General features: G+C 42.5%; 2 protein-coding genes across 2 annotated transcripts; one reads left to right on the top strand and one right to left on the bottom strand.

Annotated features, from left to right (window-relative positions):
- Window positions 1–11,462: 11,462 nt before the first annotated feature.
- Window positions 11,463–49,992, top strand: LOC147421284 (putative protein phosphatase 2C 4). Its single transcript, XM_086504352.1, has 4 exons — window positions 11,463–13,912; window positions 28,081–28,194; window positions 28,273–28,537; window positions 49,696–49,992. Exons 1-4 carry the CDS (start codon window positions 11,732–11,734, stop codon window positions 49,809–49,811), a joined length of 2,676 nt encoding a protein of 891 aa, XP_086360478.1. The 5' UTR covers window positions 11,463–11,731; the 3' UTR covers window positions 49,812–49,992.
- Window positions 49,993–63,382: 13,390 nt separating this feature from the next.
- Window positions 63,383–63,919, bottom strand: LOC147421285 (uncharacterized). The gene has a single exon (XM_086504135.1). The coding sequence runs from the start codon at window positions 63,917–63,919 to the stop codon at window positions 63,383–63,385; it is 537 nt and encodes a 178-aa protein (XP_086360261.1).
- Window positions 63,920–72,089: the final 8,170 nt, after the last annotated feature.

Genomic DNA, 72,089 nt, shown 5'->3' on the forward strand with positions numbered 1-72,089 from the left:
AAGCTTCTTTGATGTGTGTTTTGGAAACAACTGTCAATGCATCTTGCCTAGAATGCATCCCTCGCATAAATGTTGGCAATGATTTGGCTCCTTGACCTGTCCATTTCTTGTGTGCCATAGTTGGGCTAGCTAAAATTGGGATGGTGATAGATTGGCTACAATTGTTATTTCACCAAAGCTATAGTCACCTAGCATGTAGAGTCCTAGGTGAAGAGTACCTAACAAGATAATCATATTGCCCATTTTGGAAGCTCTTACAACAAAATTACAGTCTTTGAATCCAACTTCAAAGCATGCAAAGTGCTATGAACGATACAAAGAGTAGGTTTCTCTTGATGACCCATTACATAGGACACATTTTGGAGGGTAATTTGACCTCCATTTACAGTGGGGATTATAATATTTCCAACACCTTTCATAGGGTAGGAGTAATTGTTGGCACAATGCACCCTTTTTTTGGGGTGATGATACAACAACATTTAGGAAATTTTCATGGATTGGAACATAGTTACAAACAAGGATGGTAAATGAATCATGTACATTGTTTGTTTTCTTCACTTGATCCAAGTGAAGAGTTAGCTAGTTGACGTAGTCATACCCAATTCTTTGTGCCATCTCTGTTGGTACATGCTCGTAAGCGAAATTCATTGAAATGAGGACCATGTCTATTGTGATGTGTGCAAAATATGTCTCTGTTATCCCCGAGTAGTGGAGTGTCTTGGTGTTATTGATATAATTTGGTGGATATCAAACTTGGTTTGTGAGTGTAAGTCTGATGACTATGATGACTTTTGTTGTTAGCAAGACTTCCCTTTAGCCTTATAGAGACTATCAAAAGCGTGGGAGTCACATTGGCTGATATTTTTGTGGGTTTGATCTTCTTGGAGAAGCAAACCATTCTCTTGGAAGGTGAGGCTAGCACCAATTTTTAGAATAAGGTTAAGTGATGTATGAAAATTGTGATATAATCCATCGAATGAAGTGAGAATGTAACTTATGATATAATCTAGGGAGTGAATTAAGAATGTAACTTATCATGTCTTTCTTTATGATTTTTTCATCAATGTTAAGCAATTTCTTCATATGGTCTTACAATTTTGTAAGATAATTGGTCATTGGTTGACCTTCTTGCATGTTTTCTAACTTTAATTTGTGCCTTAATTATGGTATTTTAGATTGATTTTTAACTTGGCACATAGATTCTAAGGCGCAACCTAATGTAGGGAATGATAGCCTATTTTAAGGTGAGCGCGACCTTTGAGAGGGCGAGACATTGCGGGCTTCCCACCTAGCAAACTCGGTGCCACTCTTGGGTTGTGGGTTCATGGTCAATGGCTAGGAGGCTAGGTTCACTACCACCTGATGACTATACCCATATAAGTTTTGGAATATTAGGACATTTTTTAGCATCAAAATCAAATTGGAGTAATTCAAATCATTCAATTTATCTTCCTTGGTTAAAAACCAATACATGCCAACATTATTTTGATCCATGATGATAAACTGATCACAGAAAGAGAGTTAAATTAAGCTACTTGCATATGGCTTTAATCTTAGCCCGACACTCTTTCTCTACTCTTGCTACAAAGAGTTTGAATATGATTGTTACATCATGTTTGAACTTAGCACCAAATATCCATGAGAATTTACTGTAGTAATTCGTAGTAGGCAATACAAAGTCGAGATATCCACCAATAAAACTGGTCCTCATTGGGTCGCATAGATCATTGTGAATAAGAGCAAGCTTCTTTGATGTGTGTTTTGGAAACAACTGTCAATGCATCTTGCCTAGAATGCATCCCTCGCATAAATGTTGGCAATGATTTGGCTCCTTGACCTGTCCATTTCTTGTGTGCCATAGTTGGGCTAGCTAAAATTGGGATGGTGATAGATTGGCTACAATTGTTATTTCACCAAAGCTATAGTCACCTAGCATGTAGAGTCCTAGGTGAAGAGTACCTAACAAGATAATCATATTGCCCATTTTGGAAGCTCTTACAACAAAATTACAGTCTTTGAATCCAACTTCAAAGCATGCAAAGTGCTATGAACGATACAAAGAGTAGGTTTCTCTTGATGACCCATTACATAGGACACATTTTGGAGGGTAATTTGACCTCCATTTACAGTGGGGATTATAATATTTCCAACACCTTTCATAGGGTAGGAGTAATTGTTGGCACAATGCACCCTTTTTTTGGGGTGATGATACAACAACATTTAGGAAATTTTCATGGATTGGAACATAGTTACAAACAAGGATGGTAAATGAATCATGTACATTGTTTGTTTTCTTCACTTGATCCAAGTGAAGAGTTAGCTAGTTGACGTAGTCATACCCAATTCTTTGTGCCATCTCTGTTGGTACATGCTCGTAAGCGAAATTCATTGAAATGAGGACCATGTCTATTGTGATGTGTGCAAAATATGTCTCTGTTATCCCCGAGTAGTGGAGTGTCTTGGTGTTATTGATATAATTTGGTGGATATCAAACTTGGTTTGTGAGTGTAAGTCTGATGACTATGATGACTTTTGTTGTTAGCAAGACTTCCCTTTAGCCTTATAGAGACTATCAAAAGCGTGGGAGTCACATTGGCTGATATTTTTGTGGGTTTGATCTTCTTGGAGAAGCAAACCATTCTCTTGGAAGGTGAGGCTAGCACCAATTTTTAGAATAAGGTTAAGTGATGTATGAAAATTGTGATATAATCCATCGAATGAAGTGAGAATGTAACTTATGATATAATCTAGGGAGTGAATTAAGAATGTAACTTATCATGTCTTTCTTTATGATTTTTTCATCAATGTTAAGCAATTTCTTCATATGGTCTTACAATTTTGTAAGATAATTGGTCATTGGTTGACCTTCTTGCATGTTTTCTAACTTTAATTTGTGCCTTAATTATGGTATTTTAGATTGATTTTTAACTTGGCACATAGATTCTAAGGCGCAACCTAATGTAGGGAATGATAGCCTATTTTAAGGTGAGCGCGACCTTTGAGAGGGCGAGACATTGCGGGCTTCCCACCTAGCAAACTCGGTGCCACTCTTGGGTTGTGGGTTCATGGTCAATGGCTAGGAGGCTAGGTTCACTACCACCTGATGACTATACCCATATAAGTTTTGGAATATTAGGACATTTTTTAGCATCAAAATCAAATTGGAGTAATTCAAATCATTCAATTTATCTTCCTTGGTTAAAAACCAATACATGCCAACATTATTTTGATCCATGATGATAAACTGATCACAGAAAGAGAGTTAAATTAAGCTACTTGCATATGGCTTTAATCTTAGCCCGACACTCTTTCTCTACTCTTGCTACAAAGAGTTTGAATATGATTGTTACATCATGTTTGAACTTAGCACCAAATATCCATGAGAATTTACTGTAGTAATTCGTAGTAGGCAATACAAAGTCGAGATATCCACCAATAAAACTGGTCCTCATTGGGTCGCATAGATCATTGTGAATAAGAGCAAGCTTCTTTGATGTGTGTTTTGGAAACAACTGTCAATGCATCTTGCCTAGAATGCATCCCTCGCATAAATGTTGGCAATGATTTGGCTCCTTGACCTGTCCATTTCTTGTGTGCCATAGTTGGGCTAGCTAAAATTGGGATGGTGATAGATTGGCTACAATTGTTATTTCACCAAAGCTATAGTCACCTAGCATGTAGAGTCCTAGGTGAAGAGTACCTAACAAGATAATCATATTGCCCATTTTGGAAGCTCTTACAACAAAATTACAGTCTTTGAATCCAACTTCAAAGCATGCAAAGTGCTATGAACGATACAAAGAGTAGGTTTCTCTTGATGACCCATTACATAGGACACATTTTGGAGGGTAATTTGACCTCCATTTACAGTGGGGATTATAATATTTCCAACACCTTTCATAGGGTAGGAGTAATTGTTGGCACAATGCACCCTTTTTTTGGGGTGATGATACAACAACATTTAGGAAATTTTCATGGATTGGAACATAGTTACAAACAAGGATGGTAAATGAATCATGTACATTGTTTGTTTTCTTCACTTGATCCAAGTGAAGAGTTAGCTAGTTGACGTAGTCATACCCAATTCTTTGTGCCATCTCTGTTGGTACATGCTCGTAAGCGAAATTCATTGAAATGAGGACCATGTCTATTGTGATGTGTGCAAAATATGTCTCTGTTATCCCCGAGTAGTGGAGTGTCTTGGTGTTATTGATATAATTTGGTGGATATCAAACTTGGTTTGTGAGTGTAAGTCTGATGACTATGATGACTTTTGTTGTTAGCAAGACTTCCCTTTAGCCTTATAGAGACTATCAAAAGCGTGGGAGTCACATTGGCTGATATTTTTGTGGGTTTGATCTTCTTGGAGAAGCAAACCATTCTCTTGGAAGGTGAGGCTAGCACCAATTTTTAGAATAAGGTTAAGTGATGTATGAAAATTGTGATATAATCCATCGAATGAAGTGAGAATGTAACTTATGATATAATCTAGGGAGTGAATTAAGAATGTAACTTATCATGTCTTTCTTTATGATTTTTTCATCAATGTTAAGCAATTTCTTCATATGGTCTTACAATTTTGTAAGATAATTGGTCATTGGTTGACCTTCTTGCATGTTTTCTAACTTTAATTTGTGCCTTAATTATGGTATTTTAGATTGATTTTTAACTTGGCACATAGATTCTAAGGCGCAACCTAATGTAGGGAATGATAGCCTATTTTAAGGTGAGCGCGACCTTTGAGAGGGCGAGACATTGCGGGCTTCCCACCTAGCAAACTCGGTGCCACTCTTGGGTTGTGGGTTCATGGTCAATGGCTAGGAGGCTAGGTTCACTACCACCTGATGACTATACCCATATAAGTTTTGGAATATTAGGACATTTTTTAGCATCAAAATCAAATTGGAGTAATTCAAATCATTCAATTTATCTTCCTTGGTTAAAAACCAATACATGCCAACATTATTTTGATCCATGATGATAAACTGATCACAGAAAGAGAGTTAAATTAAGCTACTTGCATATGGCTTTAATCTTAGCCCGACACTCTTTCTCTACTCTTGCTACAAAGAGTTTGAATATGATTGTTACATCATGTTTGAACTTAGCACCAAATATCCATGAGAATTTACTGTAGTAATTCGTAGTAGGCAATACAAAGTCGAGATATCCACCAATAAAACTGGTCCTCATTGGGTCGCATAGATCATTGTGAATAAGAGCAAGCTTCTTTGATGTGTGTTTTGGAAACAACTGTCAATGCATCTTGCCTAGAATGCATCCCTCGCATAAATGTTGGCAATGATTTGGCTCCTTGACCTGTCCATTTCTTGTGTGCCATAGTTGGGCTAGCTAAAATTGGGATGGTGATAGATTGGCTACAATTGTTATTTCACCAAAGCTATAGTCACCTAGCATGTAGAGTCCTAGGTGAAGAGTACCTAACAAGATAATCATATTGCCCATTTTGGAAGCTCTTACAACAAAATTACAGTCTTTGAATCCAACTTCAAAGCATGCAAAGTGCTATGAACGATACAAAGAGTAGGTTTCTCTTGATGACCCATTACATAGGACACATTTTGGAGGGTAATTTGACCTCCATTTACAGTGGGGATTATAATATTTCCAACACCTTTCATAGGGTAGGAGTAATTGTTGGCACAATGCACCCTTTTTTTGGGGTGATGATACAACAACATTTAGGAAATTTTCATGGATTGGAACATAGTTACAAACAAGGATGGTAAATGAATCATGTACATTGTTTGTTTTCTTCACTTGATCCAAGTGAAGAGTTAGCTAGTTGACGTAGTCATACCCAATTCTTTGTGCCATCTCTGTTGGTACATGCTCGTAAGCGAAATTCATTGAAATGAGGACCATGTCTATTGTGATGTGTGCAAAATATGTCTCTGTTATCCCCGAGTAGTGGAGTGTCTTGGTGTTATTGATATAATTTGGTGGATATCAAACTTGGTTTGTGAGTGTAAGTCTGATGACTATGATGACTTTTGTTGTTAGCAAGACTTCCCTTTAGCCTTATAGAGACTATCAAAAGCGTGGGAGTCACATTGGCTGATATTTTTGTGGGTTTGATCTTCTTGGAGAAGCAAACCATTCTCTTGGAAGGTGAGGCTAGCACCAATTTTTAGAATAAGGTTAAGTGATGTATGAAAATTGTGATATAATCCATCGAATGAAGTGAGAATGTAACTTATGATATAATCTAGGGAGTGAATTAAGAATGTAACTTATCATGTCTTTCTTTATGATTTTTTCATCAATGTTAAGCAATTTCTTCATATGGTCTTACAATTTTGTAAGATAATTGGTCATTGGTTGACCTTCTTGCATGTTTTCTAACTTTAATTTGTGCCTTAATTATGGTATTTTAGATTGATTTTTAACTTGGCACATAGATTCTAAGGCGCAACCTAATGTAGGGAATGATAGCCTATTTTAAGGTGAGCGCGACCTTTGAGAGGGCGAGACATTGCGGGCTTCCCACCTAGCAAACTCGGTGCCACTCTTGGGTTGTGGGTTCATGGTCAATGGCTAGGAGGCTAGGTTCACTACCACCTGATGACTATACCCATATAAGTTTTGGAATATTAGGACATTTTTTAGCATCAAAATCAAATTGGAGTAATTCAAATCATTCAATTTATCTTCCTTGGTTAAAAACCAATACATGCCAACATTATTTTGATCCATGATGATAAACTGATCACAGAAAGAGAGTTAAATTAAGCTACTTGCATATGGCTTTAATCTTAGCCCGACACTCTTTCTCTACTCTTGCTACAAAGAGTTTGAATATGATTGTTACATCATGTTTGAACTTAGCACCAAATATCCATGAGAATTTACTGTAGTAATTCGTAGTAGGCAATACAAAGTCGAGATATCCACCAATAAAACTGGTCCTCATTGGGTCGCATAGATCATTGTGAATAAGAGCAAGCTTCTTTGATGTGTGTTTTGGAAACAACTGTCAATGCATCTTGCCTAGAATGCATCCCTCGCATAAATGTTGGCAATGATTTGGCTCCTTGACCTGTCCATTTCTTGTGTGCCATAGTTGGGCTAGCTAAAATTGGGATGGTGATAGATTGGCTACAATTGTTATTTCACCAAAGCTATAGTCACCTAGCATGTAGAGTCCTAGGTGAAGAGTACCTAACAAGATAATCATATTGCCCATTTTGGAAGCTCTTACAACAAAATTACAGTCTTTGAATCCAACTTCAAAGCATGCAAAGTGCTATGAACGATACAAAGAGTAGGTTTCTCTTGATGACCCATTACATAGGACACATTTTGGAGGGTAATTTGACCTCCATTTACAGTGGGGATTATAATATTTCCAACACCTTTCATAGGGTAGGAGTAATTGTTGGCACAATGCACCCTTTTTTTGGGGTGATGATACAACAACATTTAGGAAATTTTCATGGATTGGAACATAGTTACAAACAAGGATGGTAAATGAATCATGTACATTGTTTGTTTTCTTCACTTGATCCAAGTGAAGAGTTAGCTAGTTGACGTAGTCATACCCAATTCTTTGTGCCATCTCTGTTGGTACATGCTCGTAAGCGAAATTCATTGAAATGAGGACCATGTCTATTGTGATGTGTGCAAAATATGTCTCTGTTATCCCCGAGTAGTGGAGTGTCTTGGTGTTATTGATATAATTTGGTGGATATCAAACTTGGTTTGTGAGTGTAAGTCTGATGACTATGATGACTTTTGTTGTTAGCAAGACTTCCCTTTAGCCTTATAGAGACTATCAAAAGCGTGGGAGTCACATTGGCTGATATTTTTGTGGGTTTGATCTTCTTGGAGAAGCAAACCATTCTCTTGGAAGGTGAGGCTAGCACCAATTTTTAGAATAAGGTTAAGTGATGTATGAAAATTGTGATATAATCCATCGAATGAAGTGAGAATGTAACTTATGATATAATCTAGGGAGTGAATTAAGAATGTAACTTATCATGTCTTTCTTTATGATTTTTTCATCAATGTTAAGCAATTTCTTCATATGGTCTTACAATTTTGTAAGATAATTGGTCATTGGTTGACCTTCTTGCATGTTTTCTAACTTTAATTTGTGCCTTAATTATGGTATTTTAGATTGATTTTTAACTTGGCACATAGATTCTAAGGCGCAACCTAATGTAGGGAATGATAGCCTATTTTAAGGTGAGCGCGACCTTTGAGAGGGCGAGACATTGCGGGCTTCCCACCTAGCAAACTCGGTGCCACTCTTGGGTTGCGGTTCATGGTCAATGGGTAGGAGGCTAGGCTCACTACCACCTGATGACTATACCCCATAACTTTTGGAATATTAGGACATTTTTTAACATCAAAATCCAATTGGAGTAATTCAAATCATTCAATTTATCTTCCTTGGTTAAAAACCAATACATGTCAACATTATTTTGATCCATGATGATAAACTGATCACATAAAGAGCGTTAAATTACGATACTTGCTTTGAGGCTCACTTAAATGGATTGGTGGCATTGTTTAGAGTGATGTCGGTTTTGATGGGCTAGAACTGTGACAAGTTCTTATGATATTGACATTAATCAATGAAATACATTTTACAATTGTGGTATACTAAAGAGACAACTTTTAAGTAGCGTAATAAAAAAGTGATTATGAGTCTCAGTAGGGAATTAGACTCAATGAAAACATAAAGGGAAATAGAGTTAGAGTGATAACATGACAGTAAGATCTCAATAAAGGCACTAATTGACGTAGAGCTAAGGATAGGCTAGAACAAATGTAGCTCTTAATAACTTAAATGATGGCAAATAAGATAGAAAGATAGGCTCCATTAAAGATCCGATGGATTTTTAACTAGGCAAATGGGCAAATTTTAGCTCTTCTTATTAGGTTCAAGGATGGTGCTTAATGAGACCAAGCTAAATAAAAAATGGTTTAAAGATTGAGTAAAATAGGCTTGATGAAAGTTGCAATGAGGCTTGCTCAAACCAAAATGAGTAGAAATGGGCCCGATGCCAAAGGATGGGATTAAATATCACTTAAGGATGCTAATCGTATCATAAGTGATTAGGGTTTTTTAACACATACCATAATCCCTTGTGTATGACACACAAATGGGATAATTAGGGTGCAACGACGACAAGAGTGTGTGTGAGAGAGAATAACAATGAAATTTCAATAGCTAGGGAAAATAGCAATGCATGCCACCTTTTTGCTATGTGCAAATATCTATGGCTAGAGCTTGGTAGAGGGATCTAGAAGTTTCTTAAAAGACCATGACGATGCTGTATGCATTGGATATTCATGTGGCATCTAGACTATGATGTTGGGATGAAATATTCTATGGAATCTATCACATTCCACCAACTACATGTAAAATATGCACACTTCTTTCCAACGGTTACTTCTCATCCACAAAATTTTTAAGAAGTCGGTGTGGTGTTCAAAGCAGCTAGCTTGGTTGGTTGAGTCTTTGTTCTTCCGTGACCTGGGTCATGAGTTCAAAGGCGGTCCCTGTGCGTCCATAAGGATGTTCGTTTCGATTCGCACGAGATGTGCACGATTTGCTACAAAAAATAAGTCGGTGTGTGAGATTTGGTGCATCTTCATCATGTACTTAACAACTCTCTCCGTATCCGTAATGCCAATAGGGAGTGATCTCAACTCAAGGAGAAGGAGCATGTGAGGTTTTTGTACCTTATCTTGGAGAAAGTTTGTAAGAAAACCCTTTGGAAACTCTTTCCAAGTGGAGACACTAATGCCACTACCCCATAAACAAGTAGGTGTCAAAGAGATATTTGTTTAGAATCCAACATTCCAAATCCCCTCACCGACACATCTTTTCAAATGTATTAAACCTTTGAAGATCTTCCAAATAAGTTTAATGAGCACATTTCTATGCTTAAAAGGTAATAAGAAAGGGACATCTCGTTTACTTGAGATAACTTGATTTAGCATTTGATGATGACTTTTACTTGGGGGAAGAAATAAAATCCATAATAACCCACACAACTCTTGAAGTCACGATGACCTTATCTCTTGAGCTAAGAAAACAAAACGAATGCTAAGGCATTTGCCACTGGCAAGCCAAAAATTATTTGGCTGAGTGTGAGGATTTGAAACTCGCATTTTGCACCCATAACTTTGTGCAGATTAGTAGCGGTCTCCTTTTTCACAAATTTCTGAACTTAGAGTGATGTTTGGCTAGGTTTCATCTTCAACTTCGTTTAGCCTTGCCCAACAACCTAAGAGTGGGGGACCGACCCTCAGAGTGCTCTCACATCTCCACTCTGGAGGGCCCTTTGCCAAGGGGAGGGCCATTTGCAAATCTATGAGCTAGTTGAAATTTCGTAGGTCAAGAGGATCTCGTAAACCCTTGGTGAAGTTGCAAGTGAACACCATAGAGAAGGACAACAAGGGGATGGCACAAGTGAGCACCATAAAGATTTCGACAGAGATGCACGCTCATTGCATGGGCAGATGGTCATTTTGTTCAAGGGCTCTCCAAAGGTGCCTTTAGCAAAGGGGAGGGGGGGGGGGGGGGGGGGGGGGGGGCACCTTAGAAAGGTGGCTTGAGAGTTAAAAGCTATTGATTTTCTTGCTGTGTGTCCAAAAAAAAAAAGTTTGTGAGGGGATTAATGGCTGGGTCGAGACGAGGCGGAGACAAAGAATGGAATAGGTGCAAGGTGCGTCACTTATGTATGTCATTCAACCATTGGATGAAAAAAGTATTGCCTTTTTCAGACCCACCATGAAACCTAGCGAGCCCCACCTAAGTAAGTCAAGACTTTCACCTTCCCTATTAGCATGAAGCGTGGTGAGCCTGTTTTATGATTCTCATCACCAATATTAGCTTTGCAGTTGAAAGCATATGATTGGCTACTTCTTCACCCCGAGAAAGTCTCTACAACTGGCTCTTGTGAAATGGTAGAGCGGGAGAGGGGAAGGCTGCCTCCGGCATCGTTTGAACTAGGCCTATATTGGAACTTGGAAGCACCAAGAGGAGTATGGAGTGTGAAGTGAGGAAGGGGGCCCTTTTCAGAGCTTCGAGACTTTTTTTTGTCTTACCATTTTCCAGCTTTATAAGGGGTACCTTTAAGTGCGTTCTACGAATGGTGGGGTGAAACTTGAAAGAGAGCGAGTTTGAAAGGCAGGTCAAGCTTGTCGATATATTCGTGGGCCCAAAGAAAGGATGGGTGAAGCAATAGTCAACCTTTTTAATAGACGTGGAAAACATTTCATACATGCTCGTCCGACGTGGACTTTGACTGTCATCAAAGGCTTGCCACGTGGTATGCCACGTCGGCAGGGTGCCCTGCAATCTCGCTTCTGCGAAACAGGCAGACATCTCTCATCACACAGAAAGCGCCCGCTCCCCCCAAACACACGCACACGCGGACGCAAACTCACACACACACACACACACACTCTCTCTCTCCCGCCCACCCCACCCCACCCAACCCACCCCACCCCAAAACACACACACACACACACCCACACACCCAAACACGCACTCTTCCCCTCTGCTCAAAGGAAAAGGAGGCTGAAGCAGGGACAGCTCTGCTTCCCCCTCCCCTTCTGGGCGCCCCAGAAGGAGAGCTTTGAAGAAGTTCCAACCCTTGCTTCTTCCTTGCTGCCGCTGCACCCACTCGACAGAGCTGTTTCCACCCTTGATGAGCTACGAGTAGAGAACAGAAGGAGCTGAAAGGATGCAATGGGGGGCAACATGTCCCGCATGGTTGGCTGCTTTGCACCTCATGATCACCATGACAAGGTCGGCGTCTTCTTGTCAGAGCCCTTCGACGAGGGACTAGGCCACTCCTTCTGTTATGTTCGACCCATTTCTGCTCCATCACCTTCGCATTCTGACATCGATGGCAGCGTTGGCAACCTCAGTTATGAAGGGCCTCGGCCCAGCTCCATGTATGCAGACAATGGCACATGTTGTCATGACCACAACCGCATGCGGACTGCGCTCGAGACCTCTTTCAAAGCGATATCAGGTGCGTCTGTGAGTGCAAACACATCCACCCCACGTACCATCACATCTCTTGAGCAGTTCAGCTCCTTTGCAAATGTGTCGTATGATCGTGCGGCTGCATTTGAAGGTACTGCATCATTTAACTCCCTTCCTCTGCAGCCTGTTCCTAGAGGGCTTTCGCAGTCAGGACCGATCACAGGGTCCTTGTCAGGGCAGCCACTGGACAGGGGTTTTCTCTCTGGCCCAATTGAAAGAGGGTTTCTGTCGGGCCCGCTAGAACGAGCATTTTTATCTGGCCCTCTGGAACGAGGTTGTGTGTCAGCCCCCATCGAGGCCAGTGATCGTAGTCTTTTTTCGGCCCCACTGACAAGCTCCTCCTACTATGCTGCCTACTTTCGAAGGAGGAGAAGGTCCTTAGCACATCTGGTCAAGAACTTAGGCTACCCAGTCAAGAAGGCTCTCTCCAGAAGCCTCTCAAAGACAAGTTTGTCTTTGATCAAGACACAAAGGTCGCTCACGGCACCCATGAGGCTTCTCCGGGGCCTTGGGAAAGAGTCAGCCAGAGATGGGTGTAGTCATCATGACTTCCCTTTGGACTCTGGCTACACTTCATCGAGTTCAGAATCGCATGAAAACCACAATCTGCAATGGGCACAGGGCAAGGCAGGCGAGGACAGGATGCATGTTGTTCTGTCTGATGAGCATGGGTGGCTGTTTGTTGGGATTTATGATGGTTTCAGCGGACCCGATGCACCGGACTTTCTGCTAAGCAATTTGTATAAGGAAGTCTACAAGGAGTTGAGGGGCCTTCTATGGGACACAAACGAACCGCCATCTAATATCAAAGAGGAGGGAAATGTAAAAAAAGATGAGTGCAATGGGCAACATTTACAAAATTCAGGTTTTTGCAAGAAAACAAATGAGAGTTTTTCTTTCCCAGCTTCACAGGTTCAGGAAGATGCTCATTCTGGGTCTACATGCGATCTTCAAAGGACTCAGCCAAATTATAGCTCATATATGGCTGAAAATTACCTGACCAGGAACCCACATACTTGCTTGGAGGATGATTTTAGTGAAAACAATGGTAATGCAAGACTTAGTAGACAAGGAAGTTCTTGTGATGTGGATCAATGCCACCGAGATTCAACTGATGGCTCATCCAAGCAATTCGGACCTTTGGGTCGTATGTCACAACACCTGGAATGCTGTGAGTCAGAAATTAAAACTAGAGAAGACCCCAGCTTGCCCAATAAAGGAAATATAGCAGCTTCTGGAAAGAGGAGAAAAATTTGGTTTCGACGGTCTGTGCCAGACTTTAGGCGGAGAAAGTCTTCTTGTGATAAAAAGGGGCAGAGCAAGCAATGTGCGCCTATCCATGAGGTGGAACAGGATCTCAAAGCTAGAGGCAAGAAGTTTGAAGAGGCTCAATATCTAGACACTAGCAGGCAACATAGGAATAGAGGCATTGATCATTCAGGTGTCTTGAGAGCTCTCTCAAGTGCCCTAGCATCGACAGAGAGAATGTTTTTGCAGATGGCTGATCAATCAATGAAGGAAATGCCAGAGCTTTTATTGATGGGCTCTTGTGTCTTGGTCATGCTTATGAAAGGAGAAGATGTGTATGTGATGAACGTGGGGGACAGCAGGGCCATTTTAGCTCAAGCAAAGAACGATCCCAAATCGTGCACTTCTAGCACCAGATGTCTTACTCCATCATTAGCATCTGATGATGAAAGAATTGGACTTAGAGATACACAACTACGGCAGGAGCTTGAACGTATCATGGAAGAGACTCCTAGCGAGTTGGAAACCTTTGAGTCTTCACACACTTGCTCTAGTACTGGCCCTCCTGCTGTGAGCCTCTTCTTGAGGGCACTGCAGCTCACTGCTGATCACAGCACCAATGTTGACGAGGTACGAAAACTGATCACCTGCTGTTGTTTGTGTGTGTGTGTGTGTACAAGTCACAGAAGGCAGGTGGAACTACAAATTAAATCTTTTGGTAATCTATTGATTTTGAGAATGGTGATTGTGGTGAGAATTGTCAAAGATTGTTAAAATGTATGTGTATGTAAGTTTGCTTTTCTTTACTTTCTTTGCAAGTGTTTGCCTTGTAAGTATCAACATGGTCAACTTTAATTGGGTATTGGGATTCACGCTGTATTCAAGAAAGGAGCTGTATTAGTGTCTTGTTTTACGCTTGGTATGCTTTTAAGCTCTCCAACAGATCACGATGAAGCCGCTCAAATATGAAACAGGGTGTTGTGGTATTTTCTTTTTAATTGATGCCCTTCTGTAAAAGAAGACTTAGAGGATTATGCTCATTGTTCTCGCCTTGGTATTTCATGAGCATTATGCTAAACTAAATCTTTACTTGGAGTATAGAACGATGGGCTAAGCATTGAGTAAGCTATATGCTAAGAGACTAAAATTTAACTTTTATAAATGAGGGACCATTTGTAAGGACTTTAGAGTCTGGGTCTCCAAAAACAGAATTTTTTAAAAAATTTATGAAGTGAGATACTTTTGAATTTGTGATTGCCTTCCTAGCTACCACAAATTGCACATCAGGATCTGACAGCAAATTCTCCATCTCTTTCATACGTTGAAGAAGCTTCTTTGTCAATCCATCTTCTCTATGGCTGTGAGCATGAGATGATGATGGAGTCTTTTCTCTATGTCCACTCGTTGATTTCTCATGGTTGCTACTCTTGAAGGAGAATTCTCTTTTCGAGGAAGAGGAATCTTTGGAACGACTATAATGTGTTGTTGACCTTGATCTCTCTCTATGGCTTGACATCTTTCGGCAACAAAAGTCTTTAAATCCAAGACTGCCTTTAATTACGCGGATGGTAAGGAAGGTAACTCCGCTCTGATACCAATGAAACTCGCCCTTGATACATAACAAGCTTATTATTGCCAATTAGCACTTTGCACAAGAAATAAATACCAATCTCCAACTAGAGTTTGAGAGAGAGGGACATATATGTGTGAAGATATAGCATAATAGATGCGTAGACATGGATAATTTGAAAGACAAAGAGAGAGACTAGAGAGAGAAGATTGAGAGTGACACACTGTTCACCTGGAATGGTTGTGTCCCTTCACAGAAATTTGTGTATTCCTCTAAAAAATTACAAGTGTTTAGGTTGTAAATTCAGCATAGAATCACCCTTGGAATTTCCCAATGGCGTATGACTTCCTGTACGGTACAGGTATACGGTATACATTTATGCGGTTGTACTTATATAAACATGGTCTAGCCTTTAAAAAAAAAGTTTATAGCCTATACCTTGAGTATTTGATCTTTAAGCCCACTCCCTAGGTCATTTGTAACGGGAAGGCACCACGTTCAAGGGAAAAAAACAGACGGAAAAAACTTTTATGCACTTCAATAACAACTGAACTAAAAGAGATGCACGACACACGGAGTGGGAGAGTTTCACCCCAAGAGAGCACTAGCCCCAAACCCTGGCGCCCCTTTCGGTATTTCTTTATATTGCTTCAACTCGTCACAATTTTGGAGACACCCTTTGCACCTTCCACGTGGTAAGATGCCAGAGAGTGAGCCCTCATTTAAAGACATGTGACCTCCAAAAGCTAGCGCAAAAACAACGAGCAATTTTCACATAAATCCATACTGCCACGTCAGCAAGCTGTCAGTGCATTTTGTGGGATTGTATTACAGATGGCATGTCATCCTGCTAGCGTGATTTGTGGAATGTCTGTATAGTCATGCAACGTCACCAGCGGCTATGCAAAGATTGTGTGTGTCTTTGCTTTAATTTGGGCCCCATCAGACGGGGTCCCATAAGTCGGAAGGACTTAACTATTGGGAACTCTTTAAATGCTTGGCCCACTCGGTGAGGAACTGTAAGTTGGTGAGAACTTCTTTTTCTGCTGCTTCGAGGGTTTAGGTCCCTCTGTCGAGATCTGCAGGTTGGCTAGGGTCTTCAGTGACTTGACTCGTCAACAGTTTGTGACATCCCCTCTTCTTGAAAGAAGAGTAATGAGAAAAGAAAGAAAGAAACCTGCAAGCTAAGAGGCAAGAATGTGAAACCTCCTTCCTTCGATAGGAAGGGCATGGACATTGCAAAGGCGCTTTCGTTCATTAGAGAACTTGATTTAGTCTTCAAGAATCATAACTTCTCTGAAGGGTCTATACTTCATCATGTATCTTTATATCTTAAAGAAGTTGCTAGTAATTGGTATGTAACACATGTAACGAGGAACATAGATCGTAAAACTTGGGAGGTATTTAAGGAGATGTTTACATCTCAATTTTTGCCTCTGGATTTCAAGAAGGATGTGCACACAGATTCGGATAAGGTGGATCAGAAAGAGGACAATGTACAAGGGTATATTGACCGCTTTTGGGATACATCTCTCGAGGCTGCCCAATCTATCAGTGTAAGTGACAACGATGTTATTCGTAAGTTTGAAGGTAGCCTATATCCACTTTTGAAGCCTCTTATGCATGTCTCAAAAAAGGAAACTTTGAAGGTTTGCATGGAGTTAGAATTGCATTTTATGAAGTGGATGCTGAAGAGAAAAAAATCTTCAACAAATGAATGAGCGGAGACTGATGAGAATCAAGGAAAGAAGCCTTTAGCATCTTCTAAACCATCAAGTTCTAAAGATTAATCCAAACAAGAAATACTAGCAAGAAGTTGTGAAAGGAAGAAATGGAGAGATGACTCCAAAAAGCAGGTGTTTCAAATGCGGCGGCAAAGGACACTTGGCATGGGAGCGCAAAAAGAAGATGGTAACAATGGTAACAAGAAAAATGTAGAGGAGCCAACCAAACCTAAGGTTGCTACCATTATAGACATCCAAGTTCTTGAATGCAGTACTGATGCTAAAGAAAGGCAACCATGGAAAGCTTTTGGAAAGCTGAGAGATCTACCTGCTGTAGTTATGATTGACACTAGATCAACTCATAATTTCATCTCTGAGGAAGCCGCCAAATCTATTGGCCTCACTAATAAAGACAAAGGTATGCTAACAATTGTTGACACTCTCTTTGGACAGTAAAGCACAAGTTGCACTTGTGAAGGACCCAGTACGAATTCACATTGGGGGATATTTGGATCATGTGGACTTTCTTATAGGTCCTACTCAGGGTTCAAGGTAACCCCATTTCTCTTGTTGGTCATGTACAAATCAAGAAAGCAATGAAAAGCTCTATTTGCAGTTACTTGGTTTGTAAACGAAATTGAATTTGAAATTGATCAAAATGTTAAAGTTTAAACATATGAATTTTGTGATTGTTTTAGTGAATCTATTCTAGATAAGCTTCCACCTAGAAGGCGTTATTCCGAGTGTCAACTCTCAACCAAGCTGCTTATCGTGTGAATGCCTCACAATGCGAAGAAATCATGAAGCAAGTAAATGAATTGTTAGGCATGGTGCGACCTAGCCATTCTCCTTATTGGTCACCGGTTTTTTTTGTGCAAAGAAGGATGGATCTTTCCATATGTGCATGGATTATCGAGCCTTGAAGAAAGAAAATATTGTTCTTCATCTTCTCGATTTAAAGAACAATCTTGTAATATATTGTGATGCTTTAGATGTAGGTATTGGTGCTTTCTTGATGCAGGATAGAAGATTGATTGCTTATGAGAGTAGAAAGTTGTGGGATGGGGAGATAGAAGAATTACTCCACCTATCGAAAGGAATTGCTTGTTGTGTTCATGCATTGACCATATAGAAGCACTATCGTTTGGGCACTACTTTTGTGGTCAAAACCATTCACCAAAGCTTAAAGTACTTCCTCACATAGAAAAATCTGCCACCTATGCAAATGCGGTGGGCAAATTTCTTATCTATGTTTCATTTCTCTCTTGAAAACATGAAGGTAAAGACAACATAGTGGCCAATGCTTTGTCAAGAAGGTGTCAAGTTGGAGCCATCATTATTGGATATCACACTGATTTCACAGCCATGGGTGATTTATATAGCAAAGATAAGACTTTGCTCAAGCATGGTATTGCTTGCAACAAGGAGACATTAAGATGCCTTACTCAATATGAGAGAGAGAGAGAGAGAGAGAGAGAGAGAGAGAGAGAGAGAGAGAGAGTAGACACAAAACGCCAGAGATGGGAAGGTGAGTAAACCGCATGAAGCCGAAGATGAGGCAAATGATGAAGATGTCCGTTGCGAATCGCGATGGCCACTTAAGGACAATACTCTGGCGAACTCCGCGAGTGTAGTAGCAATTTGGGGTGTTCGAACTATCAAGAGATCTTCATGGTAAAGTGCCGTCACGAGCAGTGTAGCAAACTGTTGTACTCCACCGATACAAGGTGAAGATACTATGTGAAGGTCCCGAACTGAGTGTGAAAACAACTCCTTGTTGTAAAAGAAGTGTCAATAGGCATGAAAGTGTCCTTTCCAATAGGATCTGTGGTGTCTGTAGTCAAAATGTATGGAGAAAATGAGGAAGCCTAGGAACCGTATGAAAATGATCGGAAGCCTGACAATGCATGAACCTGCAACCCGGTGTGGCGAGGTGGCTAAGCTTCGTGTAAAACTCCAGGAAGGATAGATGTAGCACTCTGGGCCGTAAATGTCCTCTGAAACAAGGAAAGCTAGACTAAGCAATCTGCACTGTAGAAGCTACTGTAAGCCGCAATAGTCGCCAATTGACCGCATGGACCATCGGATGGTGTCCTGTCAGTAGGTAGGGTAATCCAAGACGAGGGGAAAGCCAAACTCAACAGTGTGCGTTGTGAAGGGTCTCTAAGAAGAGGTGTGGTCAGACCAAGTTGTCTGCACCGTGATCATCTTGTGTGAAGAAGGGAAGCCAGACTGAGAAGTATGCGTTGTGAAGGTCCTCTGAGAAGAGGAAAGGCCAGACCAATCTGTTTGAGTCGTCTTGCCTGTATCTCTTGCCTCCAATCCTCCGGTGTCAACCAAAATAGAATCCGCGCCAACAACGCCACCAAACCGCATCTCGGTGTGGCTCTCAATGTGAATGAGCTGGGAGTGGCCTATTGCCCAGGTCAGGGGATAAGCCTGTTGTAAGGTTATCGAGGGTGAGTGCAAGTAACTCTGAAGGTAGCAATCCAAATGATCAGGAGTGTAGAAGAGCAACTGCACTACCATCCAAGCCAGGCTCTGGGTGACTCCGGATGTAGTCGCGGGATGCCCGATCGCTCGCATCTCGCGGGTAAACTCTCCAAGAGAGTCTAAAGAATTGAAGTCCCACTCTAGTCTGTAGATCCAAGCAATGAACGTGTCCAAGAAGAGATCCAAGATCCTCTCCCTAAGTCCATCTAGATGCTCCTGTGTAAGCAAGTGATGTGACGTGTCGAGATGAAGTGGTAAGTGTCTGTCCACCCAAGATGGTGGTGTCTTCTCTGGGAATGTCGGAATCCCATTTGCCATGAGCATGGCCATATCTCGTGTGAACTCCTCTGATAAGTGTATAGGTGTGTCCATAGCAAACCACAAGTCACCACACCCTTTGGAGTGCGCAACCGCCAAATGATGGTTGGAATGAATGGATCTCCCAAGGATCATACGCCCATAGATGATCAAGCTGATGTCGAAGATACCGTGTACTGCAGCAGTCATTGAGAGACCGCATGGACCACCACCGGATGGTGTCCTTGCAGGAGGTAACTTCATCCTGTGTGAAAAACACAAGCCAATTGTCTGCTGTCCACCCAAAAACACAACTGTGAGGTGATAAAAACGCTGCTGTCCAGCGATTTTCAGCGTGCTCGTACGCTTCTGGCATGGTTAGGAGCGGTGCAGAGGGTCTGGGGAGGGTGGGGAGTCAAAGTCGCAACCTCTGATAGGCTGAAAACAGAGAAAACAGCAGGTGTTTATGGCTGAAAACTGTAGCAGATGAAGAGGAATCATGCCGGCAAGGCACCAGATGCCAAGCCGGGTAAGAGAGCAAGATCTATAGAGGAGTGCTGTCCACCTTTGCTGAAAACGCTGCTGTTTCCCAAAAACGCAGATCTGGCTGAAAACGCAGGTTGTAGGGAGGGGTTTTCCGGCGACGAAAATGCCCAAAAGGGCCAGTGGTGGCTGCCAAAAGGTGATCACCAGGTGTGGGAGCAACAACGCAGGTGGAGGTGGGATCCTCTACGATAGAAAAACGCCAGATTCCATTGCGTGCCTGGTTTTTGCAAAACACTGGCAGATCTGCAGAAAACGCTGGCTATGATACCATGTGAGAGTGCACGTGTGTGGAAGCGTGAGAGAGAGAGAGAGAGAGAGAGAGAGAGAGAGAGAGAGAGAGAGAGAGAGAGTAGACACAAAACGCTAGAGATGGGGAAAGGGGGCGATTAACCCCCCACTGACTACCATAGCAAGAGACCAATACAACCGGATGTCAGACTATATGAAATGGGTACCCCCCTGACTCCATATATAGGAGTGCCCAAGGTGAGCGCCTAGGCTCAAGTGGGCTGCTTGCCCCAAACTCGGGCGGTCGGACAAGGTACAACCTAGACTATGGGTGGCCAGCCCGGAGACACTAGCCGTACAAGGAAGTGCCCTAGACTTGTCTGAAGCAGCAGACTGGTGTAAATCTAACATATTCTTCCAACCAGTCAAATGATTGAAAGATATTTCTATTGGCCAACCTTATGGAAGGACATTGATGCATTTGTTTGACAAAAGTATCATATGTCAAAAGGTAAAGTTTGATCACAAGGCTTATTGCAGCCATTGCCTATACCACACATGTCATGGGAAAGCATTGCAATGGATTTTATTGTAGGTTTTCCAAAGAGCCAAAAGGAAAATGATGCTATATGGACCATTGTGGATAGATTTTGGAAGATTGCATACTTCGTTCTAGCAAAGAAGACAGTGGGAGCAGAGCAAATGGCAACCATTTCTCTCTCTCAAGTATTCAAGCACCATGGGCTTCCAAAGTCTATAGTGGGAGACAGGGATCCTAGAATGAGAAGCCTATTTTGGAGATCCCTCTTTGAAAATGTCGGCACTAGGCTAAATTTCTCTTCTTCTTATTATCCTCAAATTGATGGACAAAGTGAAAATGTCAATCTTCAAATCTTGGATCTTTGAAGTGCTTTTATGCTGAGCTGAAGATCACTTGGGAAAGGTACCTACCTCTTCTTGAGTTTGCATATAGCAATACTATACATTCTTCTACAATAAAAGCACCTTCTGAAGTGATCTATAGGCAACCACACCTATTGCCTATTATGCAAATCAAAGAACAAATTTTTGTAGCAGATAGATTTGTTGAAGATATGGATTAGATGCTCAATCAAGTCAAGCCATAGCGAAGTCTCAAGCTAAGCAAAAGAAAGTTTCCGACAAACAAAGACGGGAAGCAAACTACAAAGAAGGACAATGGGTACTTCTCAAACTTGAGAAGAAACGCCCAAAGAAGAAGGGTAGAGAGAGCCAATTCATCAAGCTCTCAAACAAGTATTATGGAACCTTCAAGATAAAAAATGATCAATGACGTAGTAGTTTGACTTGAATCGCCTCCTCATTGGGAAATTCATGATGCTTTTCATGTGAGTTTAACGAAGCCCTACCACGGAGAAGAACCATCCTCTCCTATCATGGAAGCTCCGTTGAAGTCCTGCTACCAAACAGATTGTCTTTCACAAAGAGAAGGACCAAAAGCAAGATTATCAAGAAATGCTTGGTGAGGTTTAAGAATTATTTGGCCCTTGAAGCCAAATGAATGGATGTAGATAATTTGAAAGATTATGCAAAAGTACTAAACCCTTATGTGAAAGCCTTTCTGGTGAGGACAATTAAAATTTAGTGGGGAAGGTATGTCATCAACTTGTGTATATGTGTCACAAACTGTTGACGTGTCAAGCCATTGAACACCAAGACGATTAGGGCTCTACGAGCCTAACCCTAGCCAACCTGTAGATTCCGGCCGAGGGGCCTAAACCCTAGAAGCAACAGAACATAGAAGTTCTCACCAACTTACAGTTCCTCGTCGACATGCCTAGTTATTAAAAGTCCTCCCGACTTATGGCACTGCATCCGATGGGGCCCAAGTAAATAAAGCAAGCACACACATACACACTCTATGCCTTGTGTAAAGGATGATGACGTGGTTGTTGTACGAAGATTTTGCAAATCACGTTGGCACTGTATGGATGGCCCGTGATTTCCACTGACATGTTGACATGGCACTATACGGACTTCTGCAAATCGTGTTGGCTGTTGTCTTGGCAATTGTACGGAATTTCTAAATTTGAGATGGTAGCTTTTGGAGACCAGATGCTTTTAGACTCGTTGCTTTTCATATACTACTTTTGGAATGGCCATGGGCCTTTAAATATGAAGGGTGGGCTCTCTCTTTGTGGCATTCTTGCGAAAGCATACGTAGAGCAAAGCCACTGGTTTTGTAGCGTGTTGAGGCAATATAAAGAAATACCGAAATGTGCACCATCGTTTGGGGCCAATGCTCTCTTGGGGTCCATGTCTCGTGTGTCATGCTCTCTCTCTCTCTCTCTCAGTTCAGTTTTGAAGTGCTTAAAGTTTGTTTCGTCTGTTCTTTTCTGTTGGCATGTGGTGCCTTTCCGTTACAGTGGTATCAGAGCTTTAGTCGTGTGCTTTTCTGAAAGCATAGCGATCCTTCCAAAGAGCCGACAGAGCAAGATGTTGCTTCCAGATTTCACATGAATTTTTTTTCTCTTTGGGGGAAAGAAAGATTTGATAAATTTTTTATAGTTTTTGCAACAATTTGACAACACCTACACCATGGGGAATTGCTCAGGCAAGCTTTCAAGAACTTTTTTGCCCGAAGTTACATGCCATTTGACATCTTCCTTTGGAGTGCAGCTTCTCGCATAGTAGGGTATCCTGAAATGCTTGTCATAGAAACCCTAGCAAATTACAACTTGAGATTTCTCGATATCTCTCATTAGGTGTCTCTCATTGAGTTGATAACCTTGGAGGCCCATTGTGATTGCTATATAATTGGACTGCCGTCACCATTACAGGGACACTATCTGTCCAAACGAGTTTCGACCATTGGAGAGCTTATGGACTATGTTGGGGTCGGCTACAAACTTATGAAAAGAAACTAACCCTAATTTTGGTGCAGGTCTTAGGATGGAAAGCTAGTCGTCTTTTCGAGCTCGATTGACACCGAGAATGCTTTTTAAGTTTGATTGCGACATGTTTGAAGCTTTGTTTGAGAACCTGTTTGAGAAATTGTTTGGCGATCTTGTTTGAAATTTGTTTGAAATAGATTGTATCTGTTTGAAACTTGTCTTATTGCCGATTTGAGAATTACTGGACTCTCCCGATGTCTGGGAGCGGTCCGTTGGATGTTGGAAAACCTCTGAATGACGCAGACCGGGTGTCTAGGGAGCGTTTAGTTGTATCAATCGTCTAAGCTCATGGCACATACCTTTTTAGGTTATTTGTGGGGGGAGGGAGGAGGTAGTTGTTGAGTAGCTTCATGCCTAAGACCGTTTGTCTAGGGGGAGTGCTCAGCGGCGGTGTTTGTTGCATTTTGTAACATGCATATGTGAGCATTTGTGTTGCATTGTGATGTGTCAGTCACTGAATATTCTTAATTGGGTGAGATTGGTTGGATATGTAATTTTAGTGCATCAAGACACCTGTCATAGATCGGCGTGGTCGAGGTGTGATGCCAATTTTGCTACGCTAAGATATCAAGAGCTTCGATATGGAATGAGAAAACTCAATGATTCTCGGGTATTTTTGATCTAACTTGAGTTTTTTTGCAGATATACTGTAATCGCGGACAATTACTCTTCTTTCAAGAAGGGGAGGGGGGGGGGGGGGATGTCACAAAGTGCTGACGTTCCAAGCCACGAAGATCTAGGGGGATAGGGGTCTTCGAGCCTAACCCTAGCCAACCTGCAGATTCCGGCTGAGGGGCCTAAACTCTAGAAGCAACAGAAGAAGAAGTTCTCACCGACTTACAGTTCCTTGTCGAGAGGCCTAATTATTAAAAGTCCTCCCAACTTATGGCACCCCGTCCGAAGGGGCCCAAGTAAATAAAGCAAGGATGCGCACACAGACACACACACACCATGCCTTGCGTAAAAGATGATGATGTGGTTGCTATACGGACATTCCGCAAATGCTGATGTGGCATTGTACCGAATTTCTATATTTGTGCTAGTAGCTTTTGGAGACCAGATGCTTTTAGACTTGTAGCTTTTCATGCACTGCTTTTGGAATGGCCATGGGCCTTTAAATATGAAGGGTGGGCTCTCTCTCTCTCTCTCTCTCTCTCTCTCTCTCTCTCTCTGTGGCATTCTTGCAGGAGTAGATGCAGAGCAGAGCTACTAATACTATACTGTGTTGACGCAATATAAAGAAATTTTGAGAGGGGCGCCATCGTTTGGGGCCTGTGCTCTCTTGGGGTGGAACTCCGCTACTCCGCGTCTTGTGTGTCCTGCTCTCTCTCTCTCTCTCTCTCTCTCTCTCTCTCTCTCTCTTTGTTTTGAAGTGCTTAAAGTTTGTTTCATCTGTTCTTTTCGATTGGCACGTAGTGCCCTTTTGTTACAATATGATTCAAAGAAATTTATGAAAGATTACATATGTTGTCTTTCCGATGGAAAAATGACATAATTGGACATGTGTTCTAGTGTTTACGGAACCATGATCGATTAGACATACTTTTATTCCTAAGTGGGGAAGTATGAATGGCCATTGACATGCTTAAAAAGCATGAAGGATTATATCCTCTTACCCTTTTGGGAAGACAGATATAGATGGATACAAGTGTATGGAATGGATGGAATCTACCTTAGGCACACATACAATAAAACATGCATGATGACTTGGATTGAGTGCTGTTTTGAAAATGCTTGAGCAATATGTATTCTACTTGAAAAGAGCTTTCATTTGATTCCCATATTGATTTTTGTTATCAATTTTCTGCCGTGTTCTAGAAGATTCTAGAATGTTCTACAAGCTTCTAGTCAAGAGCATTAAAGAAAAACTAGTGTCAAGACACTTTTTATATGTGTAAGGACACTTGTCAAAGACAAAAAGACAATTTACTTTTTTCTTTTTACAAAAGGCAAGACGCTTGTGATAATGCTAACACCTCACCTCCTTATTTAGGAGGCAAGTTCATCTATAGAAACTGCCCCTTTTCCCTTATTTTAGGGAATCACCTCATTGCTGAAATTACTCTATATATCTCAGCCCAAGAAGCCTCTACACTACTATCACCATTTCCCTCCACATGCTACCTCTCTATATGCCTTAAGATATACTCTCTCTCTCTCTCTCTCTCTCTCTCTCTCTCTCTCTCTCTCTCTCTCCATGCTGCGTGTCTTTCTCAATGAAGATTATGCGAGGAAGGCATTGGAGGAGGTGTTACCGAAGTGATCTTATGAAGTGGAACTTGCGGTGATTCCATGCTGAATTTTCAGCCTATGCGCTTGTAATTTTCTAGAGGAAAAAACAAATTCCTGTGAAGGGGCCTGGCCGTTTCGCATCAATGGTGTGCCACTCAATATTCTCTCTCTGTCTTTCAAGTTATCCATGTTTCTACGCATCTATTATGCTATATCTCTACACATATATGTCCCTCTCTCTCAAGCTCTAGTTGGAGATTGGTATTTATCTCTTGTGCAAAGTGCTAATTGCTAGTAATAACCCTGTGGTATATCAAGGGTGAGTTTTAGGGAGATGAGCTGTGGAGGAGGCACATGGGCGAGGGTTGCTCTGTGGATCAACTTGTCGGTTATTGGTAAAGAATTACCTGTGTTGCTGCAACTTGGTTGGTGTGGACCAATTATGCAAGCTGAAGGGATGCTCATAGATCGGATGGATGGCTATAGCGATGCCAATGTCAACGAAGGTAACCGAAAAGCCTATGCTGCCCCAACGCGGGAGGATTGGCGAGACACACTGATGGTTGATGACTATGGGGATCTACTTCGGATGGCAACGAACCATCGTAATTCGTCACTGAAGAGGCACCTTTGAGGCTGATCTTTGTCTTCGTAATGTGGGATCTGATTGCCACCAGTATGGGAGTTGATGGGGCCTTTTTCAATATTGGGGGCACGAGATGTGACAAGGGAAGGATGGATCTGCTAAAAGGCAGGCTTGGCTGCTACGGGGTGGGGGTGACTTTTTGAAGGTTCCAGGTATGGCCAACAAGATTATGAAGAAAGATCTTAGGCAAATGATTTACCTAGGATAGGCCATAGGGATGGGGTAAAGAGAGAAAGATTGGATGGCATTGTAGATGCAGCAGAAATGCGTCATGTTTGAAAAGTAATGGCTAAAATTGAGGGGCGATGGCTACTCAAGAAATGTCCAAGGCTGTGGGCGCGAAAGTTCCATAATGCCCCTCTTGTCTCCTCCAGAATGAGGGCGCTAGGGCTGCCCCAAGGTTCCTTTATATAGGGGTAGCACAACTTCAAGGTCCAATGAAAGTTACCTGGAGTTCGGAAATGGATACCTTAAGTTCTGTCATAGGTGTTGTCCAAAGTATGCATGATAAAGGTGTTAATCTTATTCTTCTTGTTTGGACAAGCAGCGAAGTTGAGGTCACATATTGTCAAATTTGGATCTTTGTACTTTTTTGGTTATTTGCAGCCTCTTTTTCGTAGGTTTGTAGTAGTATTCATTTTTCGATTTCGTATTTAGCTTACGTTAGGACTTAAGCATTTGTTCCTTTAGAAGTTGTTGTGTGAAGTTTGATTTCTAGGATTAAGTTTTTAAGATGTCTTATCCTTTTTTGTTTAAAGTTAAGTACTTGTTTTAAGTTTTAGCCAAGTAAGCTATGTCAACTTATTTTGCGCATGCCTTTTCTAAAAACATTTTTTAAGTTAATAATGTTTTGTTTTATCTAGTTTTGTTTCGTAGCAAATATAGTGATTAGTTTTTTTTTTTTCTTTTCTTTTCTTGTGTCCCTTGCTTTTATAGTTTTATGAGTGCTTTATTCCCTCTTATACTTCGTGAGTTCAGACTATTCTGAACTTATGAAGGTATATATAAGTTCTGTAACCCATGTGCGTTCTTAGTAGCCTCAGCTATGGTAGTTGCAAGTATTTGGTAGTCTAGCTTGGAGGATATTTTGGGTTGATAGGACATTGAAGCAACAAGATTGTGCACTGCCTGGTTTTCCAAGCATTGCGATGTGGAGGAGGCTGTTAAGCACTGCGCCTCGGTGCTTTGGCTCCTTTGTTGTCTCTGCATCTAACTACTCTTGCTCCAAGAAAGGAAGGAAGCAGCGGAGTGAGAGGAACAATGGTTAATTTTTCCCGTCACAAATCTTCATCATTGCTTCCATGGGATTGGTTGGAGGAGAAGTGATTGACTATCAAAAGTCGTAGGCTACGTGGTACTGCTGCCAGATTGTACAAAAATGCAGGCACTCCTGACTACGCATCTCACAATCATCTATATAAAGAGTGATGCTGTAAATTTAACAGCTTTAATGGTCGTGGTCAGGCATGCACTCCTGACTACGCATCTCACAATCATCTATATAAAGAGTGATGCTGTAAAGTTAACAGCTTTAATGGTCGTGGTCAGGCATGCAAGTCTTGGTGGAGAAGAGAGAAGCAAAACAAAGAGGCGTAGAGTCCAGAGGCAGACATAAGCTCCTTGTTCTACACAAGTATTTATGCGTAGGGATCCCTCATCTTGGTTCCTACCTCCAGATATTCGTCTACTTCAGCTGCAGTGCCACCCATTTCTCCAGAGTGATGGAGTTGCAGATGGTTGTATGCCGTTTTGTGATAGTGATAGAGATGAGATTTCTCTAGCTACTTTTATAGCACAATATGAGGAGAGCTTTTCCCCTGTCAATGCATGTCAGCTTGATAAAGTTGTAAATGCAAGAAGATCCAAGAGGCTTATTATTAAGAAGCATTCTTGGTGAATGTTGTAAGGTTTTTGGATTACACGTATATCATAATCAGCTACTGTTTGTACTTTTATCTTGGGGTCTTTGCCCTCAAGTTAAATAATAAAGATACGGTTTTCTTAAAACAAGATATGTACTGTGTCCAGGTTTTGTGTATTCAGAAAGCAGTTTCTCTGTTTCACATTGTCAATCTAGTTTTAACATGCGACTCTTCAACGAGTGTTAATACTGCGCTGCTGTTTTCCAGGAAGTTCTTCGCATAAAGTCAGAGCACCCTGATGATGAGAAATCGATTTTCAATGAGCGTGTCAAGGGACAGTTGAAAGTAACCAGAGCCTTCGGTGCTGGCTTCTTGAAATCGGTAGGATAAACTGCTAATGTGTATGTGTCAAGTTTGCAGCATATTTTATCTTAAGTAACTTGTCCTGGTATTATGCAGCCTAGGTGGAATGATGCCCTTCTCGAGATGTTTCGTGTTGATTATGTGGGTACAGCTCCATATGTTACTTGCATACCTGCCATTCACCACCATTCCCTAGGGCCCAATGATCGATTCTTGGTCCTGTCCTCGGATGGGTTGTATCAGTATTTGAGCAACGAAGAAGTTGTTTCTCAAGTTGAATGGTTCATGGAAAACTACCCTGATGGAGATCCTGCGCAGTATCTGATTGAAGAGCTACTTTTTCGAGCTGCAAAGAAAGCAGGTAATTAACTATAATTTTCTTAGTCCTTTTTGCTCTTTCCACCCCCTCTCCCCCAAATTTTAAAAAAAGAAAAGAAAATTAGCCTTCAATTAACAAATACCGAAGGTTTTTTCAGCTTATTGAAAATTCACAAGAAGAGGAAGGAAATGAAGAGAGAGAGAGAGAGAGAGAGAGAGAGAGAGAGAGAGAGAGAGAGAGAGAGAGAGAGAGAGAGAGAGAGAGAGAGAGAGTTTTAGAAGAAGAAGAAGAAGAAGAAGAAGAAGAGTATTTTAACGTCGTAGGAAACTATCCCCAGAGACCTTAAAGAGTGACATAGATAGATAGATAGATAAATAGATTTCATTATCGTCCTCGGAGGTCAGATATGACCTATGGGACCGAAAAAACATACATGGTTGGGCCTCTTACTTGAGGGATACATGGAGAATCATGACTAATGTGGATACAACAAAATTGTGACAAATGTCATTTAGGTGGGGAGAGAAGGGGAATGTGGCTTGGGAGCTTTTGGGGCCCGAAATTCCTCGATGATGGCCTTGCTGCCTCGGTAGATGGCCCATTTGCCAATTGCTCGTGCTTCTTGAACTTTTTGGAGTTCTTGTTTCTTAACTTTGAGTTAAGCGGGGGTCAAGGCTTCGCTTATCCATAATTTGGTGCCCTTGAGAAGAGAGAAATGAAATGTTATATTAACGTCTTCAAAAGGCCATAATGACCTATGAGACCAATCTGTTACAAAATGGTGAATCTAATACCACGTCTGGGTACAAAAGAACTAGAACAAAGATACTACTTCTAGAATCCAACCTCATCTGCACTTTGGATGTCGAGAGAGTATGGCTTGAATCCTCTGTTGTAGTGTCCGTCGATGCTGTGTAGTCCCTCTCCTCAATCGTGGCCGTCTGGATCTCCGTAGCTCTAGTGCTCGTTCGATGAGAGTGCAGGTAGTGGTCGAATGAGTGTGGGCTGAGCTCTGCAGTGATGATTGCTCCTCTGGCTGTCCCATATCTAGTGAAAAGAAATTTGTAATCTGTCTCTAGACTCTCTCTCTCTCTCTCTCTCTCTAGAGAGAGAGAGAGAGAGAGAGAGAGAGAGAGAGAGAGAGAGAGAGAGAGAGAGAGAGAGAGAGAGGTAACGCAGTAACTAAGAGAATGCTTATAGAATGAGAGGGCAAGGGGCACCTTTATACTTTTAAGTTGAACTAAAGGTGTGTAAAAATGGGGCGCCCTATTTGGGATCAAATTTGGGTCTAAGAGGAGGCCGCCCAACCAATAAATGAGCCATGGCACTAGAAATGAGACAAAAATGGGTCAATTGACTAGTAAAAGGTCCACTACAATGAGAATGGACTAAAATGCACATGCAGGGCCAATCTGGCTATACTACCATGCTGTCCAACCTAGGACGTCACCATCTGGTGATAGCATATCTCAAACACTTTCTCCTCTTCTATGCCAGACGGGTAGTCCAACTCCACATTGCTAGAGAAGATAATCTAGTCTAGGTCGAGATAAAGGCTTGGTGAGAAGATCTGCAAGATTGTCAATGGTAGGACAATACTCCAAGTTGATACGACTATCCTGGATGTAATCGTGAACAAAGTGGCAATGAACATTGATGTGTTAGCACGAACAACATTATTATGTGCTAAAGTGAACACTTTGAGAGTTTGAATATATGGTGGTAGGAGATGAAGGTGCACCGGAAAGACACCATCTAGTGGTTGTCCAATACAGTCTCTCAATGACTATTGTTGTAGATAGTAGCCTCTACAACGTAGACCACTAAGTCTTTCTTTCCTTGTTATGGAGGACATTTGCATTGCAAATTGCTTAGTCTAGCCTTTCTTAAGTTTTTGTGGATTAATCTTTGGGCCATGCTGGGTTGTGGCTTCTTGCTTTTTTGGCACTCGTTTTACAACCGATGGGTCTATCTCAGGAGTAATTTTCACAATCAGTTTGGAACCTATTTGGAGTAGCACCTTTTCTTCGAGGCAAAGTACAAATGTTTTCTACACTGCATGTGATGGCATCGTTTTAGGGAGACCTCTTGGCGGTTGGGATTCCCCAGACTCTTGCTACACTTCTACAGTATTGTCCTTCAGTGGGCATCGAAGCAGATACCTTCATTGTTGACCTCGCATCTTCGGCTTCTACCTGTCACGTGCACATCTAAGCCTATGTGCATGTGGACAAGCTGTAACTCCTACTTCTAGGGTTTAGGTCAGCCTAGGAAGTGTTCTGGCACCTTTGTGAGCCTGTATGCAGGACATGCATGCCCATGCACTTACTCTCTGATTGCACAACCCATTAGCATCAAACGTTAGCATTAGCACCAAGCTTTAGCATTTCACTGCATGTGAACCACCTCTTAACCGTGTGTGAACCACCTCCTATGAGGCATTAAAATTATAAGTGACTTTTAGCTTTTTTACAAATCGTGGGGTTGAAATGAGGCTGCTCGACCCTTCTCTTTGGTAGTACATAAGCAAGCCAATGGGCACTAGAGAAAGCAAGAAGAAGAAGAAGGACAAAGCACCCTTAGTACCAACGTTCAAGCATTAGCCCATCAAGGTTTTTATCACCAGCCATCGCCCTCTTGTAGTAGCAGATGCCTCAGCATTTTGCATCACGGATTCAGCCAATCAGATCAGCACTTACAGAATTCAGCCCTCAGCTCAGCCTCATCAGCGTTTTCAGTTTTCAGCCATCAACATCTTGAAAGCGCGAAGGAGAGGCTACCGAGAGATGCGCGCGGTGAAGGAGTGCAGGATTGGGCCGGGTAGAGACAGGCATGGGTGCAGGAGAGCAGAAGCGCTAGGGATCGAAATCACAGAGAGAGAGAGCTTGCACGTTTTTAGGGAAAACTCAATAAGTGAGTTTTGGGCTTTCCCACTTTTATTATAAGTGACTTTAAAAAATGTGTACATTGAACCTGGACAAAGTATAAAAAATGTACAAAAAAGAGGGATTATTTAGGCCTTTAACCCAACAACCTCCCACTTAAAGGCATAAATGACGCCTTTAAGTTAACCAACTCCAACTAGCTGTATGCAATGCTCATGTTGAGCCTTAGCAAGACTCTTGGTGAGAACATTTGCAGGGTTATCCTGTGTATGGATCTTAGTCAAAGTGACTAGACCATCCTCCAATACTTGTCGTACGAAGTGGTACCGCACATCTATGTGTTTGGTACGCGCATGAAACATGGCATTTTTGGCTAAATAGACAACACTTTGGCTATCACATCCGAACATGGGAGTATGAGCAGGCATGCCAAGTTCTTTTGCAAGTCTACCCAACCAAATGGCTTCCTGAAGCTTCTGTGGCTGAAATGTATTTAGCCTCAGTAGTACTCAATGCCACAATTTTCTACAACCTAGAACACCAAGAGACTGCACTACCAGCAATAGCAAATACATATCCATTGGTAGTACCCAACCAAATGGCTTCCTGAAGCTTTTGTGGCTGAAATGTATTCAGCCTCAGTAGTACTCAATGCCACAATTTTCTACAACCTAGAACACCAAGAGACTGCACTACCAGCAATAGCAAATACATATCCATTGGTAGATTTCCTGGTATCCATGTCACCTGCCATGTCTGCATCACAATATCCGTGCAACTTTAAGTCACTTTACTTTTGCCATAACAAATACACTTCGATTGTGTACCTTTCAAATATCTCAGAATGCATTTGACAGCTTCCCAATGTGCTTTACCAAGGAGTCGACATGTATCGACTAACAACTCCCATTGCATAAGCAATGTCGGGACGAATGGCAACCATAGCATTCATAAGAACCACAAGTTGATGCATAAGGGATGCCCTTCATTGCTTTTAATGCCACCTCATCCTTTGGGCAATCTGCTTTGCTAAGCTTGGTGATGGAGGTAAAGGTACTCCAAGAGGCTTAGCATCAGCCATATTAAACCTATCAAGTACTTAAGCAATGTACTTTTCTTGAGATAAAAACAGAAATTTCAGCTTTCTATCTCTTTTAATACGCATGCCCAAAATATGTTCTACATCACCCATTTGCTATGAAATGCTGGATTTAGCTTACGCTTCAGAGCATTGAGACTAGTCTTATGTTTCCCGGCAAGCAGCATGTCATCAACATAGAGAACAAGTATGATGGGACTACCATCTTCATCCATTTTTGTATACAAACAATGATCTGCATGGCTGCGTTTAAAGCCTTGAGACAGCATAAAAGTGTCCAACTTCTTATACCACTGCCGTGATGATTGTTTTAAACCACACAGAGCCCTTTTTAGTTTGCATACTAGTTCTTCGCGTGTAGGAACTACAAAACCCTCAGGTTGTTTCATGTATATGTCCCCCCCAATGTCACCATGCAAAAACGTTGTCTTTACATCCATTTGATTCAATTCCAAATCAAGCACCGCAACGAGAGCAAAAAGGACACGTAAAGTTATAAGCTTTACAACAGGGGAAAATATTTCTTTGAAAATCAATCCCTTCTTTCTGTGCATATCCTTTTGCAACCAATCTTGTCTTGTACTCGGGTTTTTCATCCACAATCTTAATCTTGTACACCCATTTGTTAGGAAGAGCCTTCCTCCCTTTAGGCAATGGCACAAGATTCCAAGTATCATTTGCATACAGGATTTCATTTCCTCTTGCATTGCAAGCTCCCACTTACTGCTTGACTCACATTACTTAGCCTCTTTATAAGTAAGAGGTTCACCCTCATCTGTCAACATTACATGATGCAAAGAGGGATTAAATCTCTGTGGTTGCCTTCTCAAACGAGTTGACCTGCGTACGCAATGATCTACATTCTCAGGCAACGGTTCTACATCATGAGGCAACTGATTTTCAGCTCTATCATGCTGTTGAAAATCATTTTGAGCCAATTCAAGTGGCTGTTCATCCTCATTAGGAGCATCAATATCATGTCCTACCTCTTCTTGCTCAAGGTTAACCGGCTGATTATCAATTTCAGCTTGCGGTAATGCATCATGAGGCTCTTTTTCAACATCAATGGGTGGCACAAAAAGTTGAAATCTAGCTGTTTTCTTGTCAGCAATAGATTTTGTAGCATTCTTAAGCAATTTTACCTCATTGAACACTACATCTCGACTACGAATTACCTTTTTAAATTGTGGTAACCGCACTCTATAGCCCATTTCACCTTCTTCCCCATAACTAGGAAGACTCCTTTAATGGACTTCATATCAAGCTTTGTTCTCAAGTCATTGCGTACATGAACAAAAGCTTCGCAGCCAAATACTCTCAAATGATCATAAGAGGCAGGTTTGCCAGACCAAACCTCCTCTAGAATGTCATTTTTCAGCGTACTATTTGGAGAGCGATTGCAAATATGAACTATAGTTTTTAATGCCTCTCCCCAAAACTCTTGGGAAAGATTAGCTGTGGACAACATGCAATGCACTCTCTCACATAAAGTACGGTTGTACCTCTCAGCCACACCATTCAAAGATGGATAGTGTAAGCACAGGTTGAGAGATAAGCTTTTCTTTAAGCTTTTGTAAAGCATTGTTCTATGGGCAGACCATGTGTACCTAACATTTTTCTTTGTTAGGTCATGTAATGGTCCTGCTATTAGTGAGAACTTTTCTATGAAGCGTCTATAGCCTATGCGCACATACCTATAAAGCTTCTTAACTCATGAAGATTTCTTGGTTTAGGCCATCCTTTATTACCTCTAACTTTGATGGATCCATTTGGATGCCTTCTTGAGAGATAATGTAACCTAAATACTGAATCTCTTGTAAGAAAAATTCACTTTTCTTTCGATTAACATAAAGTTTATTCTCTCTTAGAACTTGAAATATCCTTTTAATCCCTTGTCATCACAAAAACGCTGAAATTTAGCAGATATATATTCTCCTCCATTGTCCGACTTGAGACATTTAAGCTTAGCACTCTTTTGAGTAGTGACAAAAGCATGAAACTTCTTAAAAGCATTAAAGTCTCACTTTTATTTTTCAACAATGCACCCATCCTTTCCTAGTACAGTCATCAATAAATGTAACAAATAATGCACCACCAAAAGACTCAACATGCATAATGCATACATCGGAGTGAATAAGATCAAGAGGATTAGCTTTGCGAGAGACACCAAAGTAATAAGAAGATTTCTTTTGCTTTCCATAAAGACAATCGTTACAAAAATCCAAGTTTTTGCCTTTTACATCAACCCTCTTCAGAGAGGAAAGCACATCAATACTTCTTTGGCTCATATGGCCAAGTCTCTTATGCCACAATTCTGTTTGTGAAGCAACTTCAGCAACAACAAGAAACTTGCCAGGCAAAGCTTTACATCGAAGATAGTACAAAGTACCTCTTTTAGACCTTTTTGCAACGAACATAGAGCCCTTAAGCAACTTCCATGAACCCTTAGCAAAAATGGTAGTAAAACCATGTGCATCTAATTGGCCAACAAATAGCAAACTTTTCTTAATGCCTGGTACAAACCTGACGTCATTCAATACAAGCTCTTGACCATTGTTAAGAGCCGAACGCATGGTATCCATTCCTTCAATATTGCAAGCAAATTATCACCAAGGTACACCTTGTCATAATTGCCTACACCATATGTAGCAAAACACTCGAAAGATGGAGTCACATGAAAAGAGGCACCAAGGTCTATTATCCAAGACTGAGATAGGCCATCGTTAGCACTAAGCAATGCATCAATGACATCTTTCTTTGAGATAAATATGTCTTCTACATTAGCTGTCACCAAATCTGAGGGGCATGAAGCTGCAACCAAAATTTCCTCAACGTCTGATAACTCCTCAATGACCACACTAGAGGATACATTTGCATTTTCAACATATTTGGAGGAATCACTTGTTGATTTTTCCCCTTTCTTCTCATCTTTCTTCTTCTTCTCTTGCGCTTCCTTCTTCCTATTGTACTCTTTCTTGAAATATCTGCAATCAAGTTTCTTGTGACCCTTTCTACCACATTGATAGCAAGTGACATCCTTATCCTTTGTCTTTGTCTTGCTCTTACTTCTATTTTGGGTCTTGTTGCCCACATCACGGTTATGATTTCTACCTCTTGCATTGTAGGCAGAACTGCCACCTTCCCCACTAGACCTGCGTCTAATCTCTTCATTGAGAATAGACCCTCTCACACCGTCATACGTGAGGATGGGATTGCTACAGGAGCAACCGTCATATGAGGATGGGCCTATCTGGACAATGTTTCATCAAGATAAATAGCACACAAAAAATCAAATCATCAAATTGCTGAAGCCCACTGTCCTGCAACTGGCTCAACACACCTGTAAAAGCACTCAAATGCTCGGAAGCTGGCTTCGAGTCATCAAGTTGCATATTCACCAACTTTCGCATCAAATGCACCTGGTTCACAGGGGTGGTGTTCTCATAATTGGACTTTAGCTTTTGCCATATTGCATAAGCAGAGTCCAAACGCTTGATGTCCATCAAAATGTCATCATTGATAGCCATTTTGATGTAGGCCATAGCCTTCTTATTCAACCTGGCCCACTCTTCGTTAGACAAACTTTGCGGCTTATTCTCTTCCAATGCATTTCACAATCCTTTAAGAAAAGGATACCTTGCATGCGTTCTTGCCAGAGGTCGAAGCCTTGACCATCGAACCGTTTGATTTCCATCAAACTTTTAGTGTCTGTCACCAGCGTGTGACTACTATCTATCCTTTTTGTTGATTTCTTTCTTATTATCTATTTACTTTCACTTTTTGGAAACACCCCTCGGGAAATCTAACTGCCCTGCATTGCATAGCTAGTGTGGAACTGTCCAGAGGGAGTCAAGGCCTGAGGGCAAGAGAGCACTAAGGTTGGACAAAGACTATGGTTAGCCAAAGTGGGGTCATTGACTAGCCAAAGTGGAATCCTTTGCTACAGAGGCTACATTTCAGTTCTGGATGTGGCCGCAGTGTACAAAGAGGGTCGGATGACCTAGAAAGATACAATGGCAGCATCTCCTAAAATTTAGGGAACTGCTATTTTGGGACCTGAAAATGTGTTGACGTCATTACCTCCGGAATGACAAAGGGAACATTTTCTTACTTTGCCGTGAAGTCAACTGGGCAGCCGGTTGGGAGATTTTTAGGCGGCAACCCCGAAACGGGAAAATGCTTGTAAATGTGCCAAGCGGCACCTTCTGGTGCACTTGCCTCATGCAACAAGAGTTGGCGCTGAATTTAGGAGGGGGAGAGCCTCATTTTCAGTTTTGTCACAGGTTAAGAGCTATGGAGTGCTTGCTTTCCCTCTTATGCACAGTGCGGTGCCAGGAGTGATGCCCTACACGCTACGCACTGCCCTCTCTCTCCCCTTTGGCAGTATGTTATGCCCCTCTAGTGGGCTCTTCATTTGACCAATGTACAGTTGTGTGGGTTCATGCGCGATTGCCGAGGCAAGAGCCTCTTGCACAGGTACTGGATTAGCTAGCGGCTAATCCCCCGCAGGTACAGGTGAATTCAGAGAGGTTTCACGCCAGAAATCTCGTCCGATTCAAAGGGCAAGTAGCCCTACAGGTGCGGGAGCTCGAGGACTTGCTACGGATGCGACCGGCACGCGAAACGGAGCCCAAAACAGTAAATTACAGCCTGCTGTGTATTTTTGCAGGTTTAGGGTTTTGGCCCTAAACAGACCCTAATACCCCCAGGAGGTTTGGGGACGCAAGGGGACCGTTGTACAGGTGATCTGGCGCATTTTCAGGGCTGAAAACAGAGAATTCAGCGTGCTGCAGATTCTCGCCAGGTTTTGCAAAGTGCCCGTATGCGTCGGGAAAGTCATTTAATGCGTGGGAATACTGACCGTGAAGGGTTCTAGTACAGTTCTGTTGCCATAATCAGGCCGGAACAGTCAAAATTCAGCCAAGGTTGTGCGGGGCAGCTTATAGGGATCCACAACGTTTATTCCCTCTTTTGAACAATAAAGAAATACCGAAAGGGGCGCCTAAGTTAGGGGCCAATCTGGTGTCGGTCTACTCATACAGGTGCAATCTAGCAGCCTGTATCCCTCTCCCCTTTGTTGTGTCTTGAAAGTACAGGTAAAATAGACGACTAATAATGGGTGAAAGCTAAATCAAGGTTTAAAGTAAAGTCTACCGCCCTTTTTGGATTGAACAGGCCGGTTTCAGTGTTAGATGCGGAAGAAGTAGAAGTCGAGATCGCGAGCTCGCTACTGCTGTCCACCTGCGCTCGCCTAGCCTCACACCCCCCCCCCCCTTCAGCCTGCTGCCTCTCCTCCCTATCCCTTTGCCCGCTGCCCACCCCCCGTGCTGCCTGTCAACCTGCGCCGCCCTGCCAGCCTGCCCTCTGCCGCCCTCTGCCTGCCCTCTCCCCCCCCCCCCCTTTCACCCTCCTGCTGCTGCTGCTGCCAGCGTTTCTGCCTTCCCCTACCCCCCGGCCTCGGTTTCTCCCCGTCAACCACTGCAGTTCTGCCTCCTCGGCATTGCTTCATTTTTTGGGGCAGTGTCTCCTGCGCCTGATTGCAGCGTCCGCCCGTCGACCTCTTCCTACGACACAGCAGTAGACACAGATGGAGGCTCGAGCTTCGCCACAGAGGGACTCGCCAGAAGCCCACTCGCTCGACCCCGCTGAGCCCACCATTCGACTTGCTCTATCGTCGACAGAGCAAGCGAGCCTAGCCGCTGAGGTAAAGCGTTTGCAGGCGACTTCGGTCATCTGCAAAATTCTCGGCACCCGTCCTAGCAGAGGAGAGCTGCGAGACCTTCTCCAGGCCCGCCTTCTCGCAGAGGTGGGCAAGATCTTGGATGTCTAGATTCTCGGATGGGGGTCTTATCAGATCGAGTTCGAGACCTCCGAGATGGCTTCCAAGGTCATAGCTATGAGTCCACTGGCCATCCGAGCATCACGCGCTAACTTTCGACAGTGGCGACATGGTTTCGATCCGACTTCGGATGTGCTAGTCGAGGAGGCAGACATCCCTATCTCAGTTTGCTTTGCGGGTTTACGGAGAGAGTACCTACCACTTCTTTCCAGGATTGGCTCCGCCATCGGGACTGTCCTGGAGACACCTCGTACGGCAACATCAGTAGCTGCCAAGGTGGCTGGCATCCCCTCAGTTCGAGTTTTGGTCAGAGATACCCACACGCTCTTGAAGGTCATCCTTCTGCCTCGGGTGAGTGGGGGTTGGTTTAGACAGAGTGTGGAGTACTCGGGCCTCCCGAACCAGTGCTTCATTTGCAGACAGATGGGCCACCTAGCGAAGGCCTGTCCACGGAGGAGGCCACGACCTGCACCTCAGCCTCAGCCTCAGCCCCAGCCTGCCAAGGCTGGGCCACAGCCATAGTCAGCGGCACAGCGCACAGATTCAGAGCCACCCTCCAAGCTTGGGGCTCCAGCGGAGGAGGGGTGGCGGCAAGCCCGTGGCCGTCGACGCCAGGGGCACACAACGACAGCCTGGCACTCAGAGTGGCCCTCAGGTGCCTACTCAGCAGAAGTGGGTTCCCACGGGGAATCGCTTTGGTCCTCTTGAGCAGGAGGAGTCCCCTACGCCAGCCTCCACCTCCGCTTCACCCTCGACAGCCGCCCCCCCTTCAGAGTTCCCCTCCTCCTCCTCATCCTCCCCCCGCCCTCTGCCCCCGTCGCCTCTCCACCTCGCCCCTCTACCTCTGTCGTCCCACCTGGCTCCTCTTTCCCTCCGCCCCCCCCAGCTCCTTCTCCCCCCCCTCCTGCTCCAGTTCCACAGTCGACTCAGGAGATTGGTCCCTCGCCGGCGGCTAGGAGATCTCTTGGCAGTGCCTTTGCCACGAGTCGCCTAGCGAGAGAGGGTCAGCCCTTCTTGCGGCCCCCTCTACAGATTCAGACATCTTCCCTTGCAGCTATCCCTTGTGGTCTGACGAGCATTGACCTCCGACGCTGCTGGGATTTCTTCGACTACGAGTTTACTCGCTTTCTCGGTGATTCCGCAGCAGACCACGAGGCAGCCTGCTTCAGGTTCCATGCTTTGTTCCTCGCCGCTAGGGGGACAGAGGCCTTGGACTCAGCAGTTGGTTTCTCCTTCCCCCTCTGTGGTAGGGCCGAGACAGAGTGGTCCCTCGACTCAATGTTGGGATGGTTGCATACACAGGTTCTCGAGTTCTCTCATCACATGGGAGAACTTGGAGTTACAGATTTGCTGCAGACTTTGTGGCCACTGGCCAAGTTTGCGGTGACACCCCTAGACTCAGCAGGATGTAGGCACATTGTGGTGTACTTTTTTGCTGATATGCAGTGTTTGCCTTGCTATGTATACATTCATGAGGACTCTTGGACAGAGGAGGTTGCTTTACGCACGGCTCGCTCTGCTTGGGCTTGGGCTAGGCACTCACTGCAGTCTCGCCTATCTAGAGGACGCTCGGATGCAGATTACTCCCCATCCAAGCCAGCCTCAAAGATAGCCCGTCTTGCTGCTGCGGCAACATCTGTTCTCTCTTGCTCCCCATGAGGATTGTCTCGTGGGAACGTGCAGGGACTAGGTGGGCCCCAGTTTCAGTGACAGCGGGGCCGATTGCGTCAGGAGCTTCAGCGTTGCCTTGTGGAAAGATAGCCCGTCTTGCTGCTGCGGCAACATCTGTTCTCTCTTGCTCCCCATGAGGATTGTCTCGTGGGAACGTGCAGGGACTAGGTGGGCCCCAGTTTCAGTGACAGCGGGGCCGATTGCGTCAGGAGCTTCAGCGTTGCCTTGTGGGAGGAGAGATTGATCTCCTTATGCTTCAGGAGCACCATCTGTCTGAGAGCCGCATTCGGCGATGTGGTCAGATTTTGCGTGGACGATATGATACCTTTTGGTCAGCTGCTTTTGGACCTGGAGGCATCCAGGGTGGGGTATGTATGACTATTGCGGACTCATTGCAGCAGGCCATTGTGGGCAGAGGGATTACCAGGCAGGGCTCAATGGATTACTATGCAGGTTCAGGGTGTCCTTGGGGGCTTCCTGAACATCTATGCGCCCAATGTGGCGAGTGCTCGTGTAGAGTTTTGGTCACAGATTGTTGAGTCTTTGCCGCAGGCTGACCATTGGTGTGTAGGAGGGGACTTCAACATGTTGGAGGACCCTTCTGACAGGATTGGAGGCAGCCATGCTACTGTGCATGGAGTCGAGTTAGCAGCTTGGGAGAGGTTGTGTATGACTTTGAGGGTCTCGGATACATGGTAGCACTCTGGCTTTGTGAGGCCTCCAGCCAGTCTTGCCTTCTCTAGATCGGACCGCAGAGTGGGAGGAGTGAATCTATCAAGGATAGATCGCTTCTACACTAGTGACCACTTCAGTGACTTGGGGGGATCAGTGGGCATCCTGACAGGGACATCCTTCTCGGACCATGCACCAGTGATCCTCACAGTGGCAGACAGGCAGAGGAGTGGGAGCACGATGCTTCGCATCCCAGAGCGGGTCTTGTTGGACTCAGCACTCAGAGAGAGGGTAGAGGCTCTCTGGACAGAGGGCATGGACAGCCAGGTTCTACCTGCAGACAGAGTGGCCTTAGGCCTAGCTCAGCTTAGCCACTTTTTTCTCCAGGAGTCTCTGGCTCGCCGGGCTGTAGCGAGAGAGGAGGAGCAACGTCTTAGACGAGGCATTGCTTCACTACAGAGGATGCAGGAGCAGCATCCAGACAGTCCATGGTTGGAGGAGTAGTTACAGCAAGCTCGACAGGAGCTTGCTAGCACAGAGGAGAGGCGTCATGAGTTTGCCTTTCACCGACAGGCATCTCAGTGGACTCAGGTGGGTGACAGAGTGACAGGTGGACCTCGGCACTCGCATGCCAAGGTCAATCAGTTGAGGAGACCCGATGGGTCAGTTGTTTGTGAGCCCGAGGATATGCGTGCAGTTGCTACTGACTTTTACCGTAAGTTACTGTCGGCTGAGCCCCAGTCAGAGCGGCAGGATGCATGCAGGGAGCAGGTTTGGGCACAGATGCCTTGTCTTGTGACTGAGGAGATGCGCCAGAGGCTAGAGATGCCACTTCAGCTTGAGGAGCTGCACACGGCTCTTAGGGCCCTCCCTTGTGGTAGCTGTCCAGGTGAGGATGGGTTGACTCCCAGCTTCTTCTTGGAGTACTGGGACCTGCTTGGCCCAGATCTTTGTAGTGCCTTTCAGTACATTTTGCACACAAGAGTGATGCCGGATAGCATGAGTGAGGGCCTGATTTACCTCATTCCAAAGGAGGGTGGCTCCTTGGATGAGATTCGACAGTGGCGCCCCATCACCATCCTCAACTCAGCCTACAAAGTTCTTGCCAAGGCTCTGAGTTTGAGGATTCAGCCACTTTTGGAGAGCCTTATACATGGGACTCAGACAGGTTTTGTCGAGGAACGCAGTATCCTTGACAACATCTTCACTTTCTGGGAGGCTTTTGGCCTGGCACGGCTCCGTGGGGAGGACCTTGTGATTCTTCTTCTTGATTTTGAGAAGGCATACGACAGAGTTGACTAGGACTTTCTAGAGGGCACTCTACGTAGGATGGGCTTCTCAGATGCTTGGATCAGAGGGGTGTCAACTTTGTACAGATAGGCTCACAGTCAGGTGCTTTTGGCAGGAGGTAGAGGTGAGCGCTTCATGCTCACACGCTCGGTCAGACAGGGTTGTCCTCTTGCCCCCTTTCTCTTTCTGTTCTATGCAGAGGCGATGAGCAGATTTTTGGTGTCACAACAGGTTGGTCTGAGGGGCTTAGCACTCCCTATTCGGGGAGATGAGCTAGTGGACGCTGAGTTTGCCGATGACTCAACCTTGTACTTAGAGGGCCAGGAGGCCAATCTACACAGATGTGAGCAGGCTTTGGAGACCTTCTGTTGTGCATCGGGCGCACTGATCAATTGGAGAAAGACAGTGGCTTTCTTGGTTGGCAGTGCTCCTGTGCTAGATTGGATGCCAGAAGAGGGTTTCAGGTGGATTCCCCCAAGGACTGCAGTTCGGTACTTGGGTTGTCAGGTTGGGTTTGACTTGTCCCCCGAGCAGCAGATTGCTCCTCTTCTCCTGTCCATCAGGAGAAAGGTGTTACATTGGAGCTCTGCACGACTTTCGCTGGCTGGTAGAGTAGTAGTTGCCAACCAGGTGTTGTTGGTGACTATGTGGTACATCACTTCTTGTTGGATCTTCTCGAGTTCTTGTATCAGCCAGGTAGAGAGGCTGATCAGGAACTTCCTTTGGTCAGGTCGTGACACTCAGATTGCCCGAGCCAAGGTGGCTTGGTCAGTCATCACACTTCCTTGTTCTCAAGGGGGGCTTGGGATCATTGATCCAACACAGCAGAGCAGAGCCCTTCTTGGGAAGTTCGTAGTTAGAGGACTTCTTCCAGGAGAGGAGCCCTGGAAGGAGTTCTTGCTGCAGAGGCTTCGTGCCAGGGTGCCTCAGTCAAGAGGCCCTTCGCAACCTTCGACCAGATGGATCTTTACAGAGTTGCGCCGAGTTGGTTTGAGCAGGAGATTGGAGGACCGCTTCGCTGTGAGTTTGCTTCGATCTTGGGAGCTCTTACGGCGTGGCCTAGAGCAAAGACAGCCGACGTGCACGGAGGAGCGCCTACGGCAGCCCCTCGTCTGGAACCCCATGGTTAGCACTCAGAGAGGCCACTTGGTTGGGAGTCAGCCTCATGTTTCTTGGGATCCCATGGCAGCAGGTCCAGCGCGCTCTCTAGGTGACTGGCTAGAGTTCACAGGTTTGTCAGAGGAGATGCAGGGTTTCCAGCTACAGGGCATGAGAGGGGTGCAGAGCATGCGTCAGGACATCTCAGAGTCAGTTCCAGCTGAGTGGCTGACGCCTCTCGAGCCAGTAGCACCCCGGTGGATGGGAGTCTTCACACGACTGAAGGTTCTCATTTCAGTCAGGCCCTGCTCAGAGACTGTCCCAACCCTGTTCTTCGAGCTTCAGGGTGGGGGACGATTACAGCGAGTTGCAGTAGAGGCCCCACAGGTAGCAGAGTGCTGTTTCCAGAGGATCCGAGTTGTGGGCATCTGTGGGAGGACTTGCGTCATAGACCCTGACCCAGCAGCTCTTGAGATTGGACACTGGAGGCTATGGGCTTGGGAGTGTTGTCCACTGGCACGAGTACAGTGGGATCTTGGTGAGTGGCTATAGAGGGACCCCTTCTCTTTTGCAGACCACCCAGGAGTCCCCTTCTTTCAGTACACTGTTCGGCTTGGACGTCATATACTTGCAGCACAAAGAGAGGCCCGCCCCGCTGCAGCACATCATTGGCAGGAGGAGGGCCTCACAGTCGAGTTCTTGGCAGCCTTTTGGCAGAGGTTGTGGGACTCCAGACAGTCGAGGCGCGTCACTTTGTTTCAGTGGCTGGTTGCACACAGAGCCACAACAGTAGGGAGCTGGCTTGTGCATAGTGGTCTCTCGACCGCATGTGCAGCCTGTGACCAGTTGGTGGAGAGTCAGCGTCATTGTCTTTGGGACTGTCCCTCGGCCAGCAGGTGTGGCTACGAGTTCTTCGGCTGATGCTTGCTCTCTCCACGGCTCGACAATACACTTGGGGGGCAGCGGCTTGGTCCACCCTCACGGGCACGACACTTCAGTTTGAGCTATCTTCCACCAGCAGGATGATAGTGATGCAGGGGGGGCGACCTACACTCCAGCCTGCTACAGAGATTACTCCACAGGAGTGGTGCAGTGAGAGAGAGGAGTGTTGGGAGCTCATCAGTGGCTTGACACTTTGGTTCATCTGGCGGGCCCGCTGTTTCCGCATCTTTGAGGCTCGCCTTGTGCCACCAGCAGAGACTGCTCGTGACTTTTGGCTAGAGCTGATCCATACTCTCAGAGGATAGCTTGAGGGACTACAGGGCAGCTGCGGCCGCATGCGGGAGTGCCGCGAGACTTTCCTTCGACTCTGGCGCCCTGGGCCTTTCTACACCATAGTCCAGGGGGTGCTCAGATAGCACTACTGTCCACCTGTGTGGCTCTTCCCTCCTCCCATCTCTTGATTTAGCCTCATTGTATATATGTTGTTTTTTCATTGGGAGAGTCTCCCCATCATGCTTGTTGTAGCCCTCTCTTGCAGAGGTGGTTGTAGCCCTATGGGCAGTTTTCATTAACTAATAGAAGGATCTTTTTCTCGGGAAAAAAAAAAGAAAAAAAGAAGAAGAAGTAGAAGCCATCTTAGCTCAACCACAAGTGTGTATACAAGAGAGATGCAATAGGCTGAAAATTTCAGCAAATAGGAGCAACCACAAGACTTTGCATACAATAGACCACAATTTCTTTACATGAAACTGTTCAAATCTGAATTTTCAGCTCAATATGCGATTTAAATCACATGTACTCAGCTTTTCACTCAAATCCTCGCACAAAACATCAATACATGTGATCCCACAAATTTGGTACATCTGTGTATTGCTGTATTAACGTGTAATAAATTGTAAATCACTTGTTTTGACCTAAAAATAGCGTGTTTTGGCAGTTTTGGTGACCTCCTTGACCTTCAAAGCGAGGGGCTTTGCGATGGAAGTGAAAATTGTTGTGGGAGAGCAAATTTAACTTGCTGTCCAGCAAACTGCGCAGGTCTTATTTGTAACCCTAGAGCTTTGATACCAGTTGAAAGCGCGAAGCAGAGGCTACCTGGAGATGCGCGCGGTGAAGGAGTGCAGGATTGGGCCGGGTAGAGTTAGGCACGGGTGCAAGAGAGCAGAAGCGCTAGGGATCGAAATCAGAGAGAGAGAGAGAGAGAGAGAGAGAGAGAGAGAGAGAGAGAGAGCTCGCACGTTTTTGGGGAAAACTCAATAAGTGAGTTTTGGGCTTTCCCAAAAAATGTGTTAGCTCAATGTGAACCTGGACAAAGTATAAAAAATGTACAAAAGAGGGGTTATTTAGGCCTTTAACCCAACACATCCTTAGCGTTTTTAGTTTTCAACCATGAGCTTCTTTAGGGTTTTCAGCTTTCAGCCTTTAGCCTCGCAGTACCTCAACATCTACCGCATCTACTGTCAGCATCCGTCATTAGTACCAATATTTGTGCAATCTCAAGCAAATATCTCTCTAGCAATAGAGAGGGGGGCCCTTGGAGGGGGGGTTTGGGACCCCATCCGGTCTCTCTCTGTCTCTCTCTCTCTCTCTCTCTCTCTCTCACACACACACACACACACACACACACACACACACACACACACACACAACACCTTCACTTACGGTTTTCAGTCACTATTTTAGTCTATTGCACAACTTGTTGGAGTTTGTCATCTCAAGTGAACTGCCCAATGCGATTCCATTATTTAGTTTGACTTTTAGGTATTGATTTTACTTATTTGTCAAAGTCTTGGCATGGCAATTCATTGAGGTTGCTATATAAGCAACCCTCAGCTCCTGTTGTATTATCATCAGTTCATTGCCAAGGTTGGTTGGTTCACAATCTCTCTCTCTCTCTCTCTCTCTCTCTCTCTCTCTCTCTCTCTCTCTCGTGCTTTCTCCCCTAGGTCTATACGCTTCCGCATGGTTGACTTTGACATGGTATCAGAGCTTCGTGCTCGGTGACTTTGGTGGAGCAAGGCGGTCCTAGAGAAGAAACCCTCCCCTCTGTTGGCGGTGTCTATGTCCTCCTTGGTAGCATCCAATGATCCTCCATACAACAACGTTCTAAAACACTGGCTAGTTGAAAGCCATCCCATTTGCAACCTGCGTCTCAAATTGTTGCGGCGTTTGTAGGTTGAAACCCCCCCCGCCCCCTGCAAGTTGTTGCCTCACCGTCCGCTACAACCTGCGTTCAAAAGATTGGCTTGCGCGTCTCCTTGTGCCCCACCCTCCCTGTGCCACAACGCATCTAGGCTAGCAGTTTTGCTAGTGTTTTAACACGCCATAGTCGGTAGCCTCCTCGCGACGACAGAAACGACCCCCCCCCCCCCCCCCCCCCCCCAAAAAAAAAATAAAATTCAAATCCCACTTGCGCTTTAAAACGCAGGGTGAAACAACTCCTTAATGGCGACATCTTGGTTAGTAGTTCTTCAGCCAACGAACAAAATAATTATCACCCACACTTTTGCCTTTTGAAACGCTCAAAGGTAGAAGGCTTTTGACTCCCAATTGGCGGTGGGGTGACCCCTCCTTGGGTGAGTGTCTTGGAATTTTGGAGTCCAAATTTGCGGAGCGCGTCCTTCCTTGCAGAATTTGGTGAAAAGGTGGGTGTTTTGATATGTTGCAAGAGGTGGGAAAACGGCTTGGGAGTAGGAGTCAAGAGAGGGTGTGGAGCGGCTCGGAAGTAGAAGAGGAGCGGAATTTCTTGGAGATTTTGTGCGGCTTGGAGGAATTCTGCGGCCCTTGGAGTGCGAGGAGCACAAAAATCCAGGTCTTGCAACTTCAACATGGCCTCCCCTTGCTCGAACGCTCGCAACATCGACCAAAACCAACAAATGGCTATGGAGAGTAGATCATCAACCATCCAGTTAGCGGCCTATGCATTGACACAATTCCCAAGGAAACTGGCAAAGTGTTTGGCTCGAGATTGTGAAGTCAAAAGCAAATGATCGAGTTTGCTAGAGGACACAAGCAAAGGCACGCTTGACAAGGATGACAGTACCAGTACTCAGTTAGTTGCCTCGGTACCCACGAGGTACGACCACAATTGTTATGAATGTGACTCGACGCTTTGTTTGACTCGGGAGTTTGAAGCCAAAGGCAAAAGTTGGAACTCACAGATAGTCAAAGACAAAGACAAGCTGAACAAAGATTACGGTAATAAAGATTTGACAAAGGAGATCGGCAGGGCACACATGGTGGCGGCCATAGTGGCGTCGACGCCAGATTTCTAGTCAAATGGTAGTTGTTGCCACTAGCTTCAGCCAGAGAGAGGCTTGTGAGTGGTAGAGAGGGGCAAGAAGTGCTTCGTATAATTAATTTAAACCCTTGTGTTGGAGTTCAAGTTATCGGTGCTTGGACCGGTAGGTCGGAATTCAAGGCACATGCATTTGGCAGGAAACCAATCAGACGTATCTAAAACATGGATGAGTGCACCAATCCATTGTTGTTGGTCGGATTATGGACAGAACGTGTTTCGAAGTTCATTATCTGGAAAGTATTTACGAATGTGATGTGTTCACAGTTCACGAATGGGGATTTTTGGACGTAGTGTGGTCTACAATTCAATTTTCAAACCGATGCTGAAGATGGCATTCTTCTAAGGAGCAAAGTTGAGGGAATCAAATCCGAGGTGTATCCAGTGGAGTGTACAGCTGTTGGGGTGTCCATGGTAGCTTCTTCATCGACTTGGTCACTATTGATGTCCACTATGAGCTGCAAAGAGGGCGTTGGAGTTTTGGCATCTCAAGTGAATTGCCCAATCTAATCCCATTATTTAGTTTGGCTTTTAGGTATTTATTTTACTTATTTGTCAAAGTCTGGGCAGGGCAATTCATTGAGGTTGCTATATAAGCAACCCTCAGCCCCCATTCTATTATCATCAATAGGCTGGTTGGTTCTCTCTCTCTCTCTCTCTCTCTCTCTCTCTCTCCCCCCCCCCCCCCTTTTGGTCTATATGCTTCCGCATCGTCATGTATTTACATCTTTTTATACATATGCCCATGCATATACACGCTACTTTGTACATGCCAAAAGCAGTCTATCGTCATTGCCTACCCTCTTGGTAGAGCAATTATGCTCAACCAAGAGACTATTTGCATCTGGAATCACATCCCTTGCAAAATATTTCATCAATCTATAACCATTTATTCTATAGCGTAAACGTTCACCAGAGAGCCTTTCCACCTCTCTCTAGCTTGGAGGTTGATTCGAGTTCTGTTGCAGTAGATCAGAGATACGGTGTCTGCCCATGTTTGTGAGGAGGTTTGTTCACAATTGCAGACTTGCAATTCACCTGTTCTGCTGCACCTTCAACACCTCTCATATAACCTATTCTCAGGATTTTGATTCTCTCTCCATCGGGAAGAGGTTGCTACTGGGTTGAGTTTGACACACCGGCGGATGAGGCTAGTCTAGCATTGGCATAGAGTCCCCTTAGCATCAACAGAGCATACTATTATTTATATAAATGGAGCTAAGGAATGGATCGAGCTAGCCTCGGCGAGGGACTAGCAGCTACAACCAAATTTCCAAGACTATTGCCAGAGTTCCAGCCATATCTTATAGGGATTGGCAGTAGTCTGGGCATTGTTTTGATGAGGGTGGTACACCGTCCAACATAGCTTTTCATACGTGAACTACAAGGCAATAGCACACGGGTACTTGACAAAAGTCAAGTACGGTTTACTTTTTCACACGGGGTACGGAATACCCTTTTTCCAACACGTATGGAATTGAACCATACGGGTAGGAATCCAACTCTGCTGTCGAGTGGTGTAAAGACCCCACTTTGAGATTAATTCTTCACGTCTCTCTCATAAACAACTATGGCCCAAGAGAAACAGGTGGTATCTCTGTGGAAGAAGACCTTCTCCACATCTTCTTAGCTTCTCTTCTCCTAGCTCTGATCTCCTAGTATCATGTGATACCTCGGAGAGAGAGAGAGAGAGAGAGAGAGAGAGAGAGAGAGAGAGAGAGAGAGAGAGAGAGATCCTTTTAAGAGATTTGAAGGGAAAAAATATGTGGAAAGAAGAAAGAGAGTTTGGCCATGTGGCTAGTTGTATCAACAGCTATGTACTTCCCCTCATAATCAGCACCATTTGGGCGGCGCTCTAAGGGATTTTTCAAGTAATAGAAATCAGCCTCTTTCTTTGTGCAAAAAAAAAAGGAGTGAAAAGGGAATGTTTTTTTCCGAACTTCATGTCTGGTTATGTAGTGACTAGTCTCCTACATGCACAATTGACCTGAACAGTTCATTTTTTTCTGTGTGCTCACCTTTACTCTTATGTTGTTTTTGTCTTCCATGGGCTCTGAATAGAATAAGGGAGGTTCTCTTGAGAGTTGGACACATTAGTGGGTTGTTTTTGCTGCAGATTATGTTATATGTCCTACTTTTAAGTTACGGCTCATGCTCAGGGTAGCTTTCAACCCCTTAATTTTACCTTGTTAAATGAGAAAGATTTGATTTCCCAAATTTGTTTGCTTTATCTTCTTGAAGCTTGTTTTCAACTTGAGTGTGGATTGTGCTTCTATAAGAGGATAGGCTTAAGCTGCTTCTATTTTTTTTGTGTAGGTTATACCCAACTATAGGTCTTGTGCCCCATAGTTGGGTTAGGTTTGCCGTCTTTAGAAAGGCTGATGCTTAGTCTAAACTGTTTTGCAGGGATGGACTTCCATGAGTTGCTAGAGATTCCACAAGGAGACCGCCGCAAGTACCATGACGATGTCTCAGTAATGGTCATATCTTTGGAAGGACGAATATGGCGGTCCTTTGGATGATTGCCACTTTCTGTGCCAACTTTGCAGCCTACAGAAGACTAACCATGTGACTAACCATGTAAAAACTTCTCAAGTGCCATGCACTTTTTTGTACCCTCTTTTTGAAGGGCATACAGATGCAAATGTGGATCATGGTCATAGCAAAGGTGTCGTCCTTAATATATATACACTCCAGTCTTGACATAGCCGAGCATAAATGTGTACGTGAATACATTCTCGTATGCATATTCTTTGCCATCTTCCCATCCATTTTCTGCAATTTTTGCCATGTCTTGAGTCACTTTGATGCTGCAAAGGATAGGTCTCTATCTGCCTATTTCATGATAAAGATGAGGTAGGGCAAGTAGAAAGGACTCTTTTTTTTTTTTGGTGCGGGCTAGGTCAAATATTATGGCTGTCAGCAACTTTTTTTAGTGCTTGGATCATTTTAATTGGCTCTAAGCTTTTACAATAAACTATAGTATGTAGACTTCACAAAATAAATTTTCTTTTTTGGAATTGGTATCTCTAGACCTATTGGATAAGACTGACAGGAGGTGAACAAATTTAGACTATCTCCAGTGGAAAGAGGTGAACAAATTTAGAATGTATCTCCAGTTCCACTGGAGATTACAATGGAAGAGGTTCAAAGGGAGAAGAAACAAGGTAAACTTAGAGGACCATCATATAATTTGAAGTCTGATATTGAACTTGTTACATATATACTTTTCCCATCACAATAGACTTGCGTGTTTCTGATTCCTCGATGGGTAATCTTTCAATTGTAGCCACACAGGAGCTTTTTGAATCATATTGTTATTAAGATGTATTTTGCAAGCCATGTTTATGATTGTTTGAATCTATTTAGATGTACATGCATGCATGTACGGAAATATGCATGTATTATGAATTTGTGTTTGTATGCATTCATGTGTATATATATGACAATATATGTTGTTTGTATGCTTGGATGTGTGTACTTAGGCATGAATGTACGTATGAAAGTATGCATGCATGTATAGATTTGCATTTATGCATATATGCACATGGGTATGTATGTATTATTTATGTCAACATAGGTACATACACCTGGCGTATGAAAGCCCAAGTTAACAATCATAATTAGTTGATGGCACTTGAACATGGTAAGTCATGCATTTCATCCACAAGGTCCACATGAGGGCCAAGGAATATAACAAACCTCAATTACTAGTATCTAAATTGTATACACCATGATAAACTTTTCTATCATGTGTAGGTAAGCAACTTCCCAATTGCTAGTCAAGTCTGTACATAACATGAAGTGATTTATATCTTGTTTCACATACACTGCTCTACTTGGGTAGAATCACAACACAAAATTAATATTGATAATCCTTACTGATATGATGGAGGTACATTGTGTGCTAGTGTGTATATGGGTAGTAATAGATGCTTCGATAGCAATAAATCTTTTGTTCATGTAACTTTAAGGGTATCTTTGGTGTGTGATCTTTGGGAAGCTCAGAGGGAGTTGCCCTATTTTGGAGAGCGCGGCATTTCAACAACCTTTGCATGATCTCATTAGCACATGTTGCTAATGGTGAAAATCATGTTAATTCTATGTAAGTGCATTTGAATCTAGCTTTAACATTATAGTTCCCTAAAGGCTATACATGTCCAAATTGGTGATCGTTAGCTCAAGATAAAGAGAATTGAGATTCTTGGAGCTATAGAGCTTCACACACATTTCTTTAGGAGACAAGGCATCGGCCCATGATGTCCACTTGTTGAGCAAGTATTGGTCATTATGGGGTGTATGTCATAGGGCATTCAAATTGTGCATGCATGAATAGTAGTGGGCACCCTGACAATTATTGCTACCTTGGTGCAAATGTTTCTGTCAAACTGGCATTGATTATGTAATTCATTGATTAGGGTTGTTTTGTACCCACAAAATGTTTGGGTGTACCATCGTAAAAGAAAATTAATAGCACTTGATTACACATATCAAAAAAGAAATAGCACAAAAAATGACACCATGTAGATAGGTTTATTATACTAGACAATATACCTGCACACGGTATACACAATGTACAATATGCATTTCACATTGAATCATATACTATTATAAACAACTTGGCATAATACTCCTATGCACCTACTATCCATCACATCTTACTCCTAATCATTAAAATGGTTGATACATGAGTACAGTTAGAGACGCAATGTTGCATACATTTATCTCACAAACTCGAGAGAATGACATATTATATCATGACAAATAAAGTAAAGAATTTAGTGTTGTGAAAATTGATAGTGTACATAGATAGGAGTACCATAGGAAGAGTATTGTCAACTAAAAGGAAATCACTCTATTTTGAATTTCCACAACCTTTGCATGACCTCATTAGCATGTGTGTTGCTAATGGTGAAAATTAAGGAAATTCTTGCTCAGTGCATTTGACTGTAGCTTCTAACATTATAGATATTGCTCAATACAAATGGTCAATTTAGATACATATGTTGAGAAATCTATTGGATATTTTTCTTTATCTTCATGTTTTAAGTCTAATCAAGGGTCATTTTTTCTAGATTTGACACATAATTGATTGAGAAAGTTGTCACCATCTGCCATGTGTGCACATATCTTATCTATGAGGTGTCCCTAAAACCCATAAATATCAAATTTGGTGCTCGTTAGCTTGAGATATAGGAGTTAAGGTTCTTAGTGAGATACATTTTTACACTCATTTTCTTTGGCAACCAAAAGTCTTGGCAAATAAGGCATTTGTAAGAGACGGGAGGGACTGATACATGCTCTTCTCCGCCCAACCATGCCATTTATAGGCCCTTGTCCATGCTAAATATAGGCCTCATGTACCTCATGTGCATTCTTGCCTTTGGCCTGCCCAGTCCTACCTTAGGCTTGACATTACTTTCCCATTGGAGATTCGTTTTTGTCCTCAAAAACAAAAGTGATGATATCTTTGTAAGAACACTAATGTTTTCCACACTGGCATTCCTCATGGAACCAGCTCTCCACTTGACTGATACATGATTCAATAGGAGGGTCCATGAAAACAAAAACAAACATCTTGCTTTTCCCTATTGTTGTCCCTTTGCAACCGTTTGTGTAACCGCCTTATATCCAAAATAGTGTGTAGACTCTGTTTATAACTCACTTGAGTATTTTAAATGATTTACCACAACTAAGAGGCGTTTAAATAAATGATTAGGTTCTAGACTTTCTGAAGGTCTTGGAACATGCAAGAATACCTCTTCTCAACTTTCCATGAAAGTGACATGCTGACATAACTCATCGGCATAGATTAAGCCCTTGACTTGCTGTCGTTCCTCATCAGTACTCAACCCCACCATTACTGATGATCGAAGTTAAAAACCTAACATAAAAATGAAGGGACTAAACTTAGTCGCAATATGCTTAGCATCATGATAAGAAAACTGCAACCTAGAGAGGTAATCTTTCCAATTGGATTTCTTCTTTTAAATGTACGCTCTTAGCATATCCTCTAGCACTAAATCAACACTTACAAGCTGCTTGTCCATCTTTGGATGACTGACAGTATTGATATTAAGTTGTTTCTCCCCAATTGTTTGCAAAAAATCCTCTAGATATGATTGGTAAACGTGGGTCACAATCACTCCCATTATTACTGAGTAATTTACATTATTGATACAAATTATAAACAACCAACTTGGTTAACAATAGGGATTGAATAGTGAACTGAAGAAACTTTACAAAGTTTAGTCAGCTTATCTATAACAAGCACCCATATTGAACCATCAACTTGTGCTGCTGGACCAGATGCTGCTGACACGAAGGCTGGGGATCAAATCACTAGCGAGGATGAGAACACGTTAGTAGACCCACACTAAATCTCATAGAGATATTGCACCTGAGGTGCGAAATGCTTCATAAGCTACCAACTTAATGAATTTTCATGCGGCTCCAAATATGCCATTGCTAAACACTAGTGCCCGTAACACCTAGTGTGCACGCATTTAGCAAAAACTAATATGAATATGTATTTTCATGATTATAGGTTCCAGTGCTTATGGCGGATGTATGGTCATAGCACACATGGAAGAGGAAGGAATAATATATGTAAATAGCTCTATGAAGAGAAACTAAATACTTTCCATTGCGATTACTTGTTGAAATCCTTGCTAACACATTTGGACCATAATAGAATGTGAAAATGAACCTCATCTATGTACAAACAATGAAACATTTTCATTAACACTACTTTGGTAACCTAACAGAACATAATAATGTGGTAGTAAAGCTAGGCATTTGCTTAAAAACTATTCTTACTCTCAAAGTCCCATCGATTTTTAGTTGTGGGAAAAGGTGTGTGACATTACCACCTACAGAGGTAATGAAGCAGCCCTTGGAATTAATCGTGCTCATGTGTGGTAGTCTATTGATGATATTTTTCATCTGCTTGAAAAGGCTCCCATGGGTGATGTAGAGATGTCCAAAACACAAGGATGGTGATGATGCATCTACTCGCAAACAACGGGCTGCCTCTTGGATCAACGATCCACTGGTAAACCAAATCATGGAAACACATCTCGACACAGGCATTTGGCCACTAAAACTGTATTATCTTCCTTTAATGCCCAAGCTTCAATCCACTTTGTATAGTAATCCATACACGTCAAGTTATATCTGCATTGAGATTGTTTTGCTATCGGTTTGTGTTACAATATACATGTGGTAGTGATGTGTGTGAACACACTTAGGACCACCGGGGCATTTTTTCTCTCACTAGGAGGTTCCCCCCCGTACATTGTATATACACCCATCACTCTAGGGCTATCTGATCTTTCCATTTCACACTAAGTAATGCACTCTTTGTTGTGTGCCTTGAGATTCCTTCGTCTTCTCCAAGATGTGTGGGTTTTCCTGCAAACCTAATTCCAAAAATTGGTATCAGAGCACGTTGCATCCTCCCATGCTTAGTTGCCAGCAGCTCCAACACATGCTTGCTCACTTTCTTTGATTTCTATGAGCTTTGGTGAGCATCAGTAGGTCGACAAATACTTCCGGTTAGCTCATAGAACTAAGTTTTCTCATAATTTTCATTTGGCCTTATTTCGGCCTCTGTTTCCACTACAGGAAATATTGCACAAGCTATTTCATCATTTTGTGCAGAATTTTTGTCAGTGCCATTTTTTGCATAACAGTTCCCTTACAGTCTTCTACGGTTTGTGCTATATAGCATGGGTTGTTCTTGCTTTGTTTCTCCTCTTTTTGGATAGTTTTCCCATTTGGTGTAGGCATTTGCCATGGCTGTCACAATGAGACAAAAATTGCATTGCTACGTAAAGAGCTGGAATTGAAGATTATGCCTGAGGAATATAAAATGGACACTTTCCTTGCTGGTATCAAGGATTAATGAGCAACTTATTTCTTTGGGCAAAGTCACTTTTGGCAGTTCCCTTGTGCAGACTATTCTTAATGCTTCTTACCAAACGTTTGCAAGTACTTGGAGACTTATGACCCAAGGAAATCCAGAAGTTGTCAAGATTGATGCATTATGCAAATTGTTGTTTGCGAGAGTCACTTTCTAGAAAAAAATAGGGCTAAAGAGCGTGCACTTGAAAATGCCTTTATTGTTGCTCAAAGAAAAGGTGGTAAACAACAATGTAGCCACTTCTCATGGTTCTTCCTGCGAGTGGTAAATTACATGTTCCTAATGCTTCTGTTGAAAGAAAATTGTCTCGGGAATTTTGGTGATAAGGGGAAAAAGAAGATGTGTTGCCTTTATTGTAAGGCTAATAATCACCTGATCAAACAATGTCCTAAGTTGAAGGCAAAAGAGACTGGATCCACTACATGGTCCAATACAAGTGCAACTATGTAGAGTCTTCTGTGAAAAGGAGATTGTCATGTTGATGTAGATGCAAAGTGGGCATTTAGTGCAAAGTGTACTTATGATCCTACTACCCATGCATGTTAGTTTCTGCAAATTCACATGTGTGGTATTTTGACAGTGGTGCTACAAAGCACATTACCTCACATCGTGATTTGTTTACCTCTCTTGAGTCTGTCCTCATAGGAATACGGTCACTTGTGCCAACAATGCCTCTCATCCAATCCAGGGAGTTGGAAAGATTGAGCCTACTGCTACGAATGGCACTTCTTTCACACTTGTTGATGCACTATATGTGCCTAGGATAAAAAAGAACCTTTTATCTATGTCTGCACTTGCTAGACTTGGTCTTGTTATCAAATTTGTGGATGATAGATGTACAATTCATGATCTTAGTTTTGGTGATGAAATTGTTGCATCTGGCCTTTTGTGTCATGGGGTGTATAAGCTCACTTTTTATGACAAGTGTGGGTAGAGTTTTACAAATGCAGTTGTGGATTCAAAGGCTATTTCAGATGCAAAACTTTGGCATGCATGTTTTGGGCATATGAATTTTGTCAGTTTGTTGCGTTTGCAGAAATCTGATATGGTTGCTTCTTTGCCGCCTCTTAGGCCACGCTATTTAGAATATAACTTAGGCATAGAACTAATCTTCAGACTTTCTAAATGCTATGGAATGTGCTAGAATACCTCTTCACCTTCCTTGAAAGTGACTTTGCCGACGTTTCTCATCAACATACTTCTTGTGTCTATCTTGTGCTTGTTGAAGGTTTTGCCAGTAACTTTCAACATATCCATATGTCTTGGATAAAGTCCTTACTTGCTAAATTCTCTTAGTAGTCGACCCCACAGTAACTGACAATCTAAGTTGAAAACCGTACATAAGCATGAAGGGAATAAACCTAGGCATAACATGCTTTGTACTATTATAAGCAAATTCCAAATAGGGAGATAATCTTCCCAATTGGATTGCTCCTTTCTAACATACACTCTCAGCATATCTTCTATCAAATGATCAAATCATTTAGTCTACCCATCCATCTTGGCATGATTTGTAATAATGATATTGAGTTGTGTAGCCAATCATTTAAAGACAAACCTTTAAAAATGACTGTTAAACTTGGGATCATGATCACTCATTATATTGTTGGGAAATCCATATAATCTATATAGATTTTCAATAAAAAAATTGGCTAATTTGGCGTTTTAATGGTGGTCTTGGTTGGAATGAACTTACAAATTTTAGTCAACCTATATGCAATCACCCATACCAAGTCATGACCTCATAACCTCGTATGGTGGTTACTAAACCCACAACGAGATACTGTCACATTTACTATTGATAATATTCAAAGGATGGAAGAGACCTCTTATCTTTAGGCACTTTTCCTATTAACTTGAGGATCCCTCTTTTTGACATGACTCCACGTTGCAGTATTCATCATCATGCTCACATATACCATTAAGAGACTCCAAAAACTCACTTGTAAGTTATGTGAATAGAAGAGGTTGATCTCAGGCATTTGACTAAGAGCATTAGCCATCACATTGTATCATCCTTTATAATACCAGAGCTTTGCATCATACTCCTAAGGAATCTTAGCCCACCTGGCCTTTTGACCGTTCAAATCAGATCGCGTTGTAAACCATTTAATACTTTCATGGTCAAACCCTATTTCAAACTCACCATACAAATAATGTTGCCACTTTTTTCAAAGCGTATACTATTTCATATAGCTCTCTTTCATAAATAGAATAATGTTGCTATACAGTTTATTTATTTTTTCAAAAGAAATTGACCTTTCCTCTTGGGAAGAAGAATTGTTCCAATAGCTCGATTGTTGGCATTGGTCTCTAGCACAAAAGGTTTCATTGGATACACAATAGCCAAGATGTATGCAGTAGCTAGAGCAACCTTAAGTGCATCAAAACTTTGTTGTTGATCTTCTCCCCAATGAATGCCCTTGGCTTTCAATTGGTACGTCAAAGTAACAGTAATTCTTGCATAGTTTTTAACAAATCTGAAATAAAAACCTAAAAGTCCCAAGAAAAATTGGAGCTTATCCAAAATTTTAGGAGAATGATATTTATGGATGGCATCCACTTTGGAGTGATCCATATGAAGATTTACAGCAAAAATAACATCTCCCAAAGAGTGAATTTCTATCTTCAAGAAATCACACTTGGATTCTTTAGCATATAATTGGTGTTGCCTAAGAAGATCAAACACCTACTTTAGATGTTGTAAGCGCTCTTTTGTAGATGTCATCAAGAAAAACAATGAAAAACTTTCCTAGATATGGTTTCAAGACACTATCCATGAGCATCATGAAAGTAGCTGGCGCATTGGTTAATCCAAAAGGCATGACAAAAAATTCATAATGTCCAAAACCTTGTTCGAAAAGCAGTTTTGGGTATATCAGCAAGTGTGATTCTTACTTGATGATACACTAACCGTCTATCTATTTTTGTAGAAATATGGGTATGTGTGAGTTTATCAAACAACTCATCCACCTGCATCAGTGGATACTTATTCTTAATATAATTGTGTTTAAACCACGATAATCTACAGACATGCACAAACTACTGTCCTTTTTCTTCACCAAGAGAATGGGAGATGCCATCGTGATGAACTAGGTTGGATAACTTAGATAACCTCTATTAAGGTAGTCAGCAAGCTGATGTCCTACCTCAATAGCCTTAGAATGACTCATTCACCGATGGCAATGGATATTTATTCAGAATGTAACTGTGTTTAAACCATGATAATCTACACACATGCACATACTACCGTCCTTTTTCTTCACCAAGAGAATGGGAGATGCCATGGTGATGAACTAGGTTGGATAACCTCTAGTACGGTAGTCAGCAAGCTGATGTCTCACCTCAATAGACTTAGAATGACTCATTTTGTAGGCAAGTTTACTAATAGGCTTACTACTTGCAACTACATCTATGTTGAGTTGCACATAACGTGCCAATATTAACCCATGTGAAAAATCTTTTAAAAAACATCTTTTTATTCCATTCAGAGTTCCTTAAATTTATTAGCAATGCTTGCTTGTTGTGGTGATAGAGAATAAGGAAGAGAAGTAAAGAGAAGTATGTGGCATTGAGGAATCTTCAACTATAGCAAAATCATTATCAACATTTGATAACAAATGACAAAAAGAGTAACGCAAAAAGAGTTCTTCTATTTCATTATTCAAGAGAGATTCCTAAGTTCGCCTGTACAAATGAGTGATAAGGAAGGTGTATCTTTTCCCCCCAATAGTAGCAGATACACACCATTGGATTCAAACATTAGACTGCTATGCTCATATCTATGAAGTCATGATGATCATAATCTATGCAACCACGTTCAATTTAACACCACATCTGCTATATCAGTATTCATCTTGAAATCTAAGGCTATCTAATACATTTGGATCTCCAGAGGTCCACTTTTAAATTGTATATCGCACACTTCAATACATCATTTATCATAGCTACCTTGTAGTGGTGGGAACTAGGTGTCTGAGGTAGATTGAGACGTTTCACTAATTTATAGTTAATGAAATTGTGAGATGATCCATCATCTACCAGGATTTTGACCTTGTGACTTTGGATATAGCCATGCATTCCCACAAGGTCATGTGGGCCAAATCCACATAGCGGCTGTAATATAGTACTCATGAACTGCTTCGGTATGTGTTACTTCCACAATGGAATAACGAGAAGAGGATTCCATGGAAAACAATTGCATGATATGCACAACTTTTTTCTTACCTTGGGTAGTAGATTTTCCCTTGGGGAAATCCTTTTTGCCATGCTCACTTCCCATGCAAGTAAAACATAACTTCTCTCTTAAAAAATAAAAATAAAAATCCCTAGTTGTTGAAAGATGCCGTCTAAGCCCCTTGGGCTTTTTGGATGCATCAGATGAGCTACCACAAGTTTTCTTTTATTATGTGCTTGATGATTACCATGAGATTCATATGCATGTGAGCTATCATGCATATGCATGTTATGCAATGGATTTAATCAGGATCATCATGAATATGTGCTTACGCTATAGAGTCCTCAAGTGTTTTGGGATCCTTGGTTTTAACATGCTTCTTAAGCTCACCAGTAAACACCTGTGTATTGTTAGAAGTTTTGTAAACCCTCCAACTCGAGGATAACATTGCTATAATGTGAAATATACTCAAGTAGTGTCTTGTGCTACCATAGGAGATTGGAATTGAGCGAGCTTTGAAGTGAGTTTTTTTTCGATATTGCCTAGATGCTGTATTTTACAAAAAAAGCTTCCTCACAAGGCAATTAGAGCTATTGGAGTGAGATTTTATAGGAGAGAGATTTAAAAAGTAATAAAAAATCCATCTCTACCTCTCTCTCTCTCTCTCTCTCTCTCTCTCACACACACACACACACACACACACACACACACACACACACACACACACACACACACACACACACACACACACACACACACAAAACCACAAAATCGTGTTCTTCGCTACAAGAGGAAACCATACTCGCCCTTATGCTTGAGCCTATACCCTTGTCAATGATATGCACTATTGCAGCCATTCGGCTTAGCTCCCACTTGCTTCAATGCGAGAGAGGGAGTTGGGGCAATGAGAAGAGTCAAATCAATTGTGCGCATTATGCTCACTGCAAAGTTCAAGAGTCTGAGTACCACATAGTACTAGAGTTCTTAGATTTTGGTCACATATGAACTTGCTTCCCTCACATTTTCAGCCATTACTTAGACCTACACACTTTCCTCTCCTAGCCACAGTGTGGGTTCTCCATTGCGATTCTCACCACCACAATTTTGGAGCATCGAGAATTGCTCATTAGCCGCACACATATTACATCACATGTAACTTTGGTCCCATAGGTCATATTTGACCTCTGAAGACGATAATAAACTCTCTCTCTCTCTCTCTCTCTCTCTCTCTCTCTCTCTCTCTCTCTCTCTCTCTTCAACAAGAAAAGGAGTCGTATTCTCTGTACATACGAGACCTTTGGAGATGCACAATGGCCTATCTCCCAGAGAAAGTACAAAACTAGGCTAACAAGGTGTGAGTTATACATACATCAAGGTGGCCTATATGATGAATGTAAAATGAACCACTATGGGAATGCATAATGCCATTTGATTTGGCCATGATCTTGACGGAAAAGAATTGATGGTCTCGTCCATTTGTGAAGAAAGACGCGTTGATACTGCTTTGTTGCACGGGAGGAGATAACTGAAGAATCCCACTGACTATGAAGAGTATACAACAACTCTATCCAAATGGCTATCAAAATGATGGACATAGGGGAGGATTTAGAGCCTAAAATGTGGGCACAACGAGCCTTCCACATGGTCTACATTGTGATGATGCATATTATGGCGAAAATTGTGTCTCGGTGCAAGAAATTCAACTCATGCCCTATATCTAGTATCATCCATGGTCTATATCCTAAGGGAGTAAGCAAGAAGACAAGACCTATTAGCAAGTCTTGAAAAGGTGCGTGACCCCAAAAAGTGCAAAAGACATGCAACTACCCCCCACGTCACAAACCCATCATAGATGCCCACTCTAATCTACAAACAACAAGATCTATCAGTAAGTTGTGAAAAGGTGTGTGACGCACGTTAGTAGTTTTGCACGTTAGCAGAGCTTTGACATCTTGAAGGAAATAACCAGACACCATTGCACTGTTTACATGTTACAGACGTTATTTGCATCCATTATCAGCTAGTGAAAAACCAACTAATTGCCCATTGATTTGAATGATTACACGACAATCAAAAAAGAGGCCTTGTGAATCATTGGCATACAAAACTGTTAAACAAGAAGTGATGCCAATAATTAAAATATTCCAAGAACAGGAAAACATGTTGATAGTTGGAAACTTGGAAAAGCAATCTGCAAGGGAACATGAGATCAATACAAAAGGTAAAAAAAATATTCGGTACAAAAACTACGATCTAGTTTTGTTCACAATCTTCAGAGAAATACTGCATCCGCTTGGCCTTGAGCAACCTGAAAACAACCGAAAGTCAACACAACGAACATACTAACAAGTAAATCACAAAAAAATAAAGCTATTGATGCAAGAAGGAAAAATTTATCCATGACCTTCATAATTTTATTGGTCTCTCATGTCATTTTGTAGCATGTTCGCTTGCCGTCGTATGCTTTGCAAGGCGTGGTTTCTAAATAAAGCTGCTCTAGCATGCAAAGCTCTCTCTCGTGATTCTGAGTTGTAATGCTCACCGTGCAGAGGCTCGCCATCATTTGGATGAGGGTCAACCTGCTCATTCGGTTCGGCCTCCCCTCGTAGCTGCACAAAGTTTTGCAAGAGGCAGCAAGCACCTATCACTGTGGGTGCTATTGCTAGATCGACATTCAACTCGCTAAGTATGCGCTATCTATTCTTCAATATACCAAATGCATTCTCCACTTTTACTCGGCCTTTTGAAAGATGCCTATCAAAGTGCTGCTTTTGAATTAAGTGTTGCTCATCTTTTGATCGAAAGGGCTTCACCAAAAAAGTTGTGGCTTTGTAAGCTGAGTCTGCGATCAAGTAGGGTCGGATGCATTCGCCTTGCAGTTGAACTGTGGGATGGGCGATGGCTCGACCACTCTTCAACTTTTGGTAACGACTGTATTCCTTAAAGTGCGTTGAGTTGTGCGTGCTGCAGGGGGCAACACATACAACACTCCAAAAAAGCTTACGGGAGTCTACGATCCCTTGGAGAAGAATGCTAGGGAACCCATGCCTGCAGATGTATTGTGTTGGAAAATTATCCTTTGATGGCTTCCTTTGCAGCCTAATATGTGTTCCATCTATGGCACCTGCTACTTGTGGAAGCCCTGTAGTAGCTTCAAATCCATCCATTATGCTTTTCAGCCTATCACCCTCAGGAATGCAAATATGAAAGCGCTGCAACATGCTACGTTGGCTTAAAATGAACATATAATCATGGTGTATTTCCGTATAGTGGACTCCCCGATAGGGTAAAGACAAGTCATTGATATGGAAGAATGACCATGTGCTAGTCTCCACAATACACACGCTAGTGCTAGATCACCAGCTATGGGAGCACGGACAAATAAATCACCACTGCAAGGCAATAAAGGCTCCACTATGACTGAGATTGCATTGAAAGACTCATAAGACATGCGATATGCAAATAAGTACTTGTGCCGGTTATTTAGATTGGCTTCTGACCATAGCCGGCAGTGAATTGAGGTCCAAAAAAGCTCCTGCCTTGGAAACACCCACCATTTCCGAGCCCCGTAGCACCATGCATCAGGCTCCAATATACTCATGAAAACTCCCCACATCATGAAGTACATGAAGTACAACATGGAATTCAAGTGTATCTTGTGCTTCCCGTATGGCATAGGACGGCGTCACCAAAGTTGTTGATCTTGCATGCATATAGCGAAGGATTGTAGTAGCCAAAATATATGCAAACTTTCCATCCTACACCGACAAGACTACCCATATAATTTCATGTAAAGTATTCAAGTAAGTTTGAAACGAATTGAGGTTAGTAGTGTTACCTTATGCGATCATAAATCCACTTACTTCGTTGCAGCCTGCTAAAAAAGCCAGCTACTTTGTTGCAGCCTGCAAAGCAGAAATCATACACTCATGAGCTTGATGATAATTAAAAAGGATTGTATAAGCCTTCCTATAGAATATTGCATTTACTTACTAATCCCGGACTTTGGCTAAAATCTTGGTAGGCTCCAATTGAGTAGAGAGGTAAATTTGTTGCCGTTTTGTGTCTTCCTCCTCGTGGATTCGAAGTAGACTCTCCTCTAGTGCATGCCTTGATGCCTCTAGCTCTCTCAATGTTGCATTGTGTTTATCTTCCACATCGCGAAGTGTATCGCATAACTTGTTCATGCCCTCACCCATGGTTCGATTCACAACTCCTAAGAGAGACCGCTGTGACTGCTTTGACTGCTTTGCCTTGCTACCACTAACTCCCTCTAACTCTGAGAAGTCCATGGAGCTTATAAGATTTTGTGATGTACTGGCACTCACTCCAGAATTTGTCCTCACTTCCTGTTCAAGCTCATTAAGGATGTCTTCATTTTCCTTTGCAGGCACATCGTTGTCCAAACCCCCAACCAAGCCTCTACATCTCGGCGTCTTGCACCACATGACATCGAGGATGTCAAAGAACGACCACGTGCTTGGAGTTGCACCAGTGGAAGACGATTTCAACGTCTCCTTTTTGTACATCTTCTTGAGGGTATCAATTCGATTTTTTTGTATTCTTAGTGTTGTATGTGGTATCCATCTCAGCATTGAGATTCAAAACCACGGCCTCCCAGTCCTTGAAGCGGAAGTTGCCCTTGTTGATGTGATTCCATTGTTCGTCATAAATCCTTATTAGAGACAATGCAAGTTCTCACAACACACGGCGAGGTGTGCGCATGCCAACTACCAAATCGCACACCCAAAAATTGAAAATCCTGACCTCTCTCCCTCCCTTGAGCTTGAGAGAGAGAGAGAGAGAGAGAGAGAGAGAGAGAGAGAGAGAGAGAGAGAGAGAGAGAGAGAGAGAGAGAGAGAGAGAGAGAGAACGTTGTATCTCTCTTCACAAATTGCAACTGTCTTCTGTTGTCACCTAGACCTAAACCTTGTGAGAATGGCTGGCCAAGCCGCTCAACTTAAGCTCAAGAAGCCAATCTTTGTAAAGGTAGAACAATTTCAGCATGGTACAAGTGGACATATTGTTATTGTGATGGTTAGTACTGTCAAGGCCGTCTTAAACCGAGCTCAACCACCAAGTACACATAGTTGAGTGCTATCAAAGAGGATAATAATTTATAATCTACTATGGAATAGCCACTGTGGTGGTTGGGTGATCCTTGAGTGACCAGGAGGTTGGTTCGACCAGTGTTTGAAAAAAACTAAGGGTTTACTGTATTTTGATCCAGCTAGATTTGCAAGATCTCGGCTAGATTATGAGATAGATTTGAAAGATCCCACATAGATTATGAGCTTGCCTTGACAAAAACCGGTAGATATTTACAAGTTTTAGTATAAAAACCCGCAAATCCTTGAAATTTAAACCTAAAACTAGAAAACTTTCAAGAGCACCCTCAATTTCTTCAGTTGGCAAAAATGCTTTTGGCAAGCCCTAGGTTCGACCCTCCTGTTCTCTAAAGTAGTGATCAAATGGACAGAGGGAATGTCACTTCTAGTATTTGGAGGATTGGGACTTGGAATCCTATCACATAGTCGGAACAATTCGAAAGTGCAGTGGATTAGAGCATATTCTATCTACACGATCTGCTGGAAGGTTTCTCATCTTAGTTGTGCACATCTTTACCTCTTTGTGCTTATCCTAATTTTTGTTGTAATGCAAATGGCCTATGAACTTTGAGAATAGCGGAATTAAGAGAATTAGAGTGAGCATTTTTGTGAGATTACTTTGAAAACTTGGAGGGTGAACTTAATTGATGGTAGTAACATAAACATAGTACTTAATTAACTTGGCATGAACAATAATTTTGCAAGAGAGAGAGTATTAGAGAACATGACATTAGATGAGGACCGGATTTACTTGGAGCTGGTCCCCCCTCCAAAAGACGTTTGTATTATAGATTCTCCCATCAAGAGAGACTTTGTTACAATAAAATCTTTGTGTTCCTTGTGACCTTGGTGATGCTATGAAGATGGAAAGCTTCATGCATCACGAGTTTAACATAAACTTTGCAAAAAGCATTAACTATCCCAAGCCTCAGTCCCAAGGCCTCAAATACCTTCGAAGGTGGAGAGAGCTAGCGGGGAATGAGGATAGGGAAGAGGAAGAAGAAACATTACATAGGAGAAAGAAATAGTTCCTCACTTATCATCACTCTTCTTGCTTAGCATAACATAATAGCATAGTAATGAAGATGAAGAAGATGGCTCAAGCATTGAAGCCTGGCTCTTGGGTGGATTTGCCTTCCATAGCCAAGAGTGTTGGTGTACGCTCTCCACTTCTCAACAAACTTGGAGAAGGAGATGGAGCTCTTGTACTTTGCACTCCACACAATGAGAGAATGTGTGTGTTTGTGTGGAAGAGTATACCCCCCCTCTCATGCTTGGTCCACACCTCTCTCTCTCTCTCTCTCTCTCTCTCTCTCTCTCTCTCGCTCTCTTGTATTATTTTATTATTTCCTTTGGACATATGTTTTCTTTTTACTCTTTTAAGAGAAAGAACTTAATTATTTATTTTTATGTATCTAAATTCTCATTGGACCCCTTTAAAACCTAACCAATAGCATTCAAGCACACCATGAGGGCCACATGTGGAGGATCATTTGAACATGTATCTTTTATGCTCATTAAGTCATTTGGTTGAATGAAATACTTCAAGGACTTATTCAATCAAGCAAGCATGTGTCTTTTATGCTTCTTAAGTCATTTATTTGAATTGAATACTTCAAACCTTAGTCAATCAAGCATGGACGTTCATGCCTCTTGAGAACTTATCTTTGAATTTAACATTTCAATAACCTTAGTCATTTAAGCATAAAAATCACCTCAAACTTTGGGCAAGGTTCCCACAACCACTTTAAGTGTCTTAGCACCTCATGCTTAGGTACGATTCCTACCTCGACGTTAGCCCTAGCATGCATAAGGTCAAAGGACTCTTTAACACTAACTTTTGGAGGTCTTTAATGAAGCTAACTTTAAGGTCTGTTAAGCTCCATTAGGTAGCATTGCTCTTTGACAGACCATCTCTCATTTGGACCCCTTTACCATTGGCCCCGTGTTGAGATAGATCTGTAAGCACATGTCTATATTCTAACCCTTGTTCCCGTTTATTATCCCACATTAAATGATTAGTTTCATATGAGAAAATCATTTGGGTTGATTATATATTAGATTTTATGACATTACCTCTCTCTTGAAATCATAGTCGTCCTCAACTATGAGGTAAAAGAACTAAAGCCATAGTCATTAGTCAATTTGTCTTGGCAGATAGAGAATCCCTTTTTACCGTACGACATCATTCCAAGATGGATGACTAATCCATTTGGTGCTTGAGAGACATAGCTGCCGCAAGCATGTCTGCTCTTTAGTCCATTTCAACCTCCCAAATAGAGTGACAAATTCTACATGGTGTTTGAGAGACGTCATCATCACAAACATGATTCTTAGTGTGCATACTACTTAAAATTTGTGCACAATAAAGAGATAATTAGTCTTATAAGACAAAAACATTGATCATTTAAAAGAAACATGCATTGCTTACTCAAATGTAGCATTGTAAGCGTTGACAAGGTTCATACTATCCTTAAGCTGGATTCCTTGCATCCATCTAGCATCTTCAAAAGGATAATTTTTGAACTTAATAAGATACCGTTTGATAATATTACTATGTCATAGTACCTTGTCTTCATGCTGAAGGATAGCTTCGGGTTGTAACACCTCTTCTTGGTCTTTGATTTTGGGAGGGTCTTCAATAATTGGTTCATTTGGAGGCTCTCCTTTGTAGGGCTTAAGTAGGCTCACATGAAAAGCATTGTGTATGAGCCAATGGTTAGGTAACTTGAGTCGATAAGCCACCTCATTGATTGGCTTCAAAATTTGAAAAGGACCATAGTATCTTTTTGCTAGTTTAGCATAATACTTTTGATGGCCCGTAGGATTTTTGCATGTCGTTTGCCTTAATCAAGTTTTAGGAAACTTAAGCACGACCAAATCATTTTCTTTGAACGTTAAGGCCCTTCTATGCTTGTCAGCAAAAACATCTTTTTGCCTTAGTGGAGAGATGGATATAGCCTCCTTAATCTTTTGGAAAGATGCTTGCAGGTCATGGCTATACTCATCCGCAACGAAGATCTTTCCATGTACTTTAAGTAGCAAGGGACTTTTAGGTCTTCCCTCTATGATTTCAAAAGGTGCTTTTCCCGTAGAAGTATGGATAGTATTATCATACACATACTCTAGAGGAGGTACTTTTCCCATTGTGAGCGTTGATCTACTTTTGTAACATAGGTCTTTAGTAGATCAAGTGAGATGGCCAAAGTGAGATGGCTATCTCACTTTGGCCATCTGTTTGTGGGTGATAGGCCAAAGAGAAATTCCATCTTGTACCTAGATTTTTGTAGAGACCTTTCCAAAAATTACTGGTCATTCTAGGATCTCTATCTGATAGGATGGATGTTGGCAATCCATGGTGTTTGAAAATTTGGGATATGAAGAGAGTTTCCATTTGATGTGCCTTAATAGTCTCCCGAATAGTCTTCTTGACAGGGATAAAGTGTGCTTGCTTGCTAAACCTGTCGACTATTGTCCATATTCCCGTATTACCATGGATAGACTTGGGTAATCCAAAGATAAAATCGATGGATATACTCTCCCATGGTGAATTAGGGATTGGCAATGACTGGAATAATCCAGGTTGCTTCCCTCTATCATACTTGGTCTTTTGGCATACCACACATTTTGAAACATACTCTTGTATGTCCACTTTTATGGTAGGCCAGTAAAAGTACGTCTACTCCTCCAAGAGTAGGTTGAATGCCTCTATGCCCCGCATAGGGAGGAGCATGGGATTCATACATGACTTTCTCACGAAGGGAGTGGATAACCCATAGCCTATTTCCATGAAGACGATAACCATCCTGCAAGGTGAATGGTTCCTCTTTCTTCCGTAAAGCAAGGGCTGACATTATGTCTTTAAAGTCAGGGTCAGTAGCATACTCATCTATCATAGAAGATAGATCTTGTGAGTTGCTATAGACACATCATTAATTTTGGTCATCATAAAAGTGCATCGGCCACTTGATTGTGCTTACGAGCAATGTGAGCAATGTGGAAATTAAATTGCGAAAGAAAATCTACCCACCTCATTTGTTTGTCGGAAAGCTTTCTTTGCGTCAGGAAGTACTTGAGACTTTGATGGTCTATTTGTAAAATGAATGGAGTACCCAATAGATAGTGCTTCCATGTGTCTAGGGCATGTAGAACAGCTAAAAGCTCTTTCTCATAAATGCCCAAGACCTGTTCATCCGTATTGAGCCTTCGACTCTCATATGCTATGGCATACCCTTCTTGAAGCAAGACTGCTCCAAGGCAATCACCACAAGCATCACATTGGACCTCAAATGGTTTTGAGAGATCTGGAAGCATGAGGATTGGTTGAGAGGTAAGCTTCTCTTTGAGCTTGTCAAAAGCTTTTTGCTCCTTAGCAGTCCATGAATACTTAACGTTCTTCTTTGTTAAGTCATGTAATGGTCCTGCTATTTGAGAAAATTTTGCTATGAAGCATCTTTAGTATGCACACATACCAATAAAGCTTCTTAGCTCATGTAGATTCCTTGGATTAGGCCATGCTTTTATTACCTCTAACTTTGATGGATCCATACGGATACGATCTTGAGAGATAGTATGACCTAAGTATTGAATCTCTTGAAGGAAAAATTTGCTTTTCTTTTGGTTGAGAAAAAGCTTGTTCTCCCCCAATGCTTGAAGAACACTCCAGTGAACTTGCGGTGGGGTCTAAATATTTTCTCCATCAAACGATTAAATGTGGCAGGTGCATTGGTCAAGCCAAAAGGCATGACTAGATATTCATAAATGCCAAATGTTGTACGAAACGCGGTCTTAAGGATATCTTCCTCCACTATCCTTATTTGATGATAGCCACTTTTAAGGTCAATCCTATTGAAGTAGGTAGAGCCTTGTAGTTTATCAAACAGATCTTCTACCCGAGGTATGGGAAATGTGTTTTTGATAGTGATATGGTTTAGTGTGCGATAGTCCACACACATGCAGTATGTTCCATCTTTCTTTTACACTAAAAGGACTGGATAACAAAAGGGAGAGAAGCTAGGCCTCACCATCCCTTTGTCTACCAATTCTTGTACTTTCCTCATGATCTCCTCTTGTTGAGATTGGAAAACTCGATAAGGAGGTTTGTTAGGCGGTGAGCTTCCTGATAGGAGCTCAATTTCATGGTCATCATCCCCTCATTTTGGAGGTAAGTCCATAGGGATATCATCGATGAACACATCTTGGAATCCTTTTAGAAAGTTAAACAAGTCTAACTCTTCTTGATTCCTACCATTCACCTTTGATGAAACATTAGGACCTTTTAGGGACTCTTTGACAAAAATCATGTACGCAAAAACTGAGCTCTTCATTGATTTATCAAGGGTAAGAGGATTTACAAGTGGTATAGTATGACCAAACTCATTAGCATCTATATACATGTTCTTTCCCCTGTAGGTGAAGTAGATTCTCTTCTCAGGGAACTTCATGTTGGCAGCCATGCGATCAAACCATGGCACCCCTAGGATAGCATCCTCATGCTGGAGAGCAGAGATGAAAAAGTCTTCTTTGTCGACATAGCTTTGGACATGAAGCCTCAACTTCCCAATCAAGAGAGTAATGGAGGCTTGTTGTCCCTTGAAAGCTGTGTCAGCCGTTACAATATCTCCCATCTCAAAAGCTTGAATGCCCAACTTGGTGGCCAAGTCCATTGATATGAAGTTGTGAGTAGAGCCAAGGTCAAACAAAATGAAGGCATCATGCTCCCTTACCTTTCCCCAAGCATAGGAGAAAGATGATCCTTTGCAATGAGCATACTCTTTTGGAGCTTCGATGGTGGAAGCTCTAGGAGTCTCATTGCAAGCATTTTTCTTAGAGCAAGAACGATAGCCATGTCCTTGCTCCCCACACTTAAAACACTTATGGCCTTGTGAAAAGCTTCAATCTCTTCATGAGAGAGTTTGTTTTTACCTTTGTAAACTCCCTTCTCCTTGGACCTATTGTTGTTGTTGTAGGAAGTGCCTTGGGAAGAATTTTGAGCATGGAATTTTTCCTTTGCATCATTTTTGTCTTTGTTTTCCATGGGTTTGCGATTCCATCTAGCCCCTTGTTGGAAATTGATGCGGGAAGCAACCATGGTGTTAACCCTCACGGTTCACGGACACCCTGTCACCCACGATGGACGTCTTAACCTACGGCGGACATTGTATTATTTATTTGGTAGAGTCAGGGACCGGGCTTGTTAGTCCAATAGGAAAAGGGTAAGAGTGATCGCCGAAGAGACGCGCACTCTAATTGGAACATTCAAGGGATTCTTTGGCTAAGCATGGGTACCCAAGTGTGAATGGGGCGAGCTCATATAAAAGTCAACTAAACCTAAAATTCACTCATTCTCCCATTTGTGCAATAGAAGAGTGCTCTTGCTCCATCTCCATCTTCTTCTTCTTCATCTCCTTGTGTGTGTGTGTATGCGAGAGAGAGAGAGAGAGAGAGAGAGAGAGAAAGAGAGAGAGAGAGAGAGAGAGAGAGAGAGAGAGAGAGAGAGAGAGAGAGAGCATTGTGACGACGGCACGGCGAAGCGGCGGCTCCTTCTTCTTCGCGGCGGCGAGGAATCCTCCACGAAGCAAGCGTAGAGCGGTGAGTGACACACCATCGCCCTCTTTGAGCTTACTAGTTTAGGCTTGTTGTGTGCTTGGAGCCATTTGTGGCTCGCACACGGTGTATCGGCAAGTTCCTTGCATTGACACGTGCGACATACGCACACATTGTTGGCGCCGTTGCTCGGGAATGCCATACATTAAGCTCGAGTAGCACTCTGTGCTTCTTCGTGGTGTAATTTCTATTGTAGGAAAGGTAAGGAAGGAGGGTGTGTGTGTTGAGAAGAGGAATTTGGTGTTATACTGTTTGTTTTTTTTGTTAATGGAGTTTTCAAAGGTACTCTGTTTATTCTCTGTGTATTAAGGTTGTTAGTTTTCTTTGTTAATGGAGTTTTCAAAGGTACTGTGTTTATTCTCTGTGTATTAAGGTCGTTAGTTTTCTGTGTACAGTAAGTAGGAAGTAGATCTGTGAGAGTTAATAGAGTGTGTTAGTGTAACAGTAGGTGTATTAGTTAGAAGTAGGTAGATAGAGTGTGTGCGTGATCTCGCGCAGGCCGCGGTGACCTTATCCTTAAAAAATAAAATAAAATAAATAAATAAATAAATGTAAAGGTAGGACTGGGATTGGGAATATCTCCTAGACCCAAGCCAAAGCTCACGCTCAGGCCTAGGCCTCAGTCGCCTTTAAAAAAAACGAATTTTAGCTTTACACGTAGCTAAAAATCGATTTTTTGAGGACCAACGAAACTTCAGATGCCCGAAAATTGTGTTGTAAAGCACACAGCGACCCTCTAAGTGATACGCTCATTTCGAGCTATCACACACTTTAATCAAAAAAATCAAACATTAAAAAATATTTAAAAAACATTAAAAACGTAAAAAACACGAGTGAAAACGGACGCTTAAAAAAGATAAGCGGTTAACCTTCGAAGTTATTCGCCGACGCTTGTAGGGTGCCAAAGGCACATGCATCTGCGCTCTAGTCGTGTGCCAGAGACAAAGAAACTAGAGAGAATTTCGACTTACGCGAGTTCTCAATA

The sequence above is a fragment of the Adiantum capillus-veneris genome, chromosome 28 (assembly GCF_014529385.1).
Source record: "Adiantum capillus-veneris isolate H3 chromosome 28, ASM1452938v2, whole genome shotgun sequence".
Classification (NCBI taxonomy): domain Eukaryota; kingdom Viridiplantae; phylum Streptophyta; class Polypodiopsida; order Polypodiales; family Pteridaceae; genus Adiantum; species Adiantum capillus-veneris.

What these genes read in the sequence shown, in the direction of transcription:
- LOC147421284 (XM_086504352.1), top strand. Translation starts at nt 11,732, where the DNA reads ATGGGGGGCAACATGTCCCGCATGGTTGGCTGCTTTGCACCTCATGAT. An exon ending in ACAGCACCAATGTTGACGAG is followed by an intron (nt 13,913 to 28,080) that starts GTACGAAAACTG and finishes GCTGTTTTCCAG; the next exon opens with GAAGTTCTTCGCATAAAGTC. An exon ending in TCGAGCTGCAAAGAAAGCAG is followed by an intron (nt 28,538 to 49,695) that starts GTAATTAACTAT and finishes ACTGTTTTGCAG; the next exon opens with GGATGGACTTCCATGAGTTG.
- LOC147421285 (XM_086504135.1), bottom strand. Translation starts at nt 63,919, where the DNA reads ATGTACAAAAAGGAGACGTTGAAATCGTCTTCCACTGGTGCAACTCCA.